The 71023-nt window shown below is 44.4% G+C and overlaps 4 protein-coding genes and 1 non-coding gene across 6 annotated transcripts; 3 read left to right on the plus strand and 2 right to left on the minus strand.

The window, feature by feature from the left end:
- Nucleotides 1–8547: 8547 nt before the first annotated feature.
- On the plus strand, nucleotides 8548–12171 carry LOC127333863 (uncharacterized). Its single transcript, XM_051360300.1, has 6 exons — nucleotides 8548–8642; nucleotides 9241–9421; nucleotides 9550–9651; nucleotides 10506–10613; nucleotides 11695–11749; nucleotides 11850–12171. The coding sequence occupies exons 2-6, from the start codon at nucleotides 9282–9284 to the stop codon at nucleotides 11892–11894; spliced, it is 450 nt and encodes a 149-aa protein (XP_051216260.1). The 5' UTR covers nucleotides 8548–8642; nucleotides 9241–9281; the 3' UTR covers nucleotides 11895–12171.
- A 2680-nt stretch (nucleotides 12172–14851) lies between these two features.
- Nucleotides 14852–28500, minus strand: LOC127333861 (valine--tRNA ligase, chloroplastic/mitochondrial 2). 2 transcript variants are annotated; one of them, XM_051360298.2, is made up of 27 exons: nucleotides 28234–28500; nucleotides 28043–28124; nucleotides 27233–27359; nucleotides 25917–26000; nucleotides 25719–25813; nucleotides 25151–25242; nucleotides 24583–24636; nucleotides 23619–23671; nucleotides 23370–23437; nucleotides 23005–23080; nucleotides 22739–22822; nucleotides 22036–22184; nucleotides 21448–21565; nucleotides 21242–21358; nucleotides 19448–19668; nucleotides 18409–18498; nucleotides 18162–18273; nucleotides 17597–17707; nucleotides 17381–17518; nucleotides 17237–17287; nucleotides 17051–17163; nucleotides 16598–16745; nucleotides 16382–16486; nucleotides 16193–16294; nucleotides 15705–15777; nucleotides 15458–15624; nucleotides 14852–15365 (listed from the first exon to the last, which is right to left on the minus strand). In XM_051360298.2, exons 1-27 carry the CDS (start codon nucleotides 28364–28366, stop codon nucleotides 15243–15245), a joined length of 2886 nt encoding a protein of 961 aa, XP_051216258.1. In that variant the 5' UTR covers nucleotides 28367–28500; the 3' UTR covers nucleotides 14852–15242. The 2 variants fall into 2 exon arrangements, with proteins under 2 accessions (XP_051216258.1, XP_051216259.1); XM_051360299.1 differs by lacking the exons at nucleotides 28043–28124; nucleotides 28234–28500 and having other exon boundaries at nucleotides 25917–26008.
- Nucleotides 28501–31259: 2759 nt separating this feature from the next.
- On the minus strand, nucleotides 31260–31331 carry TRNAG-UCC (transfer RNA glycine (anticodon UCC)). Its single transcript has one exon. It is a non-coding gene; the product is annotated as a tRNA-Gly (tRNA).
- A 144-nt stretch (nucleotides 31332–31475) lies between these two features.
- Nucleotides 31476–43314, plus strand: LOC127333860 (D-lactate dehydrogenase [cytochrome], mitochondrial). The gene is made up of 19 exons (XM_071826316.1): nucleotides 31476–31762; nucleotides 31887–31980; nucleotides 32101–32201; nucleotides 32302–32350; nucleotides 32774–32866; nucleotides 33089–33148; nucleotides 38601–38655; nucleotides 38989–39049; nucleotides 39477–39513; nucleotides 39594–39655; nucleotides 39790–39886; nucleotides 40564–40638; nucleotides 40977–41085; nucleotides 41222–41331; nucleotides 41527–41589; nucleotides 42010–42089; nucleotides 42314–42444; nucleotides 42532–42575; nucleotides 42939–43314. The coding sequence occupies exons 1-19, from the start codon at nucleotides 31539–31541 to the stop codon at nucleotides 43056–43058; spliced, it is 1665 nt and encodes a 554-aa protein (XP_071682417.1). The 5' UTR covers nucleotides 31476–31538; the 3' UTR covers nucleotides 43059–43314.
- A 2679-nt stretch (nucleotides 43315–45993) lies between these two features.
- Nucleotides 45994–47333, plus strand: LOC127333859 (strigolactones hydrolase CXE15). The gene has a single exon (XM_051360296.2). It carries the CDS (start codon nucleotides 46045–46047, stop codon nucleotides 47026–47028), a length of 984 nt encoding a protein of 327 aa, XP_051216256.1. The 5' UTR covers nucleotides 45994–46044; the 3' UTR covers nucleotides 47029–47333.
- The last annotated feature ends 23690 nt before the right edge of the window (nucleotides 47334–71023 follow it).

Here is a 71023-nt window from a genome sequence, read left to right on the forward strand (position 1 = left end):
ATCAATTTTATAGATCCATTTACTTTCAAAAAGTATTTATCTATCTTGGATTTCATGGCATATAGCCATTTTAACGGAGTCAGGGCCCATCATAACTTCTTTGTTTGTAGTTGGTTTATCATTGTTCAAAATCAATCCTTTGTCCACAAATCATTTATTTGATCACAAAGTAAACCATACCTACAAGGTTCAATATGTACTTCGATCTCCATGGCTAAAACACTTTGTAGTCATGGGAGCCATGATCGTCGTGGCCGCTTCCGAAACCTATTCCGATGCTGTGCTACTCTGATCATTATGCTCAGTTTCATAAACCTTATCAAATTATATTGTCCTCCCACTCAAATACTTCACTAAAAACAATTTCTCGGAAATAAGAAACATTGACAAACACTTTTGTCTTTGTCTCGTAGTGGGAAGAATTCCCAATTAATTCTCTGGGATAACCAACAAAGACATTCATCCGATTTTGGTTGACTATTAGGGTTTATACCCATGCCATAACTTGTATGGTGTCATTTCAACGGATCATGATGATGCTCTATTCAGTGTAAAAGCGGTAGTCTCTAAAGCATAATCCACAAAAATATAATGGCATCAATATTTTATCTCATCATTGATCCAACAAAGTTTGGATATATCTCTTGGATACTTCATCATCACTATGATACTCCAAGAAACGTAAGTTGTAGAATAATTTCATAACTCTCTTAGATGTTCGCTAAAACTCGTAATTCAAATATTTCCACCATGATCCAATCATAGATATTTGATTTCTATTACGATGATTTCCACTTCATGCTGAATTTTATTTGAATCCTATTCAAATATTTCAAACTTTTCCTTATTGAATATATCCACATATATACTCAATTCATTGTTTGAAAGTTTTCATGAAGTAGAAGAATCTTCCGCACACAACTATGCCCAGTGAACCACATATATCATTATGTATGTTTTCACTAAGTTAGTTGCCCGTTCAACTCTTCGGCATATGAACGGTATTTCAGTCATTACCTTTTAGAAAAGATTTTGCAAGTGCCAAACGATTCAACAAATCGAATGACTCCAAAAATCCATTTGCATGGAGTTCCTTCATGCGATCCTTTCTAACATGACCTAAATTGCGGTTCCACAAATAAGTGGAATTCAAATCATTTGCCTTATGGCATTTTTAGCGTCAGTGTTATGTATGTGTGTTTCACCATTAAGATTTATAATAACTTATCCATCGTACATGGAGTAATGTCATAATTTAAACAACTCATTGTTTTTATTTGACCAGAGCAAAATAACAATTATTAAGTTCTTTATTATAAATTCTAAGGGCTAGATAGAATGCCAACGATGAACACAATAACACTTTATTTTTGTTCCAGACGTGCATTCCTATCATATTCCTTGTCAGTCACTTAGGCCATTGTATTCTTGTATTGCGTTGTTTTGTATGACACTTCATACCAACCAATATAGTACTAATACCCAAGAATTTCAAAGTGTGACTTAACTAGGAATACAACCATAACATGTATATCATTTATATACATCTGAGCTAGACTTTCTAGTCTTTTCTTTTTGCCAAAATATCTTTTGCAGTTTCTCTTTTAGCTTTCCTCATTATTCAGAAAAACACTTCAACATCGTTAACTTCTAGGTTTGTTGGTCAAATACCAATAACCTTGAGGTTCTTACATTGAAGTTGATCATCATATGACAAGTGTTCCAGATTTCACTATTAGTAACTTTGTAATATGATGAACAATTTCACTCATAATTTTATCCATCATATCATGACGACTTTCCGAGACCATGTCTGTACATGCTAGGCTCGTAAAGTTTTAACCTTGGTATTTGCATGTGCAAATCTAGCTTGCACCCGTTGTATGCACACGTAGAATCTATCACACCCGATCATCACGTGATGCTTCGAAACGACGAGTCTTAGCAACGGTGCATATTAAGGATGGTCACTTCATGGATATGCGAATATTGTTAGTGCCCCAATAGTTGGAGGATTGTGACGCCTTGCGTCTTCAACCTTCATACATTCCCATAAAACTTATGAGTTTATGTAGTCTCACCAAATTTATATTCTATCATCTTGCAATAAGGTCTTAGATATCACATATATCTCATACCTTGATTATTTCTGAAAACTAAATTTTCAGCTCCTTACTTTTCAAACAGAATTGAACTTCAAGTTTCACGGAGACAAGATAACTTTAGGTACTAATTGAAACCATAGCTCTTTGAATCAACAATATGAGGTTTACTAAAAGTTTGCAATAGGACTTAATCAATTCTTGATTCTTTAACAATACGGTACCAATCCGTAAAGTTTCTTGTCAGATTTTAACAGCATTTCTATCTCAATAACAAGACTAGCGCATGGTAGAAAACGGATGCCAATACTACAAAATTAATTCAAAATACTACTCAGACTATGTTTATGATAATTAGTTCATGTTTTAATCTAATTACTAATGAACTCCCACTTAATATAACATCCCTCATAGTTGTTAAGTGGTACACGATCCAAATCCACTACACCAAAACCGATCATCACGTGAGATGATGTAGCTTCAATGGTGAACATCAACATGTTGATCATATCATCCATATGACTCGTGTTCAACCTTTCGGTTTCCGTTGTCCCGAGGCCATGTCTGTACATGCTAGGCTCGTCAAGCAAACCCAAGTATTCCGCGTGTGCAACATGGCTTACACCCGTTGTATGTGAACGTTGAGTCTATCACATCCGATCATCACGAGATGCTTCAAACGATTTAACTGTTACAACGGTGCATACGAGGGGAGAACACTTTATTATCTTGATATTAATGTGAGGGATCATCTTATAATGCTACCGTCGCGATCTAAGCAAAATAAGATGCATAAAGGATTAACATCACATGCAGTTCATATGTGATATGATATGGCCCTTTTGTCTTTGCGCCTTCGATCTTCATCTCCAAAGCACGGACATGATCTCCATCATCAACGGACATGATCTCCATCATCGTCGGCGTAGCGTCAAGGTTCATGGCGCCGTCTTCATGGTTGTTCACCTCATGTAGCAACTATTACAACTACTTTGAAATACTACTCAACATGAAAATTAAAGACAACCATAAGGCTCCTGCCGGTTGCCACAATACAATAATGATCATCTCATACATATTCATCATCATATCATGGCCATATCACATCACCAAACCCTGCAAAAACAAGTTAGACGTCTCTAATTTGGTTTGCATATTTTACGTGGTTTAGGGTTTTCGAGAGAGATCTAATCTACCTACGAACATGAACCACAACGGTGATACTAATGTTGTCAATAGAAGAGTAAATTGAATCTTCACTATAGTAGGAGAGACAGACACCCGCAAAGCCTCTTATGCAATACAAGTTGCATGTCGAACGAGGAACAAGTCTCATGAACGCGGTCATGTAAAGTTAGTCCGAGCCGCTTCATCCCACTATGCCACAAAGATGCAAAGTACTCAAACTAAAGACAACAAGAGCATCAACGCCCACAAAACCATTGTGTTCTACTCGTGCAACCATCTATGCATAGACACGGCTCTGATACCACTGTAGGATAACGTTGCATAGAAAACAAAATTTTTCCTATCGCGAACACGCAATCCAAGCCAAGATGCAATCTAGAAGACGGTAGCAACGAGGGGATGATCAAGACTAACCCTTGAAGAGATTCCAAAGCCTATAAGAGTAGGCTCTTATTGCTGCGGTAGACGATCACTTGCCGCTTGCAAAAGCGCGTAGAAGATCTTGATCACGATCGCTTCCGGCGCCACGAACGGGCAGCACCTCCGTACTCGGTCACACGTTCGGTTGTTGATGAAGACGACGTCCACCTCCCCGTTCCAGCGGGCAGCGGAAGTAGTAGCTCCTCTTGAATCCGACAGCACGACGGCGTGGTGTCGGTGGTGGTGGAGAAATCCGGCGGAGCTTCGCTTAAGCGTGCGGGATATGGTGGAGGAGAGAGACCGCTAGGGTTTGGGGAGAGAGGGGGTTTGGGCGCCGGCTCTCTAAGGGGTGCGGCCAAGGCTGAGGCTTGAAGTGGTCAGCCCCCTCTCTATGCCCCTCATTATATAGGTGGAAGCCCCAAGAGTTCTAGTCCAAGTCTTCGAATAAGACCCCAACACTAAAACCTCCCATATGTGGGAAACCTACTCAAGGAGGGAGTCCTACCCAAGGTGGGACTCCCCCCTTTAGGGTTGGCTGGTCATGCAAGTGGAGTCTCTTCGGGACTCCACTTTCCAAAGTGCCATTCTTCCGGACTTTTCTAGAACCTTCTAGAACCTGCCATAAATGCACCGGATCATTTCCAAACTTGGAATATGACTTCCTATATATGAATCTTATTCTCCGGACCATTTCGGAACTCCTCGTGATGTCTGGGATCTCATCCGGGACTCCGAACAAATATTCGAACTCCATTCCATATTCAAGTTCTACCATTTCAACATCCAACTTTAAGTGTGTCACCCTACGGTTCGTGAACTATGCGGACATGGTTGAGTACTTACTCCGACCAATAACCAATAGCGGGATCTGGAGATCCATAATGGCTCCCACATATTCAACGATGACTTCAGTGATCGAATGAACCATTCACATACGATACCAATTCCCTTTGTCACGCGATATTTTACTTGTCCGAGGTTTGATCTTCGGTATCACTCTATACCTTGTTCAACCTCGTCTCCTGACAAGTACTCTTTACTCGTACCGTGGTATGTGGTCTCTTATGAACTTATTCATATGCTTGCAAGACATTAGACGACATTCCACCGAGAGGGCCCAGAGTATATCTATCCGTCATCGGGATGGACAAATCCCACTGTTGATCCATATGCCTCAACTCATACTTTCCGGATACTTAATCCCACCTTTATAACCACCCATTTACGCAGTGGCGTTTGATGTAATCAAAGTACCTTTCCGGTATAAGTGATTTACATGATCTCATGGTCATAAGGACTAGGTAACTATGTATCGAAAGCTTATAGCAAATAACTTAATGACGAGATCTTATGCTACGCTTAATTGGGTGTGTCCATTACATCATTCATACAATGACATAACCTTGTTATTAATAACATCCAATGTTCATGATTATGAAACTAATCATCCATTAATCAACAAGCTAGTTTCAGAGGCATACTAGGGACTTCTTGTTTGTCTACATATCACACATGTACTAATGTTTCGGTTAATACAATTATAGCATGATATATAAACATTTATCATAAACATAAAGATATAAATAATAACAACTTTATTATTGCCTCTAGGGCATATCGCCTTCAAATAAGCACAAGCTCTAAAACATCACATGGATAAGATCCAAGTAAAACCAAGAAAGATGATGAACCAAACTCGAAAACGCAACAAGTGATCTATGCGAAATCCGTTTTCGATGAACTAGAGCTTGTCATGAGAATAAGCACAAGCTCTAAAACATCACATGGATAAGGTCCAAATAACAACCAAGAAAGATGATGCAAGGATGCAAAGGTTTGAGCTCTCTCCCAATGATATGATCGAGTTACTCACTCGAGAGCCCTCTTGATAGTACGGCAACTAAACTATAAACCGGTCTCCAACTACACTATGAGACCGGTGAGAAAGAAACCCTATCAAGAGCAAACCTTATACTTGCGCATTCCACTTGAGCTCGATGACGACGATCTTGACCTCAACAAGATGGAACGCCTTTCTTGCTTGTGCTTGCTTGACGAAGTCTTGTGGATTGCTCCCCCATAATCCACCATGGGAGAGCTTCTTCTTCGGCGCATCTTCACATAACCATGACCACCATGTGGATTGCTCCCCCATAATCCACCATGGGAGAGCTTCTTCTTCGGCGCATCTTCACATATCCATGATCACCATATGGATGGCAAGACTCAAGCAAAGGATCTCTTCGAGATGGCTCATCTTGAACTTGCACTTCATTTCTCCATGGCAAGCTCTTCGAGTTGGCTCATCTTGAACTTGCACTTCATTCTTCATTCTTAATCATATTGATGTCTTGAAGTAACTTGAGGGCTCACTTCATCTTCATCTTCAAGACATACTTGACACTTGATATCCTTCATCAATTTCTTCTTATTGCAACCTTGAAGCCAACAAATGGTTCAAGAATTGCCTATGGACAACTCCTACAAATATAACTCAATGCAAACATTAGTCCATAGGGATTGTCATTAATTACCAAAACCACACATGGGGGCTCCATGCACTTTCAACCTCGACGAGGCATTTCATGATCGACGCCTGCGTCTTCTCGGATGACGCAACGTCGGCCAAGGTGGCCTTGATAGCCTTGTTGCCGATAGGGCGCCCTGCAGACGTTGTTAGCAGCGCATCCAGATCAATGGCGTCTTTCCCCTTTGACAACGACTGGCGCGTCAACCGCCATTTCTCGATCATTTTGAGCTTGCTATATCAATGCATCAGCGTGAAAGGCTTATGCCCTTCCGAGTTCTTGCGGCACATATCCATGGCCTTATCGAACTAACCAAAGGAAACACAGTCAGACCGTCGAACAAAATGTAGGCGCTACAGATTATCTAAGAAAGAGACGTACCACGCCGCTAACGTCGATGTCGTTGTCGCCTCTGGTCTCGATCTCGCTATGGAACCCATGGAACATGTTCACCGACGCCTGGATGATGGCCCATCGCGTCGACATTGCCTTTTGGCTCCTCTTCATAGTCACTTTGTTGTAGTCGATGTTGATGGGCTTGCGCTCATCGAACTCGGCCTTGATCCTCGCCCAATACTTTCCGTACTTTTGGTTGGCGCCGATGATGGAGTCATGGCTCACCGTTTCCCACGACTCGCACATACATTGATCCTCCAGAGGCGTCCACTTGGGGCCTCGTGTGCCCGACGCCTTCTTCTTCTTCCTCACGTCGTCCGCGTCACCTCCACGAGATCATCGGCATACTCACCGGCTCCCTCCTCGTCCTCTTCGTTGCCGCCCTCTTCGTCCTCGTCATCATCGTCGTCCTCCACCCTCCCCCTCCTCCTCTTCGTTGCCGCCCTCTTCGTCCTCGTCATCATCGTCGTCCTCCACCCTCCCCCTCCTCCTCAGCACCAGCGCCGTCGAATTCGAGCGGGCTCCCGCGGCCAGTGAACGGGGCACCGTCCGGACCGGGTCCTGCCTCGCGCTGGGGTGCTTGCTCGTACACCGAGGAGTAGAAGAGGGAGTTGGGGTTGAAGTCGCCATGCGGCAGCGTATCCTGGTAGTGCGGCGACAAGTTTGGCGTCACACACTCGGGAGTGGCGGAGGGGCCGTCGTTGTAGAACCCGGATGTCGACAGAGAGACCACTCCCGGAATGTACACTGGCACCGACGTACTTCATGGGCTCGCGTTGGTGGTAGCGATACACCCGGCCAGCAAGTGATGGTAAGCGCGCGCCGCCAGCGCCTTCTTCTCCTGCTGCGCCGCCCTCCGTCCTTTCCGCTCCGCCATCGACAACTTCCGGCGCAGACAGTCTTGATGCCACTGATCATCGGTCCAGCCTTCCGGCTTCTTCTTCGGAGCCGGCGCCTTCCGCGGCTTCGCGAAGGACGCCTTCGCCCCTTTCGTCTCATTGCCCGGCGGCTTCTTGACCGCTTTCTTGGTCATCTTTTTTGGGGGCTGTCGGCGGCGCCATGGATGGGGAGAGGGTAGCGACGGCGGGAGGAACAGAGTAGCGACGGTGGGAGGGAGAAATGAATCGGCGGGATAGGAGATCAAATGTGTTGGGAGGGCATAAATGCGCGACGGGAGACCCGCGATGTGGCGGGAGGGGCGCGATTTGGTGGGAGTGGGGGACGAATTTTTCCTGTGCCGCTAACGCGTCGGTCCCGCCACTCCCCGCCTCGCTTTTCGTTGTGTCCGGCGTGCCCGGAGCGTCCCCTGTGTAGCGAGGACGGGCTCGTGGCGCCGGACACCGTATCGGGCCGCGCCGGACAAAAATATGCTTTCGGACATGGCTGGGAACATTTTTTTTATCCGGCGCGCCCCAAATCCCTTTGGGGGACGGTTTGGGGGACGCGACTGAGTGATGCTCTTAGTATTATGCATATGATACTTGTCTATAGTACTATTTCTATAGTTAGTGGTATTATAGAGTACTATCACAATCTTCTTCTAAATTTATTGTTTTGTAAAATCTCAATACAAATATATGTTTAAGATCTATTTAGCATTAACTTTTCTCTCAACATGAGCTATGATACAATATTTACCTATATTACTCTAATCCTACCTCTCTTTCTTAATTAGATACTACATCAGCATTTTTATAAGTCTAGAATGCATGTACCTAAAATACTGCACTATGGGCAGACTAAGAAAACATCCGTATTGTTTTTTTTTTTGAGCTGTTTTTTGTTTTTATTGAGCATATGGAAAACATCCGTATGTGCAGCGGGAATGCGATAGCCGTGACAAACAGGATAGGCGACCGAGTTTCGGGCCGGCCCATTATACCTAACCCTCGGCGCATCCAACTCATGAGCCCCCCAACCCCAACCACGGGGCAACCCACGGCAGAACCCTCGGGCTAGTGAGGCGCGGCGCTGCCGGCGACGCGTTCGACGACGGCGGCCGTTTCCGGTAAGCCCCTACATCCTCCCCTTTATCCTGCTCTCTGCCGATGCAAACCTGCCGCCGACGCCGCTACGAGCCTTCCCCACCACCACGCCCTGTCCCATAGTCCCGCGCCGCTACGAGCAATGGGGAGCGCGCGGCCCCTTCCCAAATTCCGAGCGCGAGACCCCCGAATCCTGTGGAAATCGCCCAGCCAGTGTACCCTTCGTCCCTTCCGCACGCACAGAAACAGACAGTGCACGGCTGGCGGCTGGGACAGGAGGCGGGCACTGCAGCTGCCTGGGACGGGGAGGCCAAGCCTGTGAGGAAGAGGGGATGAGGATGAGACGGGAGGAAGTTTGCAATTCAATACCGTGGCCATCAATACAAACAAGAATTAGGATTCGGTGCTCTCCTAAGGTTCCAACTACCAATACACATGTACTACATCCAAACCAAAACAAAAAACTGGAATCGCAGTCTATTTCAGTTTCTTGCTTGATTTGGTACTGCAGCCAGTTCAACTCCAAAGGGCTCAATAAAGACACCCAACCAGAGCCTAATCTTTTGGCCATGTTTTACGAGTTGTGGAATTGTGATATTTACTTGTTGTTGGTATGCGAAGGTTGGCTGTGGACAGGAATCCCAAAGGAAACCAGTTGGGACATGTCGATGGCCGCGTTGGAGGAGCGTCTGCGACAGGAGAAGGTGAAGAAGTTTGAGGATTTCGTTGACCGACGGCTCAAGCCTGATCTTGTGAATGCCATTGCCCAGCGCGATAACTTGTTCCAGCAGCAAAAGACCTTGTAAGCTCTCATCGTATTCCTTTCTGCTGCAATTGTACTGAACTATGTAGGTCTCTTGCTTCCAATGGTTCATATATCTGGCAATATTGCTCATTCTGATGGTTTATGTTTTTGTTGATTGGTTGCAGCTTGGATTTGAAGCGAAATATTGAAAATTTGGAAAAGAATGGTGTAACCAGCATGCGATCCATGGTCAATATTGGCTCTGAGGTGTACATGCAGGCAGAAGTGTAAGCATCCTTTCACCCTACACTGCCTCAAATTCTGAAGTTCTTGCCTTTGCTGTTTCACTTCTCGACCCAGAGTAGACATATTTTCAACATAGTAGTGGGTTACTGGGTTTGATTTGACATTTGTCAATTAGACAAAATTCTTGTGTAAAAAAAAAACTCATTCTGGACTCTGCTCTATCTCACATTCTCTGTAATCTCTAGAAAGGAACTGCTCTATCCTTTATCTAATGTAAGTCATTGACCATCAAATAAAATTCAACCTTATTAGAGTATGTGGTTTGTGTTATGAATGGACGTTGTAGTGCTATTGGGCCAAAGGGCCAGAATATATGAAGTACATATGCAAAGAGAATCCTATAAGAGTGGGTGGTTTGTACTGTCTAAAATTAAGGGCAAGAGATACTAAATTACTCATCCAATAATTTGAGTGTGCATTTCAACTGGAGTTCTTGATGAAACTTTGCAGTAGAAGGGTAGACATGAGAAAGGTGTTCTATACCCTTTCGTTTGTTTCCGTAGGGTTCACTTTCCTCATAGAAAGGTGTTTGCATATGGAGACAGTATAATGAACTGTTTAGATTACTGTGCACTACATAATAAAGTAGAAAGAAGGTCATTGGTCATTAGACAGCATAGCGAGCGAATGTGAAACTTGCTTTGATATGCTTCATCATTTCAACTCCTTCCTTAACTGGCCTTCTTGAACAAGCTGTTAGGTTAACATTTAAAGGTTGGAATAACTCTAGGATATTATTAATTTCCTGTTTGAAACCTACGCTTTCATGCCTCCAGTAAATTTTCTTGAACTGTTGAGATTAATTGTTGCCCTTATTCTGTGATTATTCCTACAGGCCAGACACGAGACACATTTTTGTGGACATTGGTCTTGGTTTTCATGTGGAATTTACATGGCAAGAAGCTCTGCAGTTTATTTCTGTAAGAGAAGCAAGGTTGGCGAGGTAACTCATTTTGAACATTTGAATTTCAGATCCTGCTTCACAGCAATATTTATAAGGCATGAAGAATTATTCTTCTGGTGCTTTATGCCCTGTTTGACACAGTTTTGCATATATAGTAATATATACTTACTTTTGCCGGGTTATTAACTTATTACACTTGGTAGAGCATGCTGGTAGAGCTAAAGTGTTTTTTTTTCTTTTGAGCAAAGGTGATATTCTTGAGCATTGTGGACTCTTTCATCTCTAGATAGTTTCTGTACACTTATTCTAGGTATTTTAATTTGTTGGAGCTTGATGCTCACTCAGGCATCAAATGCTGAGTAGAACTCGCTTATTTGACATCAGCAATAAGGGACAATGTACATAGTCAAAGCTGATTCTTGTGTGCTTCTGATCTGCATCTAATATTCAATTCCATATGCACCTTCAGAATATGAAGATAACCTGTAGCGGTAACATCATATGTGGTTGGTATTATTATTTATATCCAGACTTATGGTAATTAGCCACGTGTGTGGCTCATAATATAGAAAGATATAGTGCACTTCTCAACCCTGGAGGTGAAAGTTCATTTTTCGACCTTGAACTCTAAAACTGTTTGAAATGTAAACCTTGAACTATGGAAAAAGTTCAGTTTTCACCCTCTGGCGGTTTCACAGATGGATGCCATGTGTCCACCACCTCGCTGCCATGCCAACCAGTTTCATTTTTAATCCGTTTCCAACACCTTCTGTAGTCATTTATAACATATTTGTGTGAAAGTTTTCGATCCAATGATGAAGGTTTTAGATCTCGTTGTATTTGTTTGTTCATGGCAGTGACATGCCATAGATATCTCGCTCTTTAATCGGTTTATGTGTATTGCTATAGATCTATCTATATGTCGATTATGTCCATCCGGTTACGTATGCTGGCATGCTTGCTTTGCAGCTGTGTGTACTGTTCTTGCGTGTACTACAGGGATGGTCGTTATTGATGTTGGGCCCCTCGACGACATTCATATGCATGCTGTTGTAACTTCTATTTTTGTGGTTTGAAATTAACTCACATATTTATGATGTGAAGTTTTTCATGTTTACAGTCAAATAGATGAGTACACACACCTTATCGCAGGCATAAAAGCACAGATCAAGATGGTACGTACAATAAATTAGGTGTTTCGTTCATGTAGTACATGATGTAAGGTCTATAGCATTATCTGCTTATATGTTACCCTCTCCCATTGTTCAAATGCAGGTATGTGAAGGTATCCGCGAACTCCTGCAGATACCAGCAGAGTGAGCGACCCAGAGATACACACCACAACCTGAGGCTGAGAGGTGCTTGGTAGAGAAACGTCTATAACTTGCCATCGATTTTGTAAGATTCTTGGAGCAAACTGTTGCAAGGTGCATGCCAAGAATGCATCTCCCAATGTTTTCTCTATGAGGCTTGTGTGACACTGGTTGCGGTGAATCTTGTAGCTGATCGATAGGGTGTATGTAGACTTGGTGGACGTTTGTATTTACAACATGAATTTTCAGAGGAATTGACGTGGCTGGCATTTGGCTTGATGATATCATTTCTTGCTGCATGCATGCTGTGTTAGGCCTAAAGGCTCAGTTTGAAGATATTTGTTCCTCTTAAGAAGAGGTACCCCTATCCTCCATTGCACATTGTTTACGGTGCGATCTATTCAGCAGCTTAGGGGCAGTTACACATCCATGGTTTCTGCAATCTGGTGGTTCGAACCAGAACTGGAGTTGGTCTCGACAGTATATTGAATATAAATTTTCCTTTGGGTCGGGCAGATCAATACTTGTGTCAGTCCGCATCATACCTTGTTTTCTCTCTAGAAGAGAAATTTGGTCTTTCTTTTATCTAACGTATATGTTTGCAGTGTATGTTTCCTGGATTCATATATGATGGGGCATTACTAAATTTTATATGCTAGAAAAGAAAACTATATCTAGAAAACTGCTCTCCTTCTTGAAAATGAAAACTGTATCGTATGTGTATGTTTGCTGGATCAGTAGGAATGTAGGATCGGGGTTTTGGGAATGATGTTTTATATGAAAATTTTATAGTATCCCGAGCCCAGCACTTGAGCATGGTGCAGTCTGACCATTGTGCCATTCTTTCGTATGACAAGAAAGAACTTAACTGCTGGCAAAAAGGGACAGAGGATGTTCAGGTATGAGAATGTGTGGCAAACGCATAACGATTATGATCAAACGGTTCAAAAATTGTGGACAGAGAATGCTCTCGGTGGCGGTTTGAGGGGTGTTATGACTGCAGAAGGGCTGGATAAATGGGGGGACAAAACTTTGGGAAATTTCAAGAACAAGTTATCCAAGCTTAGAAAGGATTTGGATCGGCTGAGGCTGAATTCCATGGGTTCTGGTCCAGGCAAGGAGGAAAGGGAGGTGATGGCTGAAATTACCAAAGTCCTTGCTCAAGAGGAAATCTGGATTAAACAACGCTCCCGTGTCCAATGGTTAAAGGCAGGAGATAAAACCTCTACCTATTTTCATGCTCAGGCGTGGCTCAGAGGAAGAGGATAAATCGAATTTCCTCTCTGCAAAGAGATGATGGCTCTTTGTGTGTTGAAGAAAGAGAAATACATGAAGAGGTTCAAACTTTTTACCAACAGATGTACACTTCTCAAGGGGCACCAAACATGGATGCACTATTGCATTTTGTCCAGGAACGTGTTACAGATGAGATGAGGGTGTCTTTGGATAAACCATTTACAGAGGAGGAGATCAAGTATGCTCTTTTTCAGATGCACCCGTCTAAAGCTCCTGGGGTAGATGGTTTTACCGCGGGGTTTTTTCAACGCCATTGGGAGACACTGAAGACAATTGTGGTTCCGGCGGTGTTGGAATTTCTGAATGGGGGTGAGCTTCCAAGTGAGCTTAATGACACATCCATCGTTTTAATTCCGAAGGTTCGAAACCCCCAGTCCATTAAGCAATACCGACAGATTTCCTTGTGTACAGTGATTTATAAGATTTGTACAAAGGTGATTTCTCTGAGGTTAAGGCCGGTTTTGGAGGAAACAATTAGTCCGGAATAGAGTGCCTTTGTTCCGGGACGGTTGATTACAGATAACGCTTTGGTGGCCTTTGAGTGCATTCACACAATGAGGAGAAGAAAGAAGGCCAAAAAAGGAGTTTGTGCGGCGAAGCTTGATATGATGAAGGCATATGATAGAGTGGAATGGCCCTTTCTTGAGGCTATGATGCGCAAGCTGGGCTTCCCAGACCACTTGATAAATCTTATTATGAGATGTGTCGTCAGTTAGATTTTCAGTTAAGGTTAATGGTGAATTGTTGCCACATTTCAGTCCTTCTCGAGATATAAGGCAGGGAGATCCGGTTTCTCCCTACCTCTTTCTAATGTGTGCAGAAGGTCACCTGTGAGTCCGACTGTGCAGAGTTGGTGAGTCTGTGGAGAGGGAGGAAGACACAGGTTTTAGCCCATGTGTTAAGCGAAATAGACGAGCTGAGCTCCTCTTTTGAGCTCTTTGAGTTTAGTTTTGTGGGTCGTAATGCGAACAAGGTAGCTCATGAGTGTGCACGCTATGCTTGTACACAGGTAGAGAGTAGGTCTTGGGATGATCCCCCAGATTTCTTAGAAAACAGTCTTAGGACTGAGCAGCAGGTTTTCAGACGCACTCTTTTCCTTCCAGGGTACCGAAGGGGGCTGGAAGATTTTTAATGAGGCGGACATATTAGCTTAATTTTAATATAATGTTTTTCGTAAAAAAAAGTAGGAATGTAGGATGGATAATTGCTAAAATTTATCGTTGTGCCTTCACGCTAGAGAGGCATCTGTTACGACTACGAGGGTGCCTTCACGCTAGGGTGGAAGAGGTAAAGTGTGCCTGCCGACTGCCATGGGGCACTCGCCCAACCTCAACAGGTGGGCTGGGTTCCGGAACCTGAGGGAGCCAAGCCAAGTCCCCTTGTAGGCATGGATGATGAAGACGTAGCTTGCTGTGCCGAGTCCCCTGATACCGGACATTTGCTTGAACAGTCCATATGATGATGATTCATGAGAGCCGTCTTCCCACGCAAGGTCATCTCACATGGGTTCACACTTCACAGCCACAAAGACGACTCCAGTCACCAGGCCATATCAGACAATCCGGAGCGCACTCTTGATACTCCGGTGACAATGAGACATAAGGTGCCGATATCAGATTACAACAAAGCTTCATTGGTACAAGTTGGGATGTATCGATCATCAAGACAGGAGGGTGGAACTATTTAATGTTGAATTCACAGGTTCTAATCATGCCATATTTTGATTCAATATATTCCGAATGGATGGTGTTGACTGACCAGACAAATTCACAAGACAATCCTACAACTACAAGTGTTTTCAATATAAATCATTATACTACAAGAAAATTATAGAGGCGGCAAAATAAACAAACCTATTAAGCCGTATACATCAAAATGAATTTAGAATGTTTTTGTGAAGTATAACCCATCTACGGCTCTGCTCTGCTGCTTCGGGCTGACCATTTCAGAGGGAAGTTTGCTTCACAGACTAGTGTTCAAACATCTGTGGCGCCAAGCCAGTATAAATCAAAATTGGCTTTACAATGGCCGATTCCACCATCCATGGTGAATAGTACGTCTACGAAGAAACTGTTGACTGCAGGAACGAAAGCCGGTTCTTAGTCAGGGAGATCCTCTCCTCTGCCTCCGATGCTTTTTCACGAACTCCACGAACTATATCTTCAGGCGCCTTCTCTACAAACTGCACCACGATTGAAATGCATAAACAACAGGATAAGGGAACTTGAATATGGAAAACTAGCTCACAGAAAGGAGAAGAAATAGTCGACATACACTGGGGGAACTGAGGCGGGCCAACAGAGCGTCATATTCTGTCTGCATCTTAGATAGGCGCTTGGAGAGCCGCTTAACTTCCTCAGACACATCAACCATGTCAGCCAAAGGTAGATACGCCTCCAAACCCTCATCAGCAACAATGTGGACAGACTGGTTTGCATCACCTAGCGAGCATGGAATGTTTTTCACATTGGCAAACTGCATCAATCAAGATAACGTCTCGAAAAGTTTACAAGGTACTCACTTGGTAGCGATTCAGTAAAATGTACATTCTTTGCATCAAGCTTCGAAAGTAAAGCAAGAACCTGCTTCTCTTTCTGCGGCATAAAAATACTAGTCAGATGAATGGAATAAAATAAAATAAAACAGCAGGCTGTATGCAGGAAAGTTACAGCTATCATAGATTTTTTGAGGAAACAGCAACATTCTGCTGATATTTACAGGAAGATGGCATCTATCATCCATACATGGTTAACTCTACTTTATTTTGACTTTTTGAGGAATGGTGCCTCTTAAGTTCTAACGGCGAAGCTTTCCCAGCTAAATAATATGTCTATGCAATATTCTTTGGCAATTTTGATTTCAACAAATTTGAGTACTAAATTACACCGAATAACCACCAGTCTTCTTTCCGAAAAAACATGCTACGCTAAATTGCTGGGTCAAAAGGCTCACAATATAGGTGCAATGAAATGTCACTAAAAGAAAGGACTTGCTGTTCAAGCCACGTACCGATATGTACTCCAGGACATCGGCAGATGCAACAACAGAAGCTGATATCCGTTTAGCTGGCTCCACAGAATACTCTGCTCGGACATTTCTGATTCCTCTTATCTGTTATCATAGGGGTAAATCAAACAAAATGGTCGCTGGCAGGCTATAACATTCAAACTAAGCACATACAGCTAAGCAAAAATTTACCAAGGATTGCAAGTTCTGAAATCTTTTGATAGACAATGAACTCTTTGGAAGGTCAGTGCTAGGCCAGGGAGCAACTATAAGTGCATGCTTTCTGTACGGCAATGCCTGAAAATAATTATATACTAACTATATGTCAGTGCTAGGCCAGGGAGCAACTTAAGGAAGTGAGAGTTAAAAATGATGTATAATACTAATGGAGAGTCAAGGTTTCAGTACCTGCCATAATTCTTCAGTGACAAAGGGCATGAATGGATGCAGTAGCTTAAGTATGTTTTCAAAGACATACAAGAGAACACTTTGTGTCGTAGTAGTAGCTGAACTGTCACCAGAGTGGTAGAGACGAGTCTTACTAGATTCAATGTACCTACATTATAACAATTTTGTAAAACCATATAAATCATTAAATCTACAAGAAAGAATACACCTAAACAGGCAAGGATAGAGTGGAGATAGGAGTATACAACCAAGCAATAGCTTGGTATATACTTCCTTCGTTCGAAAATAAGTGTCGAGATTTTTCTAGATTCGCATGTATCTACACACTAAAACGTGTCTAGATACATGTGAATCTAAACAAATCGGCAACACTTATTTCCGAATGGAGGGAGTATTAGACAATACTGTGCAAACAAGGTTGAGTTTCCACTATATGGTTGTACGTCATCTTACCAATCAGCATAATGGCCCCAAAAGAAATCATAGATTTCTCTAGCTGCATCTCCAAAGTAAAACTTGTCATAGCTTATGCTGACTTTATCGATAAGTTCGTGTAGTCCCGTAACCTGGATTGTAGTTTATTCTCTTTATTACCAGAACTCATTAAAGACCAATAATTCAAGAAAATACTGGACTCACCACCCAGCATTCTGGCAATGGTAGTTGCTGAAGCGATGCTTCTGTGTCAAACTGAAGAAAGAGATACATAGTAGGAACAGTTACATAAAGGAGAATGAAATTTAGTGAATGCATCCTGTGCAATTTGAAAATTCAGTGACATACCTTGTTTGCTAATAAGAGATCCCATGCAGTGGCATCACTTCTATCAGGCAAATTCTGCAACAAAAATTTGCCTGCATTCCAGAGTTTGTTGGTGAAAGCCTTATTTGATGTCAACCTTTCTGTCGAGAGATTAATGTCCTGAGGTGAAAATGTGTGTTAATGAGAAGTGACCAAGCTTGATGAATGTAAAATGCAGAAAACCATGGAAAAGCAAACCTGGCCGGCAGTGCCCATGCAAAGTGTAAATCTCAATGCATCTGTCCCATACTCTTTCATGGTATCCAGGGGGTCAATGACATTGCCCAGTGACTTTGACATTTTTCGTCCCTAAAATAACCTGATGATTAGTCTGTGAAACGGAGAGCAACATAAACAAGTCCAACATACAATTTAGACACATGTCAAATAGACTTCATAATGGACACCAACAGAAATGTATGGAAAGCAAAAACAGAGAGAAAACACTAAGCAAAGTACAAGTAAACTAAGATTCTAGCAAATGAATTGCTGATTTCCATGCAGTCCTATCAAGAGCCAAATCTCTAGGTACATTCCAATCCCCCGGGTCCCTACCGCCTCCTCCCATATCAATTAGCAGCTCCTAGTAACTAGTAATGCTATGTACATCATGCTTCCTCCGATACAGTTGTGTTCTCATAAAATCAAGTGACATAGAAGTTTGATCATCTTACTTATAAATTGCAAGAAAATACTGAGTTTGACTGTTTGCCCCCTCATAAGTAAAACATAAACAAGTACTTATGGTGCCCATATCTCTCACCTCAGAGTCCCGGATAAGACCATGTAGATAGACATAAGAGAATGGAACAGTTCCTGTAAACTCAATTCCCATCATGACCATCCGTGCAACCCAGAAGAACAAAATGTCATGGCTGTTAAAAACAAAATTATCTATAGTATCAAACATAGTAAATGGAATAGCAGAATATCAACACATAGCTAAGCACAGCAGATAAATCACCTTACAAAAAGAAAGGAAGAAAAGGTTGTTGCTGAAGCTAACATACCCGGTCTCTAGAACTGTTGCGGGATAAAAGTGCTTCAAATCCTCCTTGGACGTATCTGGCCAACCAAGTGTGCTGAAAGGCCATAAAGCACTGCACAGCAACTTCCAACAAGTCAAAACAGAAACTATGTGCAATTTTTTTAATAAGACTTGTAAGAGATTTGCTTTATAATATTTATACTTCTGCAGTTCTGATATTTTCAAGACTTGGAAAATAAGGCAAAGAGATATAAAAGGAAGAAAGAAAACGTAATATAGATTATAGGATGAAAAGAAAGAAAGAGAATGTAATATAGGAAGAATAGGAAGAAAGAGAATATAATCTAAGAAAAGAAAAAAAAGGAATATAATGTATGAATTACATGGCAATTAATTTAGGGGAAAGAAATAAAGACAATAGGAGGTCAGAAAGAATACTGAGCAAAGGTTTATTGGAGTCTAAAGCTCTGAGCACCACCACACAAGGACATTAACCTTTAACCTGCTTATTGTGGTTCCCAGATCTTAGGGAGGTCTTTATTGAGATATTCAAAAGGCGGGCCTCTCCGAATAAATAGTAGCACATGTCAGGCATTACAATAAGAGGGCTAGAAAAATCATTGAGAAGCATGGAAGTGACAAATATTGCTAAGAATTTCAGTAAGACTTTGTGGTTTATTCTTTCGAAACAATCACAATGAAAGTTGTTCGAAATATTTTAGTGTCACATCTTGATGTCGCAATGAGAAAAACCAGGACTTCAGGAAATTGCCAAGACACTATTTCCCTACTAATACAAAATGCGTAATGTCAGGGCCTCCTTTACGGTCTTTCATTAAGAAAATGTATTGCAGAACTCTGCTCAATTTCAAAATAAGGAGCATGTAGCTCCATTACGTGATAATGTTGGTGTGCAAATCAAATGACGAAATTCAAGCGATTAAGAAATTCATATAGCAGAAAAACAATCGGTGCAAATCAAACGATAAATTCATGCGATCAGGAAGTTCATACTGCGGAAAAATAATTGATACCACACATCTTTGAAGAGCAAGACAAACCTTGAGAACCAAGTATCGAGAACATCAGGGTCCTGATATATTTCAACTGATTTTCCATATTTTTCCTGAGCTTTTGCAAGTGCTTCCTCTTCATTTTTGGCAACAATATAGTCTTCTTCACATTTCTTTCCAACGATGTACCAGACTGGTATCCGATGGCCCCACCACAATTGTCTACTTATACACCAGTCTTTTATATTTGTTAACCAATTATTATATATCTGCAGCAGCACACAAAAGAATGAGCAGGGAAATAGTGGCCAAGTCAACTGCAAATTTCATTTCTGACGGAGAATTATATGCAGATATATGACCACTTTCTTTGGCACATATATATATATACTCCCTCCGTTTCTAGATATAAGGTGTATAGTTTTCTGAGAGAAGTCTCCAAAATATAAGGTATATCATGGTTTTTGAGTAGCGACTCAAAAGTGAGTAAGTGAGTCGCCTGAGGCTGCGACTCATGTATAGTCGACCTAAAACGCTGTATAGTCGCCATAAGTCGCGAGTCGTCGTGATTTTTGGAAAACGACTCGGCAACTATACAGCATTACAGCTAAATCTGGAACTGGATCGAGGTAGTCCAATGGACTTTGGACTAAATTTTGTTGGATGTAATTGGACTGGACTTTGTTGGGCATGGGTATCTGTGGACATCTGGTCCAGTAATACTGAACGGACTTTGGACCGAAACGAATCTATAATCCATTGTCCATTGGACACTGTTCGCTGCATCCACGCGCACGCGCACACGCATCGGCCGCTGCCGCCGCCAGCCCGCCACCGTCCTCGTCCTGCTCAAGCCGAAGAGGCAGCTCGCCGGAATCTTCGCGGGCGCCGCAGACGTATTTCTCGCAACTGAACCTGCGCGTCTCGAAGTCCATGGAAAGAAATCGGGCGGCGGCGCGGACCTAGGCGCAGTGGGCGCACATGGAGCTCGACATCGCCGAGTCTGCCGAGGGACTCTGGTACCTGGGAGTTCGCCAAGAGCCTCCGTCACCTGAAACCGCCGCCTCCGCCCTCGCCGGAGTGAGCAGCAGCAGCTCGACGCCTCCGTTGGTCGTCGTTGCGGCGGCGGAGCTTGGGGAGAGCGGGAGGGGCGGACGGGCGGGGGAGACTGCAGGACGAAGGAGGAGAGAGGAGGGAGGAGGGGGGCCTGGCCGGCGGCGGCTGGGAGGCGCGCCGGAGAGAAGCTATCCATGCGGGGATATGGAGTGTGTGCGGGATGCAGTCATGTAGGGGATACAGTTTGTGCAAGGATTAAGATCCGTTGGACTTTTGGATATCCAATACTACTGATGGTTGGAGCTGGACGGATTTGGACATTGCAGAGTAGAGCATGGATTGGACATGGACCACATCACGTAAAAGTGGACATCACGTGGACTTATATATTTTGGACTTGGATTGTGATCCAGTTCCAGGAATAATTACAGCGACTCAAAAACCATGAGGTATATTGTGTTGGACAACCTATGTAGACATTTTTTTAGATATTTTATTGTGTTTCCTTATCTTTTGAAAAGTCCTCTATTTTCTCATGTTAGTTGCTCAGGATCAATCCCGCCAAAACCTTGTGTAATTTTTCCTCAACATGAATTTCTTAATTTCCGTGCCAAAAACTGTACACCTTATATCTAGGAACGGAGGGAGTATTGTTTTACTGAGCTCCAAGTGAATTCCTGTTTCAATGTTTCTGTAAAAATCTGTTGCCTTGCTTTTGTGTGCTTACTGCTGAGCGGCAGATAACTACCTTTTCAGATAATCAGAGTGAAAGATACATGCATTTACCTTTTCAAATCTCTCTGGAAGAATAATTAGTTGTCCCTTTTCAACAGCTTGGAGGGCTCTTTCAGCCATTGGCTCCATTGTGACAAACCACTGTTTACTAATTAAAGGCTCAATCACCTAGGATCACACAAAAATAGGGTCATCAGGCCCTTTGAGAAACATCAGCAGGCCTTAAATATGAGCAAGAACAAGAAAAAGGTTCACACTTCACCACCCCGTTGAGATCTGGGAACTCTAAGTGTATAGGGTTCCTTCTTCACTGCCAAGTTAGTCTCAACAAGTTCGGACCACAGCTTCTCTCGTGCCTCAAAGCGATCCATACCACTGAAAAAAGAGGAAAATAAGTTAAGGCCAACATGTTGCACACAGAAGGCCCTGCAACTTGCAACTCTGTTACCTACTGTTTTATCTTATGCAGTAGTTGAATCAACTGCTTACATTAATTCTACTAACTCAATGCCACAAATTGGGTTCACAACCTTTTTGTCTTAAATTTTAAAAAACAGTAAGCAGTATTAAACAGCTGTAGTCCTGTTGTGTCGTAACTCGAAAGCAAATTCAAAATCACCAAACATATAGGGGTTTGTAAGCAGCTGAATTTGCAAGTCTAAGTATATCTACCACAGAATAGAAGAATAATGGTTTTAGTTCATATGTGCTGTCTTACAAAAAAAAATCGAGAAAACGCAAAGAGGTGTTTGCGTTTCATTTCATTGAAAAGATAGGGTTTGGTACACACCTCCTAGGAGGTACAATTCTTTAGTTAATATGTGCTGTCTTACAAAAAATAATACCTGTATAATCCAGCAACATCATTTAGTGTGCCATCTTTGTTCATAACATTAAGGATTGGCAGCCCAAGCTTTCGGGCAATATGATAATCATTCTGATCATGTCCAGGACTAATCTTCAGCACTCCTGTTCCAAATTCTGGATCAACATACTGTAAATCATAGAAGCAATAGTTACTATTAACAGGAGTCATGCAAAGTCCATCTAAGGAACACTATCCTGCCTCCCCTTTAGTACTCCCTTCAACTGTTTCTGGATTGAGGTTGACCAAATTACTACAATGAAGTGATCTTTTTTACTCTAGTTTGGGAGAAACCACATATGGTCATAGAAAGAATATTTTGGCTTTGCTTATGCGAGTATGAAGAACCTACACAAGAATGCATGCCTCATCTTAGTACGGCAAGCCAAGCAAAAGGCCAGCTTGGGATACAAAAATTTAAATAAGTCAAAACTTAGCCACAAAAACAGCCACACCATTAAAGTAGTTAACAATATGAATAACAGCTTTCCTGAATTCAACTGGCAGGTGATAGCGTAAAATTTGCAAGTACAAGTGGCACAATAACACGACAAAGATGGTGAAAGAACACCTGCAACTAGTCAATATGATGTTTTCCATTAATTTAGTTTAACTAATCTCACAATATCCTTTCTGGAATTACTCGAAATATACAAAATACTAGAGATAACTATTATTCTTACCCGATCAGCTATAATAGGAACATGTCTCCCAAATGTCAAGGGTACAATAGCCAATCTTCCCACATATTTTGCATAACGCTCATCCTGCATTACCAATTAACAAATTGAAATAAAGATTGTTGACAAACCTAATCTCTTCAAGAAATAAATAGCTCGACGTAAGTTGTAAAATAGGTTGCAACGAAATGCACAAATAGTTTTATTATGCACTTATATTTACTATCAAGTACTGACATAAAGTCTGGGCTAACTGCAATAGAGCATACCTCTGGGTTAACTGCAATTGCAACATCACCAAATAGAGTCTCGGGACGTGTTGTCGCAATAGTCATAAAATCATCCCTGCCCCACAAATTGAATGTGTGTAAGCCAAATTCACCATTAGATAGTGTCAAACATGTTATATGATTGCGAAAGATAATGCATATCAGAAAACTCGTGCCCATGAAAATGTTCACTTAAATCACAAGGGGGAAACAACAACAACAAAAACTGGTAAACACAAGCATGCACTTAGTTGTAAATACAGTCAACAATATGTATGATGACATCATCAATTACTTAAAGACGATTCACACTGATTATTGTGAGATGTTAGACGACCAGAAGATTTAGAATTTAAAAGAAATACCTTGATCCACCAGCGACACGGTACTTCATAAAGTACAAATAGCCAGGTTCTTCAGAGTATTCAACTTCCTAATAAAATCAAGCATTTCAGAATCAAATTTTGAATTGGCTCATGTATAATCACCCATGCAATATTGAAATTCCAGCTCTCATATACGTTACCGAATTTTCTTTTAGTTTTAATAATTAGCTCTGCCGATATATGGATGTGTGTACTTGTTTAAAAAAAAGAGGAAATCTCTTCACATACTAGGTCAGATACTGCAGTCTGCAGGCTAGGAGACCAATTGACCAAATATGATCCTGTGAACGGAAGTACAATATATCAATCAATATTTACCAAAGATACATAAGGTAAGTCCCTAAATTTAACGACATACAAGAAAGATAAAATAATTCAAAAGAATAAGAATTGGTCCATCCAACAAGAAAAAACCATATAAAATGGTATAACAATCATGATGCCATCGTCAACCATGAAATAACGCAAGCATTAAGCATAACAGACGAATAAACATATCAGGCATATGCAAGAGAAAACACAGATAGAGTACCAACTACCAATATCAAACAGACCTATCGCATGTTTTACTATGCTGGATGGTGCATGCTCCATGAGTAGCTACATGTTTGAAATTATTTGGCATTTGAAAGGGCAGCGTGCGGGTCCAGCCACTCAATTTGTATCCCTATCCAGCAGTACAGCCACTCACTTGCGGGTTGTAGCCTGAAGAAATATTTTCATTACCAGTGTATCCTACATTTCTGATTCATAACATTACAGAACATCTGATTGCTGAAGAAAGCAGACTAGAAAATCAAGAGTTTTCACATCTTCCACCATATAACTACTTAATTATCCAATCAGCAGTAACCAACAACAGACAAATATACTTGGTAACTTTAGCACTAAAGCTTATGACAAGTGTGGCCCCTACGAACTTCTAGAAGTAGTAACACAAGCCTTTATACCAATAATAACAATAATAGATAAGCACATACAAGACAACATTATTCTCGTCCCCTACTCCATACAAGATCATCTGTTCACTACTGCCAAGTATACTAACGTTAAATGGAGTTTTAAAATCAAATACTCGAAGAAATTTGACAACAGAAAAAAGGATACTGAACCAACACAAGCACATTACACAATATTATGCGCATTCACTTTCTTTTGTAGTAGAGCATGTACCCATGTTTAATTATAATACCTTGATATATAAGTCCTTTTTCATGAAGCCTAACGAATGCTTCAACAACTGCACCTGCAAAATAGAAAGAAAAACCACCAAGTTCTAACATTCAGCTCGAGTGGGCAATCTACCATTGCTATCAGCCTATCACAACTATATTACTGATGGTTCTACAACAAAAATGATGGGTCAAAGTTCACTAGTGTATATAAATGGAATTAAACACTTCAGATCTGGCAGGTTGAACATCAAACAGCTATTACTCTCATTTGTAAAAGTTGAGCTGAAATTACACAGTCCGGAACCAAAATGGGAGTCAAATACCATATGACATTATCGTGATCCTGATCAAATGCAAGTTTATCGACAAGAACCAAATTAATATATGCAAACCATGTTACCTGATGACTGCAGAAAAAGAAAACTAACATAACTACATAAGAAAGTCCTAAAAATCAGAAACAAGCTAGTAGTTCCACAACATAATGCCACAAAAACCATTCAAACAAACATAATGTCATAAAATGCAGGTACTAGGAAATGCTGATGGCATCAATTGCAATTGAAAACATCAGTTGACACTTACGACTTAGTTGATCATCTAGAGTGAAGCATTCACGAGTCCAGTCACAAGATGCACCCAATCGCTTGATCTGATTAGTGATAGTACTCCCATACCTGAATGGAGAAGTATTCAGAACAAAAAACAAACAATCCACTGTGAAAATTCAGTTCTAAAAAGAACTTCTAATAAATGCAACCGTCTGGAATGAATGATTAGCCCGAATAACCTTTCCTCATAAGTTCCATGATAGTTAATTTCTAATTAATATGACAGACAAACCCAACATCATATTAACAATACCAGAGGACAGCAAAGCACAAAGAAACTAAAGCATAATGCATGTGAGATGCATGCACGAACGCATCGAGGATGGAGTGAGGGTGCTGACCAATTACATTTAGAAAGAGGAAATCACGTGGGTAGTATCTTTTTGGAATGTAAGGGTGGTTTATAGTAAATCCAGGTAATTAAGAAAATATGTCTTCAGTTTCGTAAAAAAAGGGATTGGTTCAATTCAGCAAGAAGATAAAAATCGGCTGCGTCAGAAAACAGTATAAGCAAACTGGACTGGATTCAGAAAAGGACTGACTTCTCTTTCCACTCCCAAACTCTTTCAGTAAACTCCTCCCGTGTAAGATCTGTTCTTTTGATGCCTTTGGCAGCTAACATCTTTTCCACAACTAACTGAATTATAAATGAAAATTGAAAATAAAAATTAGCCTATTACTGCACTAAGTGTGAAACGCAACATTGAATACAGAGTAAATGTGTAATAAGATCTACAAACCTGAGTTGCTATCCCAGCATGGTCAGTACCAGGTATCCAGAGTGCAGGCCTCCCTTTCATACGGAAATACCTTATCATTATATCCTGAGTTACTTAAAGAAAAGGAGAAACTTTAGTCAGAAAAATACTAAAGCCCAAAACGGTGGAAAGAAACAAAAATTAGTTTTTCCATGTTTGGGATATATATGTGGACTAATTGTCTCAGAACTTAGAAACACGATGTTAAGTACCCCATGAGAGGCAACTATCTAAGAATCTAAATTGCACAGGATTAACTTAAATAGGCTAGTTTAACAGCATCATGTAGTTCGCAGCATTCAAGTTATCATTTCTGCGCATAATTTTTACATCATTATCACTTCTGCTTAATACAATAGTTGCAATTTTATTATACATGGCACATTCACTGGTTGCCAAGACAAAATCTCCAGTGCCATCGACACATGGCCTGTCTTCACCTTACTAGGCAAATCCATAGAAGCTTATGCTCAAATTTAACATGCAAGTTATTATTTCTGTACAGAATTTTCGGAACTTCTGCTTAATACAATAGTCGCAACTTTCACTATACATGGGCATGGCACATTCACTGGTTTTTTTTTTTCGAGAAAACGCAAAGGACCTTTGCGTTTCATTTCATTGAAAAGATAGATAGTTGTTTACATCCTCCTAGGAGGCAAGATACAAGACCAGAAGACATCAGTGCACATCCCAGGTGGATGGCAAAACCACCCGTAAACCCTGAGCCCCTGCCCTAGCCCAGATCGTAATCTCCTCCTTGATGTTTTGCAACAGGAGGTGCATGGATGGTTGCGCTCCATCGAAGACGCATGAGTTTCTGTGTTTCCATGTCATCCATGGGACCAAGAGCATCAAGAAAAAGTTTCCAGTGCCATCGACGCATGGTCTGTCTTCACCTTACTAGGCAAATCCATAGAAGCCTATGCTCAAATTTAACATGCAAGTTATCATTATTTATGTTCAAAAATTTTACAACTTCTGCTTAATACAATAGTCACAACTTTTACTATACATGGCACATTCACTGGTTGCCGAGACAAAGTTGCCAGTGCCATCGAAACATGGCTTGTCTTCACCTTACTACGCAAATGCATAGAAGCTTATGTTCAAATTTAACATGCAAATCAACTTCAAAGGTAAAATACAGAGAAAAAATCACGATCATCAACAGTGCGAATGCACTATAAAAGATCCGTAGGGTGTGAAGATAAATGAATTGTTTGCAAGGAATAATATAAGCATACAGTTATGCAACATAACTAACACAGAAGTCTTGTAAAATTGAACCATCCTACCTCAAGAGTAACAAACATAGCATGACCCATATGCAGTGATCCAGTAACATTTGCAGGTGGCATAGGAATGACAAATGGATCTCCTCCACGATCGAAGTTAGGCTTAAAAAATCCTTGAGATTCCCACCTATAAAGCATCAAATAAATCTTCTTACGAGAAGTAATGTAGTTCCAGATATAATTTGTAGTGAGACATGGGGGGAAAGTAAGTACCAACGTACAATTGGATTTATTCAATTCAGTTTGTTGAACAGTACTTGAATCATATAACTGGATTATTAAGCTAGGAGTCGTCATCCTAGGTTGTAAGGCTAATCCAATGGGAGTTCTAACATACTTCTCTACCCTGTACCTAAGTTTAGTTAGTGTTCCTGAATGAATCATGGAAATTATCGTGCGTACAATTCAAGATGTATGAGTATAACAATACACCATCAGATCCAAAATTTAACGGATAAAAAGAGGCGGTTCTAAGCTCCATATCACATCTCTGCCACCTTGACTTGCTAACTACAGCTACCCATGGATCATCAAGCCAGCAATGTGCAAACATCAGTGATATTCTATCAATGTCTGCAAATCAGTGATCAGCTCTAAGATGAGCAACTAAATCAACATTTCCACACTACCAACTAAAATTTCACCCCTCAACTTTATTGCTCATAGCAAGGCTGGAATTGCAAGGTTGCGATGAATTTGTCGAATTGCTGGCAAATCATGGTAATAATTACCACATGACAACGAGCATCAATGGATCACCATTCACCAAGCAAACGAGCGAGATAACTCCCAGCGAAGAGGCTAAATTACCAGCTATAAATCCGCTCCTCGCTGGTGAAGTCGAACGACTTGGCGACCTCCGGAGAGGTGAACACATCCCTCTCGGCAACCGCTGCAAAGCGAACAAAGCTCAATCAATTCAATGCACGACCCAATCCCACCGAATCTCGCACCAGCTAGGCTAAACGAGCTGAGCCGAGAACCAGGGAGCTAGCAGTTACCTGCGCAGAACCTGCGGACGGCGCGGCGCGGGGTCCAAGCAGGGCGGCGGTGCGCGGAGAAGAGGAGCGGGTTGAGGCGGCGGAGGCAGGACGAGGACGAGGACAGTAGGTGGGAGGGGCCCGCGAGCGCCATTGGAGCCGCGGGCGGGGGGGCGCGCGGCTCGCGTGCTTCGGGGGCGATGGCGACTGGGATAAACCCTAGAAGTGGAGCTTCAGGGGGGTTTGGATTTGGAAGAGGATAACGCGGGAGCGTGGTGGTAGTGGTGGCGCTGGGCACCGTAGGGGAACGGAGCGTGGTGGCACAAGCGAAGGGAATGATGACCAAATCCGTATTGAGCATTGCTACACAGTATATGTTTTGATTTTCTTCATTTTGGCTCATTAGAAATTTCTGCCTGATCCATATTTGAATTTGTACACAAAAAAGAGTGGATTAAGATTGAAGATTCCAAAGGGAGGCCGAGCTCGAGAGATCCCTCCATTAAAATATTCGAAAATTTCAATGAAAATTCATGGGTATTACTACTCCTTACAAGCATGTAAAATCTCAACATGAAAATATTTGTACTATTTTCTTTGCTTTTTTTTGCATTTTGGACTACATAAAAAAATCATCGATCTAAGTATAGTGAATAATGAACATTTTAAAACTATAAATTCGTCATATTTTATCATTTTTATGTAGCCCAAAATATGAAACAAGGCTTGTCGGATATATAGTTGACTAGATCCACACCTTTTCCAGATTTTTTTAAACTTACGTACATGATTTTTAAACAATTGAAAATAAAAGACTCCCTAACCTCTTGCTCCATTTGCCCACACTTGGATGTAGATCAGAGTTCAATTTGTTCATTGGGATGTGGTTGCTTGCATCTGACCTAACATTGAATGTCTTGTTCCTTCTAAGAGTAGTTTGAGGTGAATTCATCGAAAATAACCATGAGAACATGGGTTTAAGAGGATATGATTTTTAAAAATCTCAAAATACAATTTTTTTAGAAAATTAAAATAAATCACGCACGTGCATATTACCTTGACACCTACTCGTGCAATTTTTCAAGATAATACTATTGTATGTGGCCTACACAAAAAAATGAATCTTTGTGTTTGTTTGAATAATAAAATCCAATCCTTATATTATTGCTTGGACATGTAGCCTTTTTCGCACAAGTTACCTAATTTTGTATTTAAGTTCCACACTTAACATGCATATACCTTGTTGTGAAGATTGTCCCAAACTCTTTGTACATGTTCGGTGGAATTCAATCATTGTATTGTTGATGGGTGTTTCTGCGGAGCTCCATCATTGTGGTGTAAAGCACGATGAAATTCTTGCGAGCCTCCAATTAAATTGTGAAGATTGCTCCAAACTTGTATCACATATTCGGTGGAATTCAGTACTTATATTGTTGATTGGTGTTTCTATTTTTTTTGAAACCCAAGACTATGAGGCAACAGCCCCACAACAATTTATTACTCCAGCTCAGTCCAAAGTATATACAAGTAACCAAAAAAAGAGGAAAAGAAAATTAAATATGTACAAAGAAGAGATAAAAGGGGAGTAAGGCTCTACGGCAGAGAACTAATCCAGGTGAGCAACTTATCCTTGTGCTTTGCTTTGATCCGATATTGCATGAGAGATATGTCATAGATAAATTTACCCTTTTACTTAGTGAATGAGCAGGTTTCATTACTAAATATATTGCCATTTCTTAGCAACCAAATGTTCCAGCAAGCCAAAATGAGCACTTCCATAAATAAAGAAAGGTTGTGAAAAGCTTTGTTGATTGGTGTTCCAGCAACCTCGCTTGGTAGAATTCTTGGGAGCCTTCAATTAAATTGTGAAGGAAATCTGTTGCACGGGTTAGGTTGTTAGAGATAGAATTGTAATAGGTTTTTGATTAGGAAACCTAGTTGCATACGATGTAAACTACACCGCCTTGTACTCCTATATAAAGAACAGAACGAGGGCACGGAGATCATCCGAGTAGCCTGTATCTACCTGATCAATAAACATTACCGATCTATCTCGTTTTACATAGGTGACCACCCTCAAATGTTCACTAGGGTATCGAGACACTTTCATTTTGGTGGGGAAGGCTTGAGAAGAATACGCTAAGCCATTGCGGTGTTTGGGAGCATTATGCCTCCACATCGCTCCAATATAGAGTAGCATCCGCAAGGATGTGAACTCGAGATACATAGTTTTTTTTTGCATGGTCAATTATTTATACACCTCAACCTTTTTTACTTACACATTTACTTTGTGGTAGCCATTGTGTTTTCAGTTATATATCTTGGTCTGGTTCAAACAAGGATGCTGAACTACTCTGAAATTCACAAGGATCTTTTTGTGTTTAGAATCAAAATCCTAATTACATGACACTAGATGTAACGTTTTGTACAAATCCTAATGATTTAGAAGGTCAAGTGTATGATAATGTCCTGCAAAAAGTTCTGAAATTCACAAGGATCTTTTTGTGTTTAGAATCAAAATCCTAATTACATGACACTAGATGTAACGTTTTGTACAAATCCTAATGATTTAGAAGGTCAAGTGTATGATAATGTCCTGCAAAAAGTTCGCGTTGTTGTGTTTTAGTCACATATATTTCTCATACATTCACCTTTCCATCCAATGATTTTGTACCATTCTTATAGATAACACTAAAAATGTCAGCTTGATTTATTTCCTTAATGTTATTGTCCATGATTTTTATTTTTGCAAGCAAAATCAAATTGTCAATCACTTAAAATGGTGGTCATTCTCAAACAAAGGAAGAAAAAGATTACCAACTTTGCACTCATCCTTCCTTCAGATTTAAGTTGACTAATTTTAAAGAGAGGATTATCAGCAAATAGCATTGTGAAATTTCGAAGAGAAGAGTATCAGCAAAACGAATGGACAGAATTACATGACTTATATTTTGGAAATAACCACGCTTATTATGCTAGAAAAAACTGCCAGCTAAATAACGAAGGTTAAATAATGGAGAAGTTGGAAAGTATAGGAAAACAAAAAATGCGTCTGCCGGGAGTCGAACCCGGGTCTATTGCTTGGAAGGCAATTATCCTAACCGTTGGACTACAGACGCCTTGACGAATAATTTTCACTTTGAACCTAAAAGTTAATTGCCACGGCCAGACTGATGGTGCCGTTATCCTGCCGGCCGCCTCGAAACGTGTTCCAGACGACCACGACTCACGAGAGTAGACGACAAACTGATCATCCAGCCTTTTCAGCGAGCCCATGATTCTCTCGCGCAGATTACCCCACCAACCATCTCACTTCGCTACCATCCATGGCCGCCTCCCTCCTCCGCCTCTCCCGGCCCCGCCGCGCGCTCCTCCCACTCTCCGCCCTCCGCCTCCAACTCTCCACCCAGCCCCTCCCCCAGCCCCGGGAACCCTCCTCCAGCCCCACACGGGGCCTCCCCGCCTTCCTCTCCTTCCTCGCCGCCGCCGCAGCAGCAGGCGGAACAACCGCCACCGTCGCCTTCTGCGATTCCGACGGCCGCGACCACCGGTTAGCTCATGCCCACCCGACCGAAACCACTCGCTCGGTCGCCGCTCCCGTTACTTTCCGCATTGGGGATGAGCCGAGCTGACGACCCGCGCCTTTGTGCGCGTCCGTTGATTTTTTGGTTCAGGGTCGGCGGCAAGGAGAGCACCGAGCTGGTGGTGCGCGGGGAGCGCAAGCGGGTGCCGCAGGAGTTCGTCGACGAGCTCGCCTCCTTCCTCGGGGTGAGTAAGCGAGTTTGAATGTGCCGCCTCCTGCTGCCATTGCAAGCGCGCCAACTGTTCGGTGCTTTTGCCGGCCGGTGACGGACTAACCCCCTGGCTGGGTGTATTGCTGTTTTGCAGGAGAACCTGACAGTGGACCTCGAGGAGAGGAGCTTCCACGGGACGCCGCAGAACAGCTTCCACAAATCGGTCAACGTGCCCGACGTCGTCGTCTTCCCAAAGTGATCTCACCTCGCACTCACTGATAAATTCGTCCTCTCGCCGGGTTTGGCTGTCACGGCTTGTTCCATGTGTTGTAATGCTTCTATCATTGGTTTGCAGGTCCCAGGATGAGGTACGGAGGATTGTGATGGCTTGTAACAAGTACGAGGTATGGTAGCAACGGTGCTCTTCCATTCATTAGCGTAAAGGGACATCATATGCTGCCTGTTTGCTAGACTTACTTATCTGCATTGTACATCAGTAACATCCCAGTTTGCATGGTTGAGCCCAGCTAGCTGTTGACAATAGTTCAGAGTAGTTGGTTCAGTTGACTTTGGACCCGTAAAATGCTCACTCATCAAATTGTGGAACTAATCCATCTGAAGTTTCCCATTTTACGTGCGTAACTAAGTTTATAGGATGTCATAAGATCCTGTCGAGAGAAACATAAACAGAAGTTTTGAACAGCCTGTTATAGTCTCAGTGAAGGAGGCTATTTAGCTTCTTTCCGTGTTTCCTTCTGGAGTATGTGGAAGGAGTTGTAGTTTTGATTTCAGTAAGACTAACTGGTTTTTCATTTTCTTGGAATCAGGTGCCAATTGTACCATATGGTGGGGCTACATCAATTGAAGGCCACACCTTGGCACCTCATGGTGGTGTTTGCATTGACATGTCTTCAATGAAGGTAAATATCAAGCTATATAATAAAGAAGCATCCAATTATAATGTTAAAACTCTAGAATAAATCAAAATCTTGCTATAACCTAAAAGGTGAACACATCATCTTTTTTTACTGTATTTTGTTATGCCAAACAAGCAACCACTTTCTTACCAGGGAGCCATACATGCAGGATACAGTTTTCTTTATCTGCTAATTCCATTCTAATGTACCATAAATTCATCACAGAAAATCAAATCCCTGCATATCGAGGATATGGATGTAGTTGTTGAACCAGGAGTTGGATGGATAGATGAAGCAGCACAAGGTTGTGGAGGAACAGCTCCACCGTGTTGCTACAATGTGGACAGCACAAATGTTGAAGGAACCGCTTCAACGTGCTGCGCTAGATATCGCTCTAGGGGCGTAAGCTAGATATCGCTCTAGGGGCGGGGGCTGTCAAGAGTTCAATCCAAACTCTCAACACAAGATCTAATCCAAGATCTTAAAAACAAGAACAGAAAGTTCTCTTTATTGATAGGTAGATGGTACATAGTCTGGTTACATATGTAGAGGCTGGACCTCTATTTATAGGCTGCATGAGCCCTCACAAGTTAGCTCTACTAACAACTAGAACATTCTAGGGAACACTACTAAAGCTAGGAAAGAGATAAGTTACAACTCATACCTAGAACACTCTAGAAACCCCTATAGTACATATGACTAAAGGGTTATTTTATGTGGAATAATATAGAAGTGTGTAGAAGCCAGTACTAAAGTTTAGTTATGTTTATTTTCTTCTACTGTCCTCCATCATTCTCCCCTGGTTGTTTAGAACTCGACCTCGAGTTATCCTCATAAAGTGCTTGTTCTGGGTGATAAAGAGTCAAGTCTGCCACATTGAATGTGTTAGATATGCCCATCTCCGGGGGAAGATCTATCACATATGCGTTATCATTTATCTTCCTTAGAATAGAGAAGGGTCCATATTTCCGTTGCCTAAGCTTTCCTTTAACGCCTAGAGGAAGTCTTTCTTTTCGGAGGTATACCATCACTTTATCACCAACTTGGAATGATTTCAGCCTCCGTTTGCAATCAGCCAACTGTTTATACTTCAGATTTTGTGCCTCCAAGATACCGCGAATTTCTTCAAATAGTTTTGTGTAGTTCTCAGCAAAGGACAAGGCTGCTTTTGAGCTTCCTTTTGATGGTAGCTTCAACAGATCCACCACATGTGTCGGAACTTTAGTGTAGACAATAGAGAATGGACTCCTTCCTGTTGATCTATGGTTGGAGTTGTTGTAGGAGAATTCAGCAAGAGATAAGGCTAAATCCCATTGTCCCTTTTTATCACCACAAATGCAACGGATCAGATTACCCAAAGACTTGTTCACCACTTCTGTTTGGCCATGTTGTTTGTGGATGAGTATAGTAGAAAATTTTAACTCGGTGTTGAATTGCTTCCACAAAGTCATCCAAAATGCAGCAAGGAACTTGCTATCACGGTCTGAAACAATGGACCGTGGAACCCCATGAAGTCTGACCACTTCTCGGAAGAATAAATTTGCAACATGACGAGCATCTGTTGTCTTGCGGCATGGGATGAAATGAGCCATTTTGGAGAATCTGTCCACCACCACAAACACAGCATCATTCCCGCGCCTTGTTCTTGGCAAACCCAATACGAAGTCCATAGAGATATCCTCCCATGGAGCCTCGGGGGATAGGCAAAGGCATATATAACCACTGAGTTTTGGACTGGCCTTTGCATGTTTGACATATGGGGCATCATTGAACAAACTTTCCGACATCTCTCTTCAATTGTGGCCAATAGTAACGAGCCTCTAGATTAGCGATAGTCTTGTCACGTCCCACATGGCCACTAAGATCACTTGAATGGAGCTCTCTAATCAACTTGTCACGTAGAGAACTTCTTGGGATGCATAACCGATCACCCTTGAAGAGATAACCATCTTGCACTAAATAGCCGTCGCCTAATGGTTGGTCTCTTAGGTGCTTTACCCAAACATAGCCAAAGTCTTCGTCCTCTTCATACAACTCTTTTATTTGATCCATGCCCGGAAGTTCAGCCTCAAAAGAAGTCAAGAGGCATGCACGACGACTCAAAGCATCGGCGACTCTGTTGGTTGTTCCATTTATGCACAATAAGGTAGTTAAACCTCTCTAAATATGCTGCCCATCTTGCTAGCATGCGATCCACATGCTTTTGATTTCTAAAATGCTTCAAGGATTGATGATCACTGTAAACAATGAACTCCTTAGGCAGCAAATAGACTTCCCAGGTCTTTAAAGCCGAAAACGCATATAATTCTTTTGATAGGTACTCCACTTTTGTCTTGCTTCGCTTAGCTTCTCACTAAAGAATGCAATGGGTTTTCGTTCTTGAGATAGAACAGCCCCAATGCCTACTCCGCTTGCATCGCACTCTAGCTCAAAAGTTTTAGTGAAATCGGGTAGTACTAAGACGGGAGCTTGTGAGAGTTTTTCCTTTATCTCCTTGAAACTAGTTTCGAGATTCGTTCCATTGGAACTTTCCTTTCTTTAGGCATTCGGTGGTGGTGCCATGATGGTACTGAAATTTTTCACAAACCGCCTATAGAAAGTTGCAAGACCATGGAAACTTCTCACCTCAGAAATAGTCTTTGGAGTTGGCCATTCTTTGATTGCTTTAACTTTAGAGTCATCAACGTGAATGCCCTCACTTGTTATGACAAAGCCCAAGAAAATAAGTTTTGTTTGAAGGAAAACACACTTCTTCAGGTTGACATAGAGTTCGTTCTCCTTTAGTACACATAGTACCTTACGGATGTGATGCAAGTGTTCATCTTCATCCTTGCTATATATCAGGATGTCATCAAAATAAACCACAACAAAGCGGGATAAGAAGGGTCGAAGTACCTGGTTCATCAAGTGCATGAAGGTACTTGGTGCATTAGAGAGTCCAAATGGCATCACCATCCACTCAAACAACCCTTCCTTTGTCTTAAAAGCTGTTTTCCATTCGTCCCCGGGTCTAATGCGAATTTGATGATATCCGCTCTTTAAATCGAGCTTTGTGAATACTCTTGCACCACTAAGCTGATCTAGCATATCATCCAAACGGGGAATAGGAAATCTGTACCTTATGGTGATCTTGTTGATAGCTCTACTATCTGTACACATGCGCATAGATCCATCTTTCTTTGGTGTGATCAAAGCTGGTACGGCGCATGGACTAATACTCTCTCGAATGTGCCCTTTATGCAGCAACTCCTCCACCTTTTCCTTGAGTATATCATGCTCTTTTGGGCTCATTCGGTAGTGTGGCAGATTAGGTAGACTTGCTCCCGGAATGAAGTCAATTCGATGTTGAATTCCTCTCATTGGCGGTAGGCCTTGTGGCTCTCCAAGTATGCTCTGAAATTCATCTAGTAGGTCATGTACCTTTGCTGGAATCTCAACCTCCGGTTGCACTTCTCCTTTCACAACAAGTGCAGCACACAAATTTGCCTCCTTCAAGTCTCCCATAAACTCATTAGAGGTGTGAGAAATAGTTAATATACTCTTTCCCTCCTCTTTAGAGCTATTACGATCTGATTGGTTGGGTAGAATGATGATCTTTCTCTTGTTCCAAGTGAAGGAGTATGAATTTTCTTTCCCTCTATGTGTGGTATCCACATCAAACTGCCAAGGTCTCCCAAGAAGAACATGGCTGGCATCCATATCAACCACATCACATAGTACATTTGAGCGGTAGTACTTGCCCAAAGAGAGTGGCAGGTTGCATTGTTTGGTGACCCTCATATTCACCCCTTTCTTGATCCATCCAATAGTGTATGGGTTTGGGTGATCATGAGTCTCAAGTTTTAAATGGTTCACCAAATTTTGGGAGATGAGATTCTCGCAGCTGCAACTATCAATTACTAATTTGCATACCTTCCCATTCACCGTGCATTTGCTCTCAAATATTTTCTTCCTTTGTGTGTTGTCGGGCTGCGGTGTTGAGCACAAGAGGCGTTGAATCACACATACCACCTCTTCTCCCTCTTCTTCACAAATATCTTGTCCTTCGACATCTTCAGATTCATATTCTTCATCATCTTCACCATCATGGATTGTGGTGTTGACAAATTTCCTCAATGGGCATTTGCTAGATACGTGTCCCTCTTCACCACATTTATAACACTTTATCACAGGCTTAGTCCTGCTTTTACCACCAACTTGTTTTGGGGCAGGTTGTTTTTCCTTGGGTTGAGTGGTCTTTTCTTCCGCTTTATGGGAGTTACTCCTAGGTGAGGCTTCCGTATGAGAATATGGAGCCTTACTTGCCTTTCTTGTTTTTACCAACCTCTCGGCCTTTAAGGCTAGAGCTTGTGCTTGATCAAGGGACCAAATTTGCTGCATCATTAAACGATCCTGGATAACATCACTGAGACCATTGATGTACCTTGCAACTTGTTGATCTTCTGTTTCAGCAAGGTTGCACCTCACTTGTAGCCTTAGAAACTCCTCTGTATATTCTGAAACAGTCCTATTTCTTTGGGCACAATTCTGGAACTGAATAAATAGGATCTGATCATAATCTGCAGGCAAAAATCTCCCCTTTAAAAGGTTCTTCATTTGCCGCCAAGATCGCACACGAGGTTCTCCTCTTAGCCTGCGGTCTTCTTGAAGGCGATGCCACCATGCACCAGCTCCTCCTTTCAGCTTGTATGCGACCAAAGAGACTCTACGGTCTTCTGGAATATTCATGACCTCAAAGAAAGTCTCCACCTCGTACAACCAATCAAGGCACCCTTCAATATCAACATTTCCATTGAAAGTAGGGATCTCAGCTTTCACCTTGTATGTATCCCTCGCATACGTAGTGTTGGGTACTCTTGGATGTGCATAGAGGTCAGGTTCTTCAAGGCCCTCATCATTTTCTTCATCTTCAGAAATTTCATCATAAGTTGGCCTTCTTGAGGTACGCTGAACAATATGTGGTTGAGGTGTTTTTGCTCTAAGATGACCTCCCTTTCTTCTCCGCTGAGCATCTTCACCATCCTTTGATGATTCTTCATCATTGGCAGTAGGAGGAACACCCTTTCTGATCATCTCAACTAGCTGATCAAATCTCCGGTTAAGATCTTCACGCAACGCTTGGATTTGTTGTTCTGCAGCATCCATTCTCTTTCCCAACTCCTCCATTGCTTGTTGCAACTCGCTCTCAATGAGGGAACCACAACTTGAACGGATCAGCAGGGCTCTGATACCACCTGAAGCAGCACAAGGTTGTGGAGGAACAGCTCCACCGTGTTGCTACAATGTGGACAGCACAAATGTTGAAGGAACCGCTTCAACGTGCTGCGCTAGATATCGCTCTAGGGGCGTAAGCTAGATATCGCTCTAGGGGCGGGGGCTGTCAAGAGTTCAATCCAAACTCTCAACACAAGATCTAATCCAAGATCTTAAAAACAAGAACAGAAAGTTCTCTTTATTGATAGGTAGATGGTACATAGTCTGGTTACATATGTAGAGGCTGGACCTCTATTTATAGGCTGCATGAGCCCTCACAAGTTAGCTCTACTAACAACTAGAACATTCTAGGGAACACTACTAAAGCTAGGAAAGAGATAAGTTACAACTCATACCTAGAACACTCTAGAAACCCCTATAGTACATATGACTAAAGGGTTATTTTATGTGGAATAATATAGAAGTGTGTAGAAGCCAGTACTAAAGTTTAGTTATGTTTATTTTCTTCTACTGTCCTCCATCAATAGAGCTGAATGAATACCTGAAACCCTATGGCCTTTTTTTCCCTCTTGACCCAGGCAAGCTGCTTGTTCACTTTTGCCTTCACATTTATTTTGTTCTTTTACCTTTCCAGCCATCCATATGAAATCCAGATTGTCATAACCTAATACAAAATTATAGTAAGCTGACCAGATAAGTCTGCGACTAATTTGTGTAGCCTGGTTGCATTCTCCAGGCATTTTGGTGTTAAGTGCATCTTTTGTTCCAGGGAGATAATTATGCATGTTTGTAGTATCACTAGTTGCTCTGAAGTTCGCCCATCTTTCTATGTCTAAAATAGCATCACAAGCTTCTTGGTTTTGCACCAGCTTAGTAGCTCATCAGCTCATGTACATTGGTCTGATTTGCAGGACCTGGAGCCACTATTGGTGGAATGTGCGCTACGCGATGTTCTGGTTCATTAGCTGTGAGGTAATTATCCATATAATAGGCTACCTTTAAGCTTCGACAGTGCACCTGTAACCCCTCATCTGCACAAAAAACAAGTACACCCTATGTTCCCAATTAATTGAAGTTCTAGGTTTGTCCTAAGTGAATATTTTTCAGTCTGACCTAGTCTACAGCAAAATGTGCTAATATCTACAACTTCGTATGTACATAGTACGGAAATATAGTCTATGGTGGATCTAATGAAACTAATTTGGTGTTGTAGATGTTCATATGTCTTTCTATAAACTTGGTCAAACTTCAAGAAGTTTTGACTTAGGACAAAACTTGAACTTCAGTTAAGTTGGAACGGAGGGAGTACAGCTGTAACGTGCACGATTCACCTGCTATTTATTATAGCCTGATGATACTACTGTTTAATGGTTTTGATGATTTTCTTATTAGTTTCTAGGTATGGGACTATGCGGGACAATGTGATCAATCTTCAGGTCCTTTTGCTATCTTCAACGAATTTTTCCTTTTACATTTGGCTTTGCATACAAATAATAACTTCTTCTTGGTACTTCAGGCTGTTTTACCAAATGGTGATGTTGTCAAGACCGGTTCTCGGGCTCGAAAGAGTGCAGCTGGGTATACCTGATTCTTAAGAGTAAAATGCTTTGCTTTTTTGGAAGGAAATTGTAGTTGCACTGCTTGCTTTTCACCATCTGTTGCTGGCATTGATTTCGACAACTTTCTTTACTTGCCACCATGCTGAATGTCAGATATGACCTTGCTCGGTTGATCATTGGAAGTGAAGGAACTTTGGGGGTAATTACAGAAGTGACTTTACGGCTTCAAAAGCTTCCGTCTCATTCTGTGGTAGGTATATTGTTTTAATCCAGTCACAATCGAATTAATATTCCACGAACTTCTTTACTACCCACTATATACTTATATTAAGTTAGCAACTCAACGGCCCAACCTATTGCTCTGTTTAGGATATACACCCTTTATGTAACACATTGCTGTTATCTTGCATCTTGTAAAATGGAGACCACATTTTTAAGGTCGTATGAATACAAGATATCTCTTTTCATGGTCTATTATGTCCTGTACTCACAATACATTATCCGAAACCTTTCTATGTGATGTCCTCCTTATGTTCCTAAAACAGTGTTATTGGCTTAATGTTCTATGATAAAAAATTTGACGAATGATTGTTAGATCGCAGTATGTAGGTTATAAAAATATGGATAGCAAAATAATTATTTCTGACAACCTATTAGTATGATGTTCAGATGAACATCCTTGGTATTTTTACATGTAGCAGTGATAATTATATCTAGAAATAGAGGGAGCAACTGATTACACAAGCCAGAATAGTCATCTTGTTTAATCATTTCTAGTAGCATACCATGTATTGAATGTTCAGAGTGGTGAAAGAAAAATTGGTATATGGCACTATTTTGTTGATTTAGCTTTGTCGAGCTTGTTATAATTTTTTGCATGCTTATTTTACTTGTGAAGGCACTTATAACCGCTCTCTGTTTATTCAGGTTGCCATGTGCAATTTTCAAACTATTAAGGATGCTGCTGATGTCGCTATTGCAACAATGCTTTCTGGTATACAGGTTTGTCCTTTTCCTTCAGTTTTTTCCTTATTGCAATTACCATTTGAGAATAATTTGAAAGTCATGTATGAAAGTATTAATATCCTTTGTTCCATATAGAGTGAATGTGCATGTCTCCATGCTCATGTTTGTTCATGTCACAACAGTTGTTTGTTGCAAATTAATTGGCCGCCGGTTGTGGTGTTGATATTTTGCTTGGATTTTGGGTTCTAGGTTGACTTCAGTTAAAATACTTGAGTAGAAGTTACATTTGTTGAGGTGTATCAGTGGGCAAAGCCAAACCCCAATTTATTAAAGTTGTTATAGGTTACTGATACTTGTCTTTTCTGCTTGATCAGGTCTCAAGAGTAGAACTGTTGGACGAGGTTCAGATAAGGGCAATAAACTTGGCAAATGGTAAAAGCTTGCCTGAAGTGCCGACCTTGATGTTTGAGTTCATAGGGACAGGTAGGTTGGTTGTTCAACTTGCTTGGAGAAGTTATGTAGAAGATTTTCTTAGACATAACTTCTTAAGCTGCAAACATGCTTTCACCATATCAAGAACTGACCATTTTGTTATTCTCTTTCCATTGCAAATATCCAGAAGCATATGCACTTGAACAAACACTGCTGGTTCAAAAGATTGCTGCAGAACACCATGGGTCCGATTTTGTTTTTGTAGAAGAGCCGAATGCTAAAGAGGAGCTGTGGAAGGTGGGTCATAGGAACTTCTAGTAGTTAATATTCAGATGTTTCTTTGTGCTACATGCTCTTACACATGCCTTGCGATGTCAGTGTCATACAGTATGAATCTATGCTATCCAGTTTCTGGACAATAATAGCAGTACTGAGGTATATGGGGTATTTGGCCTTGAAGTATAATTTGATGGCATTTTCGTCAATGTGCAGATCAGAAAGGAGGCACTTTGGGCTGGTTTTGCCATGAAACCTGATCATGAAGCTATGATAACGGTTTGTTCGCTTGCTCAGTACATATTGATATCTCTATCATCAGCATCACCTTTTGTGTTGGTAGAGATAGTTAGTTTCTAGTGCTACGCATGTGCCAGTACGTTTGCCTCCTTAGTTGCGAATTTTGGCATTTGATAACATGTCCCAATTTAGTCACCATTCCTGTCATAAACAGGGTTGAGAATGTAATGCTGTTTGAGCAACCAAACATGTACTCAGTTATGTAAGGATGATTGCAACAGCTCCCATCTCTTTGTTTGAAGCAGTATATGCATTTTTTCCCCTTAGTCAGGTGCTAACAAAGTTTAGCCTTATGATGGTCATTATGATCATGCTATCATGACGATCTTTCCATTTTCAGCAGATAAGCTGTATCAAGTCTTCTAAATTCTAATGCCACCCAAAATGTTGTTCATGCAGGACGTTTGTGTTCCATTGTCTAGACTTGCAGAATGCATATCTGTATCTAAGCGACTGCTTGATGCATCACCATTGACCTGGTAAATTTTGTCCCTTATGCAATACTATTGTATCTTGATTTCTTTCTTATCTTTCATAGCTAAGACAAGATATGGCCATCTCTTCCATAATTTTAGATATAGGATATAAATGTCGTTTAATAATTTGAACTCTGCATGAAGTAGCGTGCCATTCTTACTGTAGCTCCAGCATGACAGTATGCTATCCGTGAGAACCTTTTCTCTGACTTGGTATATGTTTTCAGTTTGGTTATCGCCCATGCTGGCGATGGAAATTTCCACACAATTATCCTATTTGAGCCGAGTCAGGAGGATCAGCGACGAGAAGCAGAGAGACTAAACCATTTCATGGTTCATACTGCCCTGTCTATGGAAGGTACAAACAAATAAAAAAGCAAAACAACGTGTATATGACAGACTAGTATGCAAAAACGGAGATTAATGATGACTGGGACACCAACAGGTACATGCACAGGAGAGCATGGTGTTGGCACAGGGAAGATGAAGGCAAGTGTCTATGACCTGTTATTATTGTTGCTAGACTGTGAAGGGTCGTATTATTACTTACAGTTTCTCCATAGTTATGGCACAAATTGCCAACCACCTATTATTTATATATGACATGATAGGATGTAGAATTAGGAATATGATGCTACATATATCACCTGATTTACCCCCAAAAAAAAAAGATATCACCTGATTGACCACTTGCCCATGTAGGCATCTAGTTCATATCTGTGATTATTGTAGGAGCCCCTGATTAATTTATTTTGAGTTTCCTAATGGGACCTCTTTATCATCTTGCTCACGTATGTCGTCAACTCACCACCCACCAACTGACGACGACTGCTTTCCTGTTGGCATTGGCAGTACCTGGAGAAGGAGCTGGGGATCGAGTCACTGAGGACGATGAAAAGGATAAAAGCCGCGCTGGATCCCAACAACATCATGAATCCAGGGAAGCTCATCCCACCCCACGTCTGCATATGACTGACGTCCCCAAGCTCTTCCCTGCCTGCCTGATTCGCCAAGTGCTTCTCCTCTAGTGGGAGCTGATGAGCCATCGAGCATCACCGGATGCGTCGATTCTTCAACTGGCTGGATCCGTTATTCACCAAATAACTACATGTGTCGCAGGAAAATCACATCTGTCAGGAGTGTGATGCAAGGATAAATAAACTGGTCCATGTTTGCTCAAAAGAGCTGGCCCATGTGTTAGAAATAAAAAGGAGCAGAAACGTTGTTATTCCCTCGAGCAGCTGAGATGTTGTATGTTGAGCACCAAACCATTGCCAATTTGCCATGTCTCACACAGCACTGCACGGCGAATGCTTCGACAACATACTGCCCTGGAATTCACTCAAAGGCCCTGTCAGGCCCTGTATTCTCAACCCGTGAAATACAATATCGTTTTCGGCCCGTAAAAGCAGGGTTTTAGGCAGATTTCCATACCAAACATGATCATGAATATGAATATGATGTGATGCATAGTTCATAGTTCAGCCACGGTGGTACCAAAAAGTTACACCTCGCCGTCAAGCACCATCATCGGCATCAAGCATCGGCACCGGTAGAGTGGTCGAGGACGCCATCGCCACCACCACCACCACCACTCACCGGAGTAGACGCACCACCACCGCTTGCCCCGCGACCTTGACGCAAGAGCCTCTTCCTGTCATGATGTCCTCCTTGGTCTCCTTCCATCATGCCAATTGATCCTCGTCGTACTCTTCATCGCCAATCTCCTCGTTGAATGGAGGAATGCCATCAGGAGGAGTCGTTGAGGGCGCTAAAGAATTCCGTTGTAGACGAATCACCGAACACGTTGTGGGCGTCGTTGACGGCTTGAGGCGGCGGAATGAACGGAGGAGGACGGGGGGGGGGGGGGGGGGGGGGCCCGACACGGTTCGAGGCCTTCACCTTGGACGGCGGGTTTCCCCTCGGCCTCGCGGATTTGGTCTTCGAGTGACCCGTCTTCGGCGGCGCGGGGGTCACCGCTGCCGCAGCAACGGCTGGCGCAACATCGGCCGGCACAGCTCCGACCTCCGCCTGGGGCTGATAGACCGCCCGCTTCCTCTTCCCCGACATGGTGGCGGACACCATGGCCGCTACCTCGCCGGGAGTCGGCTGGCCTCCCGCGACGGTGACGGTGACGTCCACCACCATCCGCGCCTCCGGTACGCCTTCCGCGGTCGGCGGGACCTGCGAGTGGTCCATGGCGGCGAGATCCGGCCGCGTAGTGGCCGGAGAGGGAGGGGGCGTGGAGATTGGGGCGGCGGCGGCGCGGGGGTGGTAGTTGGGCGGGCTGAAATCTCCTTCGCGCGAGGAGTGAGGGTCGCGTTCAGTTTCGGCCACCAACCTGCACACCTACGGGTTCCCGAGCGGACCCGGGGCGGAACTAGGAAAATTTAATACGGAGCGAGCGATTTACGGGATCTGATAAATTCCGCGGAAGCACCGAAACCCGTATTCCAGCGATTATTATACAGTTTTGGGCGTTTTACGGCCATGTTAGACTTGCTCTTAGAGCATGTCTAACAGGCTCCTACTTTTCTGCTCCGTAAAACGCGAGTATTTCGCCCTATATAAAAAAATTCTCGTAGCTAGATCGTTCCGTCTAGCAGACCCCGTATTTCACACCGTATATTTGAAAAAATTTAAACCCCGGGAAATTTGTTCATAGTTCATAGTTCATAGATAGTTGATCATACATACGGATCATACATACATACATACGGAATTGCGCGATCCTAAATGGATCGCGACTTCTAGTCGGAGAGGTCGATGATGTATGCCGCCGCCTCCCGCGCCTGTGCCTCCTTCACGGCGGCTATGGCCGCCGCCTTCTCTTCTTCCTCAGCCTTCTTCTTGTCGCCGTCGTCCTTGAGGGACGCGGCTATCGCCTGCAAGAAGAGGGGGTCTTCCTCCTCCTCCTCCTCCTCCTCCTCCTCCTCCTCCTCCTCCTCCTCTTCCTCCTCGCCGGCGAGCGGAGCTCCTCCGCCGCTGGTGCTCCCGATGCGCGCGTCCCATGCCGCCTTCGCCCGGCGGTTCCGCTCCCACTCGGCGCGCCACTTCTCGAAGTCGGGGCCGCTCATCGGCTTGAGCGGCGGATCTTCATTGTACCAGCGCCCGCCCGTGGCGAGCTCACGGAGCTTCGGCGGCACGTAGAGGGCACCGGAGTACCTGCACGCTGCACGCCGGCTCCCGGCGGCGGACCGCTTGCATTGGAGCCGCCACGCCTCCTCGACGGTGTCCGGCGAGCGGGATCGCTTCGATCCGCTCGCGGGCGACGCGGTACTGCTTCGGCGTCCGTACATGGCGACCGGCGGTTGAAATGCGAAGCTAGGGTGCGCGGGATTTCTCGCCGGAGCTAAATGGGGAGGCGGCGGTGCACGGCGGAGCTAGGGTTGCGAGTGAGGGGTTAACCCCTCACTCGCACCTTCGCCCGGTATAAGTAGGGGGCGGTGTTGCGGATTTTCTGGGCCCCGTATTCCTCCGAAATGGGCCGGCCCGAATATGGGGCCTGCTAGACGGCCCAAACCGCGCCTGCCCCGTATCCCGCTGAAATTTTACGGGGTGGGCGGGTTTTAAGGGACCTGTTAGACATGCTCTCTTACACCGTGAATCCGTGATGGCGTCTCCCGCATTTCACACAATGCCAATCTTTGATCTACTGATTCCAGACGGCCAAATCATACATGCATATGTACATGATTCATTCAGGTACGCTGCCTTCCCAGCGATGCTAAAACGGCAAAGCTTTGTATCATAGTGCCGGCCGCCGGCCGAGGCGTCACCCACCACACGACGGCCGTGGCACGCACCTTGTCGCTTCCAATTGATGGCTGCAAGGGCACGGCCGAGTGGACAAGCCGACGACGCGCGCATGACGTGTTCTACCGAGCCGCGTCTATATGATCACGTCGCACTTGCGAGCTGGAGTGGCACTCCACAGTTTCCCACTGCGCAGCCGGCCATGGCTTCCAAGGACTCGGCCGCCCCTGTCGTCGTGGACGAGTGCCGGGGCGTGCTGTTCGTGTACAGCGACGGCTCCGTGGTGCGCCGGTCCGGGCCGGGCTTCGCGACGCCGGTGCGGGACGACGGCACGGTGGAGTGGAAGGATGTCGAGTTTGACGCGGCCCACGAGCTGGGGCTCCGGCTGTACAGGCCACGGGAACGGAACCAGCAGCTGCTGCCGGTGTTCTTCTACTACCACGGCGGCGGCTTCTGCATCGGCTCGCGCACCTGGCCCAACTGCCAGAACTACTGCCTCCGCCTGGCCGCCGAGCTGGGCGCCGTCGTGGTCGCCCCGGACTACCGCCTCGGCCCCGAGCACCGCCTCCCCGCGGCCATCGACGACGCCGGCGCCGCGCTCCTGTGGCTGGCGTCCCAGGCGGGCGGCGGCGACCCGTGGCTCACCGAGGCCGCCGACTTCACCCGGGTGTTCGTCTCGGGGGACTCCGCGGGCGGCACCATCGCGCACCACCTCGCCGTGCGGTTCGGCTCGGCGGCGGGGCGCGCGGAGCTGGGCGCCGCCAGCGTCAGGGGCTACGTCCAGCTGATGCCCTTCTTCGGCGGCACGGAGCGGACGAGGTCCGAGGCGGAGTGCCCCGACGACGCGTTCCTGAACCGCCCGCTCAACGACCGGTACTGGCGCCTGTCGCTGCCCGTTGGCGCGACGGTGGACCACCCGGTCTCGAACCCGTTCGGGCCGGACAGCCCGGCGCTGGAGGCGGTGGAGTTTGCCCCCACGCTGGTGGTGGTGGGCGGCCGCGACATCCTCCACGACAGGGCGGTGGACTACGCGGCGAGGCTGAGGGCCATGGGGAAGGCCGTGGAGGTGAAGGACTTCGAGGGGCAGCAGCACGGCTTCTTCACCATCGAACCCTGGTCCGACGCGTCCGCCGTGCTCATGCGCGCGCTCAAGCGCTTCATCGACACGGACGGCCGCTTCGACTAGGTCTTCTCAGCATGCCGCCGCTTCGACTAGGGAAAGTGTTTTGAGCGCGTCTCTGCATGCCGCCGGCGAATCGCGCGCGGCGTCTTTCGATCCACTGCCTGTATGTTATGCGTTTGTATTTGCGTCTCCGTCTCCGTGCTTCTCGAATTACGTCGGTGCACTGATGTGCTACTTCTGATTTCTCAAGACGAAAATCAGTTGCGTCGTGTGGTGTTTTGTTTTCTCGGTGTGCGGCAATGGTTTGCTTGTAATTTGGTCAGAGCCTACTTGGAATTTGAAACTGCGCTGGACGAGTACCTGGACCATATTTCATCGGGTTGGCCCAGATGAGTTACGGCCTATTTGACTATGTGCTGGTTTACGGCACAACTTTTTTTTTTTGAGGTAAAGACAAATATATTAAGCAGCAACCCGCCTTATTAAAAACCTTCCAGTCCCCTACCTTGGTAAGGAAAAAGTGCGTCTGAAACTTGCTGCTTCAACATCAATGTATGGTTACATCAGAGATGAGACTGTTTAGAAGGAAACTAGGCGGTTCACTAGCCCAATTACAAGAATTCTTATTCAAAAAACTAAACTTAGCTAACTCGTGAGCCACCTTGTTTGCTTCCCTCGGACAGTGCGTGAATTTAACCTCACCGATGGTAATAGTGGAGTCTACAATATCAGCAAAAATGGCGGCAGCTACACTCCACCAAACCTCCTTTCCCGTACATGCTTCAATCACTTCTACGGCATCAGATTCGGCGATAATAATATTACAGCCCATAGATATAGCAAGTAACAATCCCTCCTTCATAGCTATAGCTTCAGCCGTCGCTGGAGAGCTCACATGCGGTATAAAAACACACTTTGCCCCTACAAATGTTCCTTGGTAATCTCGAAGGACTGCAGCGACCGCACTACATTTAGCTTAATTTGACGAGGCTCGGGTTTCGTCCATACCTTGTTACTATGCAGCCCTTTCTTGCCGACATCAGCTGCATTTGATGTAATTGATAGAATAGAGTGAATACACTTAAACAAGGGAGGAACCTCTTCATTATGAGTTCTTCGTCGCCTCAACCACCACAGGTACCAGCATGCAACAGAGATGAGTTCCTTCACCTTAATGTGATCATACCCGGGTACCAAGAGATCATTTCCCTTTAGAATGTGTTCTAGAACAGCTGAGCCCGCTCTATCGGCATACATAGCATCTTCAATAATATCTGAGAGTCCTAATTGCATCCAGACTTCTTGAGCTTTTGGACACCGAAATAGAAGATGAACAATATCTTCCGCACCCATATTACAGATCGGACATGATCCATTGTTTCCAATATGGAGATTAGCCAGGATTCCTTTTAGCGGTAGAATTCCATGTAAAGATCTCCATATAAAAATCTTGATTTTACTTGGTACCTGCAATCTCCAAACATTTTTCCAAACCGGGTTATTTGCTAAACTTCCCGGGAGGGCTAACTGATAAGCCCTTGGACCAAACTGATGCTTCCATTGAAGATGATAACCAGAACGGACAGCATATTTTCCATGTTTTGTATAGTGCCAAGCAATAAAGTCACTGAAGCCCTGGTTATTGATTGGTATTTGAAGAATCCGGCCGACATCCAGCGAAGAAAATAATAGTAAGGAGTTCCTCATCCCAAGATCCCGTGAGAGGGCTAATCAGATCACATACCTTGGAGACCACTGCATTTCCTCTTGGTGTTACAATTTTTCAATCCATACTAGTCGGTATCCAAGGGTCAAACCATATATTAATTGACTCCCCATCACCCACACTCTCCAGATGATTCCCCTTTTGAGAATTGGAATCCCAACAAGAATACTCTGCCAGGTGAAAGAAGACCCAGCCTTAGGATCAGCTTTTAGAATATCCCCATCCGGATAATATTTCGCTCGTAGAACACGAGCACACAGAGAATCTGGTTCATTGATTAGTCTCCAACTCTGTTTTGCAAGCATAGCAAGATTAAAGGAATGAAAATCTCTAAAGCCCATACCTCCATCGCTCAGGATAGTATAATTTCCACAAGCATACCAATGCATCTTATTACTGTTTTCATCATCACCCCACCAGCCCTGGGATATGGCGTCCATCATTCTTTTACAGACACTTAGGGATTTGGAACACTGACATTGCATAAACTGGAATTGCCTGAGCCACTGCCTTAAGTAAAATTTCTTTACCTCCATAGAAGTTTTTCTTTCCATACATTTATCCTCTGAATAATCCTTTCAACAAAATGCAAGAACCAGTCACTCCTATCCGCACCTACAATCGCTGGTAGGACAAGATATTTGTCTGATATAGCTTATGTATCAATGTGCAAGGCTTGGCAAATTTCTGCTCTAATCAACACATTAGTATTAGGGGAAAAGAAAATACTAGATTTAGCGAAACTCACCAACTGTCCGAATTCGCACAGTAAGTATCCAGAACTTGTTGCAAGGAAGTTGCATTAGTCATATTTGCCTTCATGAGGATAAGGAAATCATCAGCAAATAAGAGATGTGAAACTGATGGTGCATTTTTGCACACCCTGACCCCATCGATGGCACCAACTTCTTCTTCATACAATAATAAACTAGATAAACCTTCCGCGTAGAGAAGGAACAAATAAAGAGATAGCGGATCACCCTGTCGAGCTAGAGCAAATTCATACAAAAACTTGCAGAAGTGATCATGTAGTACATAACTTGTTTACGGCAAAACTTGGTATTACAATAACTTGTCGAGCCAGAGCAAATTCATACAACAACTTGCAGAAGTGACCGATGTAGTACATAAACTTGCATCGAAGGAGCAAATAGATACACAAACAATTAGAAGGTGACACGTGGCTAAACAAATTTTGCGAAAAGACCCCTTCATATATTCCTTTCGAACCTATAGCCATGGCTACCTTATATGTGGGTCCCACTTGTCAGTGTCTTGCAAAAATAATTAGAAATAGTATTGCCGAGCTAGAATTCGAACTCGCTATCAACGCGTGCCATTACAACTCATAGGACTTCGTGCTTATATGCGAGGACATATTTTCTTATAGGAGTGATGGAAGGGACACGGATTTTTGGCTTCTAAGTGCCCAGAACATATTTTGAGCAATAAAATTTAAAAATACCAAAAGTGATTAAAACATACGGCATAAATCATATATGTAGAGTATGCTTGTAGGTACGTGCATGCCATGTTCAACCTGAGATGCGAAAGTATGTAGCCTACGGAAAAATGACAAACTGTATTATTCGTAGTATAACGATTAGGCGTATACTATTTTACTGTATAACAATGTTTTATTTTCAATTTTTCTGCGCGGGTCACATACGGTCATACTTTTTTAAAATATTGATCGGGTAAGTATCAAGGTGACATGTACATGCGGAAATTATTTCAACTTTTGTTTGAAACATTTAAAGAACATTTTTCAATTTTTTTGAAATCGGGTGCACTGCTACCAAGGTTTGACATCATATTTTCATTATGCGGAGGAGTAACATGTAAGCTATAACCATACATTTTTCACCCATAAATTTTAGTAAGATACTAGGAAGAATTGCTCGCAACGGCACGGTGCACGTGTGGCAGATGCAGCTTACGATATTACTCACCAAACTAACATGACAATTGTGCAACAATATTTATGGCATGCTAATGTTTCATTAATATATATCATAAACTTTATAATCTAACAGTTATTTTGGTTTAATTTACTGCTTCACTATTTTATACACATAACAGTGCTCCACCATTTTCTCCTAAATAACGTTGTAGAGACTAACTAATTTTGTAGAGCAATAATTCAACATGTCGTTGCACTCAGGTCAAACTTAGAAGAAAGCCAAGCAAACACTTGTCAGGTCAAACAGCTAAATGCTACTCCTACAAATGGTTACTCCTTCGCTTTACTTCGATAACAAAGCTATGGTCTATTGTACAACCAAGAAGTGCTACGAGTTCCAATGGTATGCGCTGTTAAACTTCAATGTTTGGTCCGGAGTTCGAACCTCCTCTCTGTAGTTATATTTTTACTAACACACTGACAGGTGGGACCCACATGTAAGACAGCGCCACAGTAGCAAGTTTAAAAGAAAAACATACATGGATCTTTTTGCATAACTTGTGTAGCCACGTGTCACCTTCTGATTGCTTGTGTACCTATTTGCTCTGTCGGTGCAAGTTTGTGTACTGCAGCGTTCACTTTCACAAGTTATTGTATGAATTTGCTCTCGCTCAACAAGTTGTTGTACCTAGGATGCTAATACCTCTTATCACTGGGTTTCGTGTGTTTGAGCTGTGATGTGATCTTTCTCTTACAGCTTCGGTCCCCATGTTTACTCCTTAATCAATGAAAAAGGTAATTCTAATTATCCCGGTTTAAAAAATTTCCTTTTGAAAATAGGGTTCCCTAGAAGAAAATAAAATTGGTCATTCTGAAAAAATGGGGGCAATGAAAAAGCATTTCTGTTACCCCGGATAAAAAATCCCGTTGGAAAATAGGGTTACCTAGAAGAAAATAAATTTGGTTTTGCTAAAAAAGAGAGGCTCTCCTAGGTGCTTGTATTGTGGTAAAAAAGAGGCAAAGTGTCCTAAATCGATATGCCTTGTGGATGATGATAAATTCGATGGCTTATGCCTTTATAACTTGTTCTTCTGTACATGCCTCGGGTCATCCTTATATAGTCGTAGATAGGTGGTGTTCGCCTTCATTTCCAGCAAATGTCCTATTGTTGCACGATTGAGTCTTCATTGTGTCCACGTGTAGCTTCTGGATCACCCTTCTTGTCCATGAAGTCATTCTTTATCAACACATGTACCTTCCAATTGACATTAAACCTTTTGGAGTATTTCAACACATGTCCTATCCCACATGGGATACAACTTAGTGAATATTTTTCATCTGTTGATATTTTCTGAAAACCATAGTTGCAGAAATAATATATACATCACTAAATGAAGAATGTGCAACTTGTAACTTTATTCATTTGTTGATTTTTCTTTCAGTATTTTAAGTGCTTCGCCATTGTTGTTTCGTTGACATGGATTTCTGTTTTTTTGTAAAAAGTAGACCATGTTTTAGAACAAGAATCTTATTTTATTTTTCTAAATCCCATATTCCCAATGGACAAGTTAGAAATTCCATAGATCACCATTGCAGAAATAATTTACGTGTAACACTCAAACTGGATTTTTTTTTTAAAAAAACAATTGAATTATTATTTTCTTTCATGTTTTAAAAATATTTTCTGGATGTTGTTCACGCTGGTCCAACGCAGATTTTTTTTAAGAATCCAACTATTATGTATTTACCACCAAAACTTTTGTATCTTATTTTTTTGCAGACCCATAAGTACTTAATAGATGAACTGCACATTCTTAACACCATCATTGTGCAAATAAAACATGTGCAACTAATATTATCTTTGTGCAATTAGGTAAATGTTTTGTGAAGTTGGTTTTGATGGTGTTGTTTACGAATGACTGAAATGATCTTTGTATTAAAAAAAATAAACACGTTCAGTATAGCAGCATAACTTTTCAATCACATTTTTTTGTAGCTATATATTTTCCAATGAAATACCATAGTTCCAAAAAATATTTACGAGCAGCTCTAATATAAGGAATGTGTACTTTGTAAATATTTTGTTAAATAAATTGTTTGTGTTGCTTGCGATCTTTGATGTTGCTTTTTTTAAATAATACGTTTTATAGGTATTGTTTTCGAATCTAATTGACTTATAGGTCTATATTTTTTTATTGCACCAGTTGCAAAATTTTAATACCATAATTTCCCAAACAACATATGTGCAAATCTAATGTTAGAATTTTGCAACCGGTTATTATTTTTGCATGCTTTGTAACTTCTATTGTCAATATTGCTCACTAAGATTGACATGGAATGTTTATTCACTATATTTTATGTAGGACAAGAACTTTAAACTCGTGTTTTCTACATTTTTGTTACACAAACTATCATTTATGTTTTGTATCATGCTTTGGTGCTCACATAGCTATTTTTGGCGTTGCAGGACAAAAATAGCCCATGAGGAGCTGTAACATATCAGCCCAGCAAGTTAAAATACAAACAAGTACTAGAAAGCCCGAAAGGAAGCCTACAGGGGTCATTGGAAGCAGTACACATACAAAATACACCATTACCTCAAAAGAAAAACATACAAAATACACCAGTCAAGTCACGATTGCTCCATCCCGTAAATAGAACTCATGAACCATGATCGCTAGCATCCACCAATAACTAATCCGTTCTTAGTCAACTGAACAGTAGGCGCTCTCTTTTATACTACTGTATATTGCAATCAAAATCTTTTTGTGTACCCTCTTTACTTTGTGATCGTTGCTCCTAGCGAAGAATTGCAGTACATCCAATGAATCGGCGTACTTCTGGAGAGGCCTCGCACCCCAGCGTAAGCTTATCTTTACATAGCCAATGAGACAAGATGCGTTGCCGTCAATGACAGGTCCAGTTTGAATAAGTCTTCTCATGCGCGCCAATATCTGAATCCAAATAGCACACTGAAAGCAAATACACCACTCTATCCATCATTCATTTTCATCATCAAATCAAGATGATTTTTTGCAATTGATTTCGTGATCAACCCATGATCCATCATATGGAAAACACAATACCCCCTCTTAGATAAGTTCATGACGTTTTGTCCTGCCTCCATCTCTGTCAATCGCTGCCACATCTTCCCTCCTCATTCGAGTGGACTGGAGCCACTGTGCGGGCCTAATCTTCTAGTACAATACAATATAGCAGTCCTTGTGTTTCAAATTAAGTGTCGCAGTTTTGATCAGATTTAGTTTAGATAAAGATATATCTGAACACATTTTAGTGTGCAGGTTTCACCATTTAAAAAAAAATCGGCGACATTTAGTTTGAAACGGAGGAAGTAGTAAATATTAAACATGCTGCATACGTGTCTATTGTTTGTCCGAGCAGCCGAGCTAGGTTTTGTTGGAGTGGTTGACATAACGTGGTAGTTTATCGGCAGAGTCACCACTAAAGGCATCCTGTCGTAACGGTGATGACTGTTCTTGTGCTGACAGACTCTCTTGATTTGTTCCTCAACAGATAATGCCTAGGCATTGCTATTTGGTGTATGTATTCTTGACCATTACTTGCTGTATGTATATATGTAAATTTATGCCCTGGTTGGGTGATTTAATGATAATATTTCACCTTATCAATCAAAATTTTATATTAGCAGCGGGAATTAGAAAAGATTGACCTACACATTTAGAAAGTCATGTATCTATTAGTAGCGGAGTAGTATCTTTTTTTACAACTTACAATATTTTTTAAGTTGCTAGAAAAAAAAAAGGTCGACAGTTACAAGTAAGCTTTCGTTACTGAAAAGACGGAACTCTTGCAGCGTAATCTGAAAAGTTATCTGATTTTTACTTGAGATGTAGCTGTCAGCCGATCTGTTCATCCAGATTTTCTTGAAAGATTTGGCATTTGTCATCACTCGTAACGAAAGAGATGCCTCTACCAATCCGAGATTACTCTGACCTTTCTTTTTCTGTCACCTGACCAGACTGGTATATAGTATCAGCCCCTTCATATTTTTGATTTGCAGATCAGGCAGAAATTAAGCATTGAAGGGAATAACTTGTGCCACGTTCTGTGGTTGCTTGTTTGAGGCAATAGCAAGCGTTTGTTATCTTAACGTAAGTCTCAATCTTTGGGTATCTTGTAAAACACTCCACCTAAATTTTGTGCTATCTCAATCGAGCTTTTTCTCTCATGATTCTTTAAATCTAATACACCACCCTAGAAGGTGTATTAGATATATAGAAGAAATGGCAAAGAAGCTCAAGATGACGCCGCAAGCGGCAATTTCATGCTGCCCCAACCCAAAGCCTACTCTCTTAACTGCCACCACAACTCCATCGGCTCCGGAAAGACAAATCTATCAGTATGAAAAACCTAGCCAGACGCCACCGCTCGAACTCCTCCTTGATCATCGTCTTGATAGCCAAGACAGACGGGCTAGCAACATTGAAGACCACATCGTTCCTGTGCCTCAAAATGGATCAAAAGACCAGAATGATCGTAGTCCAAAGGTCCTGCTGCGCAGCACCCTGACTATGTCTCGAGGTTCACCAACTAACCAGATCAAAATCAGCCGCTGATATCCAATCTGGCTTACACCCAGCGAGCTAGAACCCAGGCCCAGATCTCACGAGCCACTACACAACCAAGGAGTAGGTGTTGAATTGTCTCTAGCTCATGGTTGCAGAGAGGGCATGAGTCTGGAAAAGGAAGGCCACGCCTTTGCAGCCTATTAGCCATCCAACATCGGTTCCTAGAGATAGCCACGCAAAGAACTTGCAAGAATAGGGTGCCCGTGACCGCCAAATACGGGAGGCCGTCGGTGCTCCAACCCTGCCGACGAAGAAGGCCTTGTAGGCCAAACTCGTCGAGAAGGACCCATCCACGGACCAACGCCACACAAAACCATTCTTGCGCTCCCACACTAGTTGCACATTGACCAACACATGCCACATGTAGAAGAATTTGGCCACCGTAGCGTGCCCCAGGTCCGGTCCACAGTCCCGCAACCACTCCCCAGCAAGGCCATCATTAACTGTACATGAACTAACCTTGCGGCTCGCCACCAAGGCCAGAAGATTCGGCGCATAGTCACATATACTCACGCTCCGTGAAGCCACCTATCCTTCCAGAAGTGAGCCCGCTCGCCATCACCAACGATCACTGTCGTAGCCGACTCGAAAAGGGCGCTAGAGAGTTGCGGTATCTGAAGGCTGAACTCCGCCCAAGCCTTGGCCGGGTTCACTCTCTGAAGCCACGCCCACTGGCAATGTAAGGAAAGATTTAGCAGACACAAGTTAGGAAGGCTCTGATACGTTCAATTTGCGTCACTATTTTATATCTTAATTTACTGTTATTCATTGATATATTTCATATTTAGAGGTGATACTTATGTTATTCTATCTATTTTTGCATGCTTGATGATTATTGGAGAATTAATTGCCGGAGTCAGAATTCTACTGGAAAAGGGACAATCAAGATACCATATTTCTGAAGAACAACAATTCCCAGAAAATATACAGAAACTCCTATTTTTTCAGATGACGGAGGAAGCCAGAAGAGGAGGTAGAGATGGGTTAGGAGGGGCCCACACTGATACGTCTCCAACGTATCTATAATTTCTGATGTTCCATGCTTGTTTTATGACAATACCTACATGTTTTGTTCACACTTTATATCGTTTTGATGCATTTTCCGGAACTAACCTATTAACGAGATGCCGAAGTGCCAGTTCCTGTTTTGTGCTGTTTTTGGTTTCAGAAATCCTAGAAAGGAAATATTCTCGGAATCGGACGAAATCAACGCCCAATATCTTATTTTTCCCGGAAGCTTCCAGAGCACCGAAGAGGGGCCAGAGGGGAGCCAGGAGGGCCCCACCCCACAAGGCGGCGCGGCCAAGGGGGGGCGCCCCCCTACTGTGTGGGCCCCCCAGGGCCCCTCCGACTCCGCCTCTTCGCCTATAAAATCCCCCGTGACCTAAAACTTCGACACCAATAAGCCACGATACGAGAAAAGTTCCAGAGCCGCCGCCATCGCGAAGCCAAGATTCGGGGAACAGAAGTCTCTGTTCCAGCACGCCGCCGGGATGGGGAATTGCCCCCGGAAGGCATCTCCATCGACACCACCGCCATCTTCATCGCCGCTGCTGTCTCCTATGATGAGGAGGGAGTAGTTCTTCCTCGAGGCTAAGGGCTGTACCGATAGCTATGTGGTTCATCTCTCTCTTTGTGATCTAGTTGAATATCATCTATGTGCTACTCTAGTGATGTTATTAAAGTACTCTATTCCTCCTCCATGATGTAATGGTGACAGTGTGTGCATCATGTAGTACTTGGCATAGGTTATGATTGTAATCTCTTGTAGATTATGGAGTTAATTATTACTATGATAGTATTGATGCGATCTATTCCCCCTTTCATAGCCTGATGGTGACAGTGTGCATGCTATGTTAGTACTCGGTCTAAATTGCAATGGTCTATCATGTACTCTAAAGGTTACTTAAATATGAACTCCGGATGTTGTGGAGCTTGTTAACTCCGGCTTGAGGGAGCTCTTGTAGCCCTACACAATGAATGGTGTTTGTTATCCAACAAGAGAGTGTAGAGTAGTTTCAGTTATGTGATCAATGTTGAGAGTGTCCACTAGTGAAAGTATGATCCCTAGGCCTTGTTTCCAAGTATTGAAACACCGTTTATTTACTGTTCTACTGCATGTTTACTCGCTGCCGTATTTATTTCAGATTGCTATTACCACTCATATTCATCCGTATTACTTGTATTTCACTATCTCTTCGCCGAACTAGTGCACCTATACATCCGACAAGTGTACTAAGGTGTGTTGGGGACACAAGAGACTTCTTGTATCGTGATTGCAGGGTTGCTTGAGAGGGATATCTTTGACCTCTACCTCCCTGAGTTCGATAAACCTTGGGTGATTCACTTAAGGGAAACTTGCTGATGTTCTACAAACCTCTGCTCTTGGAGGCCCAACACTGTCTACAGGAATAGAAGCGTGCGTAGACATCACACACCACCCCTAGGCGTGGGCCACCCCCTGGCCGCGCCTAGGCCTGGTGTGGCGGCCCTGGACCACCTCTGACTTTGCCCCCTCGCGTTTTTCAACCCCCCAAGAAACCTAAGACTGGAGGAGCGACCAAAGAAATATTCCGCCGCCGCTACGGGGCGGAGAACCCAGAGAGGAAGAAAAGCTCTCCGGCAGGCAGAAATCTGCCGGGGAAATTCCCTCCCGAAGGAGGAAATCATCGCCATCGTCACCGTCATCGAGTTGGACTTCATCGAGATCATCATCACCATCATCTGCACCACCAACACCATCATCACCGCCGTCTCCACGTCGTCCCGCTGTAACATCTTGGGTTTGATACTTGTCTAGTTCATAGGGGGAACTTTCCCAGTGTTGATTACTCCTTGTAGTTGATGCTATTGAGTGAAACCATTGAATTAAGGTTTATGTCCAGATTTTTATTCATCATTATATCACCTCTGATTATGATCCATATGATGTCACGTGAGTAGTTCATTTAGTTCTTGAGGACATAGGAGAAGCCATGCTGTTAGTAGTGGAACTATGTTGAGTAATATGCAATGATTTGGTATTTAAGTCGTGGTGCTATTATTCTAGTGGTGTCATGTGAACGTTGACTACATGATACTTCACCTTTATGGGCCTAGGGGAATGCATCGTGTATTTGGCTACTAATTATGGGGTTGCGAGAGCGACAGAAACCCAAACCCCCGTTAGGAAACCAGTGCACGAGGGAGTGTAGGATCTCAAAGTTTAAGATTAGGGCTAGATTTATCTTAATTACTTTCTTGTAGTTGCGGATGCTTGCAAGAGGTATAATCACAAGTATGTATTAGTCAAAGTATGGGGTAGTGCATTGGCATATGCTCACCCACACAACACTTACCAAACCATTGAAGATTATTTAGCTATGTGAAGTGAAAGCACTTGACGAAATTCCCGTGTGTCCTCGGGAACGTTTGGCACACTCGCTGCAATTATTATTACTGCATTTTATTTACTCGTACTTTATTTATATGCAATACAAAATATCCATGCAAACCTGTTTGCTAGTGTTTATAGTGAATCCTCAATCAAACCTGCTCGTCAACACCTTCTGCTCCACGTTGGGTTCTGATACGTCTCCAATGTATCTATAATTTCTGATGTTCCATGCTAGTTTTATGACAATACCTACATGTTTTGCTCACACTTTATAATGATTTCATGCATTTTCCGGAACTAACCTATTAACAAGATGCCGAAGTGCCAGTTCCTGTTTTCTGATGTTTTTGGTTCCAGAAAGGCTGTTCGGGCAACATTCTCGGAATTCGACGAAACAAAGGCCAAACATCAAATTTCACTGAGACGGACCAGAACACCGAAAGAGAGCCGGAGGGGAGGCCCAGGGCTCCCAGACCATAGGCTGGCGCGGCCTAGAGGGGGGCGCGCCGCCCTATGGGGTGGGACCCCCAGGCACCCCCTCGCGCCGCCTCTTCGCCTATATAACCCCTCGTGACCTAAAAACCCGATACCAATTGATGAAACTCCAGAAAGACTCCAGGGACGCCGCCGCCATCGCGAAACTCCATTTCGGGGGACAGAAGTCTCTGTTCCGGCACGCCGCCGGGACGGCGAATTGCCCCCGGAGTCATCTCCATCGACACCACCGCCATCTTCATCGCCGTTGCTGTCTCCCATGATGAGGAGGGAGTAGTTCTCCCCCGAGGCTGAGGGCTCTACCGGTAGCTATGTGGTTCATCTCTCTCTCCCATGGTGTGATCTTTATGTGATCATGAGCTTTGTATCACTATTAATCTATGTGCTACTCTAGTGATGTTATTAAAGTAGTCTATTCCTCCTCCATGATGTAATGTTGACAGTGTGTGCATCATGTATTACTTGGCGTAGGTTATTGTCGTCGTGGTGAACGAGCAGATGCCATGGGATGGCTTAAGTTGGGGCCGAATGGGCGCTAGAGGATTCGGGGGAGGGTTTGTGATCAGATGGGATGCACTTCTGGATGGTTTCCTCAAGAACTCAGCCAAAGGCAAAGGCAGAAGAAGAAACACACAAGGAAGAACTCTACTCTAGATCTTTCTCTTCATTGATCTCAACAAAATACAGGTTTGTGCATACATGGTTTCTCTAGTGATTGATCATCTGAACGTTAACGTTACCTCACTTGCCCGCGAAGGACAATGCCCCCTCTCCTTATATAGGGGAGAGGGTGGCTTACAGAGGAAGAAACCCTAATGGCATCTTTGACTAGACAAACTACTTTACAAAGTTACTTTAATCATAGATGACACCGGGGTCTTCTTTAATCCGGGAAGCTGACGTCCTCCGGCTTCTTTCAGCGTCATCTTCCTCTTTGGCGTCAGGGCTTCGTTTAAAGCTACTTTGCTTAGCTCATCTTTATCCTCTAGCTCTGAAGAGAATCTTTGACCAGTCTTGCCGACATGCTCTTCTTACCGGCAGACCGGTGTCTTCTTTACCCGGTTCCGGTATACCCCTCCTGGGGATACCGGCTTAGCTTACTTAGCTAAACACTTAACTTTGTGCTCCGGTATAAACATTAAACCGGTATCTTGATGGCTCAAACCATCCGGTTTGGCATGCCTTTGGCATACCGGGGGTCATCCCCCCAACATTAGTCCCCGAAACTGGTATAATCTGGTGGATTCTATCCAATAGACCATGCCAGGTTCCCATATCTTAAGGTACCGGTTTAATCTTTCCGGTGGTTAGTTTAGGTCCCGGCATCTTTGCCAGACTCACGTCCTTTCTCTCTTTGCAAGGTATTTTCCGGTATCTTTTTCTCCGATATCTTAGACATTAAACCTCTCCTCGGCGAAGTCGAGAATTTCTCGGGTTCTGTGCCTGTCAGTGACATGCGCAATGTACCTGACGCGCCAGTGTCAGGGGTCACTTCCCTTCAGCTTCTGCGCCAGCAGTTATGGCGCCACACCGGATCCCTGCTGCCGTTCCGGATCCGTGCGGCCTCCCTGTGGCATTTTATTTTCTGCGCGTGTATTGTCACGCCACGTGGCGGCTCACGGAGCGAACCGTCGCGGCCCAGCGGTTTCCAGCCCACTATCTCCTCTTCCTTTATAAGGGGAAACCACTCCTTCTTCCTCCTTTCTTCGCATTCTCCACTCCCTCGCGCGCACAGAGCTCTTCGCCCTCTCGCGCCCTTGCCGCCTTCGTTCGCCGCCCGAGCTTCGCCGCCCGGCGAACTTCTGCCGCTGCTCTGCCGAACCTCGTCAAACTTCGCCGCGCGGAGATTCCTCGCAGTACATCTGTTGTGGCTGCAGCATTCGTGCTCCGTCGAGCTCTTCTTCGCTTCGTCGTCGCCGGCCTTCCTCAGCAACTGCAAGTTCGCCGCACCACCGACGAGCTTCTCCCTCAGCATCTCCGCCGCTTCAGGTTAGTCTCGATTTGCGCCTAGCTTTCTTTTCTTTGCTTTCCAGATCTTGGGTCGGTAGGATATTTACCTCCTCTTTTCTTTTGCTTTTTCTCTTACTCGTAGATCTTCGCGCAAGGGTAGATCTTGGGGATTCTGTTTTTCCGGGTAGATTCACATGTCTAGCGAAGAGTCTCTCTCCGCGTCATCCTCTAGTAGTCATCATAGCGAAGCTTCCGACGGGCTAACTGCTGATCTTGCCCGGATGGATACCGACACCGGCAACGATCAAGAGGCCGGCAACACTAGCCGAGCCCCCGGAATAGATCTATCCGGTATCACACGCGGAGCCTGGAAAGGCTCCGACATCACACAACATGAGATCGACTGGCTCTACTGGTCAAGGAGGATACCGGAAGGAGTATCCTGCCGGCTCCCCGGCGACGAGATCGAACCGGTACTTCAGCCCGGTGAGTTCGTCGTGTTCCTTGCTCACTTCGAGCGTGGCTTCGGCCTTCCCGCTTCTGACTTCTTCCGCCAATTCCTGGATTTTTACCAACTCCAGCCTCATCACCTTCCCGGCAACGCCGTTTTCTATCTTTCTTGTTATGCCACCTTCATGGAGGCCTACATCGGCATTCGTCCCACTCGTGAGACGTTTGCCCGTTTTTTCTTCCTTCGGATTAACTCCGTTCAGGGCAAGGATATTCCTAAGCCCAAACCCCCCGTTCAATGCGGGTCTTGTATCATCGGCTCCCGCCAAGGGAGCCCCTTTTTTAAATTCTCTGGTCTCGAATCATGCCGGTTATGGCAAGGGACCTTCTTCTATGTGAAGAACGACGGCTCCGCGGATCTCATCAATCTGCCGGCCTTCAATCCGGCGCCGCCCGCCAAAGTTAACTGGAGCTTCTTTCCCGGGACGAATCACATCGAAACGAACCGGGTAGTACGCTTCATGGAGAAGCTAAGGAAGGAAACCAACATCTGCTCTGACGACATCATCCGCGCCTTCATCTCTCGCCGGGTGCTTCCTCTTAAGCGCCGGGCTCATAAAATGAGCGAGATGTACGGTCCTGGCGATCCTACCAAGATCACCGGCCTTCCTCTAAGCAAGGAGGATATAGTCCTCAAGGCTAGGCAGATCTGCCAGACTGCCATGCCGGATGACTGGGAGTGGGGCTTCCTGCCTCTTAGCTCCACTAACCCTCCAACCAAAGAAGTAAGAGACTGTGCAACCCGGGTCGTTGTACCGGTAACTTTTATGCTGTGGCTAACCTTCTTTTCATTTGTTTTCAGGCCAGAGATCGCTTCCCTCGCATCGAAGCGGATCGGCGAGGCCCTTGCCGGAAGCGCCCTCTGGACTCGGTGGACCCAGATCCTTACGTCCACTGGACTGATCTCAAGATGGGCCGGACCCACACCTCGCGCCCCGGTAACCCCTCGTCTGAAGCTCCCGGCTCCACTAACGATCTCACTGTGCTTGAGGTAGCTTTCTTTTCTGATCTCTCATACTTTTCTGTTATTGCTCCTCTGTAGGCCAAGGCTGGTCGCGAGTTTCTGGAGAAGCTCGTTTCGCAGGGCCAGAAGAACAAGGCTCCGGCACCTGATGCCGGCTCGAGCCAAGCTCCTCCCGCCAAACGCTTCCGGACGGAAGCCTTTGCGGGGAAGGTAGCGGGCAAGAGGCGCTACAAGGGAAAGACCATGTCGGTCTCTTCTGGGTAAGCTTTTGTTCCTCTGTTTGCTTTGTTTTTCAAACTCTTCCTTTTGATTGCTTTTTCTAATCTTCTCTCTTTTTCTTGCTCAGCCCTGCGCTTACGCTCTCCAAGAGCGCCAGCGGCGCGAAGCCGGAAGGCTCTGAGGGAACCGCAAGGACCTCAACTCCTCCTCCTCAGTCAAGCCCGGTGCCAACTGGTACCGGCAACCCTTCTGCCTCCCCTCTGGGAGGCACCTCAAGTGCGGGGCGCGCGGCCCCTACACCTCCTGAACACCGCGCGGAGGAGGATCTCGTCTCCCCTCCAGAGAAACAAGATACCGGCGCCAGCAACATCGGCGCCGATGAAGAAGCTGCCGGGCGGGCGGAACCTCTGGTTCCTCCCGTCCCGAAAAGAAAGAAGAAGAAGACCAAGGAGTCTTCCCCCTCCAAAGCCGCGCCGGACTCTTCCGTGCCGGCAAGTTCTAACTTGGGCCAGGACACACCTGATGCTCCTTCGTCGCCCAAGACTACGCCTGCGCCGCTGCCAGAAGCTCCCAGCGCTGAGCCAACCGGGGCCACGCCAACGCCCCCGCCAGTAACCCTGAAGATCACCAAGGGGAAGGCCACGGCTTCCGGTACTTCGTCCGCCGGCCCGCAGTCCTTGGTGCTGCACGCTGGCCCTGCCGCCATCGCGGCTGGAAAAAAACTTCCGGCCTGCTGGGCCGGATCACCGAGCTTAAGCGCGAAGGCCGCGACCTGGGGCATTTGCTTCCCTATGCTGAAAAGTGGAACGTCGCGGACGTGTCCGCGGCTACACGCGGCCTGGGGAAGGACCGGCTTCCGGCGCCTGACCCCGCTGGCCCTCGGTGCTCGGAGGAGCACTTCATGCGGCTGCGGCGCGCAGTGAAGGAGCTGGACAGCGCGTGGTATGATTCCACCAACAACATGGTGGTAAGTTTCACCAAATTCTTTTCAAGTTTTCAATTTATGCCGGTTTCTTTTTTTTTCTGGATATTGTCTATCTTCCCAGTCCCCGAGTTTCGTGTTGAGAGCATAGCTCTTAGCACGAAACTTAGGTAGAAACACGCGAAACCGGCATAGCCAGTCCCCGAGTTTCGGGTTAAGAGCGCAGGTCTTAGCGCGAAGCTTAGGTAGAAACGCGCGAAACCGGCATAGCCAGTCCCCGAGTTTCGGGTTAAGAGCGCAGGTCTTAGCGTGAAGCTTAGGTCAGAACACAGAGAAAACGGCTTCTTTTTAACATTTTTTCTTGAACAGAGCACTGCCGACGCCCGAAGCACCTCTTTGAGGAGCTTCTCTGGGAGCACCGGGACCTTGCTGAAGCGCACAGCAAGTGCCAAGGTAAACTTGTGTGCCTCCGGCATCTTCTTACCGGAAAGTTTTCTTTCTTAGCACTTATAATTTTCTGCTTAAACAGCTATCCCGGAAGCTTCCATCGAAGCTCTCAAGACTCAGCTCGCCGCACTCCAAGGTACCGCTCGTTCCTTTCCGGTTAACTTGTTTCTTCTTCATTTTACCAGTTGCACTTTTGTTAACGCTTTCCTTCCGGGCTCTAGATGAAAAAGAGCATCTCATCCGGCAGCACCGCGAGGCTCTGGACGCCCAGGAGACCTACTCCAAGGAGCTGAAGGACCAGCTAATCCAGCTTGGGCTCGAGCACAACAAGGCGATGAAGGCCGCCCAGGCCACCGCTGAAGCCAAGCTGAACGAGGCGCTGGAGGATGCCAGCAACTCCACCGTGGTGCTGCAGGCTGAGCTGGAGGAGGGAGCCAAGGCGCGGAAAGCAGCCGAGGATCAGGCCGCGCGCTTGGAGGTAGAGCAGAAGGAGTATGACCTTCTGGTCATGCAAACCGACGCGCTTGCCTTCCGTAAGTTTTTTTCTTTTCCGGCTTCTGCTTATAAGCTTATCTCTTCCGGTAGCATGTGCTTATCTTTTTTCCTTTGTCTTGTAGGACTCTTTTCGGATTCCCAGGCATATGCGCAGAAGAAGGTCGGAGAGCGCCGGATTGCACAAGCATACAAGAATCTGGATGCGCCCTGGGATCCGTATGACCACTTGGTCGCGCTGTCTGCCCGGGTCTCCCACATGCGCACAGTGGACCGGAACCTTGCCGACATCCCTGAGGTGGCAATCCAGCTTTTCAAGGTGCTCTGGCCTGAGGAGGAGGTGCCGGCTAACTTGTCGCTCACCAACGATTGCCTGAAAGGTGCCGGTCGGAGGATCCGGGAGTGGCAATGCTCAGCGGCCCGTGCCGGAGCGGATTCGGCGCTACGCATCGCCTGCTCCTGGTACCCGGACTTGGACCTGGGTGCCCTCATTGGCGTGCGCGAGAATGCTCCTACTGACCTGGATCCGGTCCTCACCGCGAAGCGGCAGGATCGAGCCTACCGGATCGCAGAGTATGCCTCGGTCCGCACCTTCATCGCCCCTCCTCCCGACGTCAAAGACTATCTCAGCGACGAGGAAGAAGGAGAAGAGGATGAAGATGCCGTAGAAGACGTGCCTCTGGAAGGCCCTAACGCCGGTGATGCTCCTCCTGATGCTCCTGCTGCCTAAACATGTTTACCTTGTTTGGTTGTGTCCTGTTTGACTCAAACAATGCTCGTCAAATTCTACCCCGGTATGCCGGGGTTTATGATGTAATATAAAACTTAGCTATCCTTTTGGCTGTGCTACAACAATCTATGCCGGTATGTTGTACCGGTAGCCTATTAACTTATGTTTGTCTATTATCTTAGCACTGTGCTCGTTGTGTTGTTTTTATCTTGCACTGCAAAGATTCCGGAATTGTTTCCGCATCCAATCCGATGCACACTTGGCTCTTTTGCTTTGGTTCTGCCTACCTTCTCTGGGCATTTTTGGCGTATGAGAACAAAGTTCTTTTACCAAGCAAGCACTTTCTTGAACTTAGAAATAACTCGAAATTTTCACAAAAAACCGGTTTAACCGGGGTTAGTTAAACTTTTCCGGATTGTTCGTTCCCACTCTCTCTTTTCGTAGTTCACGTGCTTAATTGCTACCGGTTTATCTTGCTTGCCATGAAGCCGGGTTGCGGACAGCAGCAGAGTCGAAGACTCCGGTAGGTTTAGCACGTTACTAAACCGGAAAGAAAAAATGTTCAGCAAACAACCGGTAACTGAAAAAATAGACATATTGCATGCAATTTTAGTAAGGGTAGTCCCCGAGATTCATTCGAGGTCCCGACATCTTTTATTCATAGCAAGTAAGGTACAAAAAGGAACTTCTTACACCACAACTTCAAGAGTAGAAAGGACGCAACAGAGCTACGTTTCATGGACGCTTGGTTTCCTCTCCGGACCTGTCCGCCTTTCCTTTCTTCCATTCCTGTGCATCGATCAGGTAATAGGCATCATTGTGAAGAGCTTTGCTCACAAAGAAAGGTCCCTCCCATGGGGGTGAAAGTTTATGCCGGCCTTCAGTGCACTGCACTAGGCGTAGCACCAGATCTCCTTCCCGGAATACTCTCGGGTTAACCTTCCGGTTGTGATAGCGTCTGAGATTTTGCTGGTAAATGGCTGTTCTTGCCAATGCCAACTCTCTTGCTTCTTCTAGCAAGTCCACATCGTTTTCTCTGGCCTCTTTTACCTCCTGCTCGGTATAGAGCTGCACTCTTGGTAAGTCATGGAGAATGTCGGTTGGTATGACCGCTTCTGCTCCGTAAACCATAAAGAATGGAGTGTATCCGGTGGATCGGTTTGGAGTCGTTTTTATGCTCCACAACACTGATGGTAGCTCATCGAGCCAACACTCGGTGACTTTTCCACCGCTTCGATGAGTCTTGGTTTGATACCGAAAAGTACCAAAGCATTTGTTCTTTCCACCTGGCCATTGCCTTGTGGGTGTGCCACTGAGCACAAATCCAACCGGATATTGTTATCCTCACAAAATCTTTTGAACTCACCTTGAGCAAAGTTGGTTCCATTGTCAGTGATAATGCTATGCGGGTAGCCATACCGCAAGATAACATCTTTTAAGAACTTCACCGTTGTGCGCCCATCACATTTTACGATAGGTTTCACTTCTAGCCACTTGGTGAATTTGTCCACCATAACCAAGATGTGGGTCATATTCCCTCTTGCAGTTTTGAATGGGCCGACCATATCAAGGCACCAAACATCAAATGGCCAAGTTAGCGGTATGGTTTTTAAACCGGATGCTGGGGTATGATTTTGCTTGGCGTACCTCTGGCACCCGTTGCACTTTCTTACCAGATCCTCAGCATTTTCCAAAGCAGTAGGCCAATAGAACCCATGCCGGAACACTTTTGCTACCAACGCCCTTGAGGAGGCGTGGTGCCCACATTCTCCTTGGTGAATTTCTGCAAGCATTTCTTTTCCCTCTTCCGGTTCCAGACATCTTTGAAGGACACCGGTAACACTTCTCTTGTACACCTCGCCATTGATGATGGTGTATGCTTTGGACCTCCTCTGGATCCTTCTGGACTCATTTTCGTCATCCGGCAAAGTGCCGTTGATCAGGAATTCCTTAATAGGCTTAACCCAGGATGGTGCCTCTCGAACCAGAAACACTGGTACGTCTATCTCCATGTTATCCACCAGCATTGTTTCTTCCGGTATGGCCGCAGCAGTCCCCGAGCTTACCGGAACAGTCCCCGAGCTTGCCGGAACAGTCCCTGAGTTTGCCGGAACAGTCCTCGGGTTCCCTTCATCGATATCCATGGGTACCACATGTGATTTCGGTACGAAAATTGATTCCAATTCCGGGCTTGGTTTGATCGATGGTACTCTTAAGTGTGCCAAGGCTATTCCGGGAGGAATTTCTTGCCTAGATGAGCCCAGCTTGGACAAAGCATCCGCGGCCTCATTTTCCGCTCGTGGCACATGGTGAAACTCACAGCCCTCAAAGAAGCCGGCAATCTTTTGCACGTGAAACCAGTACGAAGCCATGTTGGCATCTTTTGCGTCCCAATCTCCGGAACATTGTTGCACCAGAAGATCTGAATCTCCATAGCAAATGATCCGGTGCGCACCAATTTCTTTTGCGACCTTAAGTCCATGGATCAGAGCCTCGTACTCAGCGACATTGTTTGATGCCCTGAAATGTACTTGCAAAACATACCGGAGATGATCTCCCTTAGGCGATGTAAGCACCACACCGGCACCTAGGCCCTCTTTGAGTTTGGATCCGTCAAAGTGCATCTTCCAGTACTCTATTTTTTGGTCTGGCGGCTTATATTGCATTTCTGCCCAATCAACAAGGAAATCAGCCAAAGCTTGCGATTTTATGGCATCCCTTCTTTCATACACCGGTACATATGGTGATATCTGGATTGCCCATTTTGCAATCCTACCGCTAGCATCTTTGTTGCACATGATATCGGAAATGGGTGCCTCGCTCACCACTTTCATGGGGTGCTCCTCAAAGTAATGCTTAAGCTTTGTGGCGGCCATGAACACACCATAAGTCATTTTCTGAAAGTGAGGGTAGTTTTGTTTTGAGAGGGAGAGCACCTCGCTCAGGTAGTATACCGGCCTCTGCACGGTTTTTCCTTCCTCTTCTCTTTCAACCACAACTACCACACTCACAACCCGGTTTGTTGCTGCTATGTATAATAGCATAGGCTCTCTTTCTAGAGGCGAAGCCAGTATAGGCACTGTGGCCAGCATTGTTTTTAGCTATTTAAACGCTGCGTCTGCCTGAGGGGTCCAGACGAACGTATCGGATTTTTTCATGAGAGCATAGAGCGGTAGAGCTTTTTCTCCCAACCGGCTTACGAACCGGCTTAGCAATGCCAAGCTTCCGGTAAACTTTTGCATGTCTTTGAGATTGCGCGGTATAGTCATTCTTTTGATTGCCAGGATTTTTACCGGATTAACCTCAATGCCCCGGCTTGATACAAGAAAGCCTAGCAGTTTGCTGGCGGGAACACCGAAGGTGTATTTTGCCGAATTGAGTTTCATCCGGAATCTTCTTAAGTTATCAAATGTTTGCCGAAGGTCATCGATTAAGGTTTCTTTTACCTTGGTTTTTACCACGACATCGTCCACATAGACTTGTACATTCTTTCCGATTTGGTCAAACAAGCAGTTTTGCATACAGCGCTGGTACGTTGCACCAGCGTTGCGCAAACCAAAAGGCATAGTGACATAGAAATAAGCCCCATGCGGGGTAATGAACGCAGTTTTTATTTGATCTTCCTTTTTTAGGGGGATTTGGTGGAAACCGGAATAGGCATCCAGGAAAGACAACAACTCACACCCAGCAGTGGAATCAATCACTTGATCGATCCAAGGTAAAGGGAAAGGGTCTTTTGGGCAAGCTTTGTTCAAGTTGGTGTAGTCGATGCACATGCGCCACACCTTTGGTGCTTTTGCTTCGAGGTTCTCATCTTTCTTCTTTTCGACTAGCACCGGATTGGCCAGCCACTCAGTGTGCAGCACTTCCACGATGAAACCGGCAACCAATAGCTTTGTCACTTCTTCTCCAATAATCTTTCTCCTGTCTTGAGCAAACCGGCGTAAAGGTTGTCGCACCGGCTTCACATCCTTCCGGACATTCAGAGAGTGCTCAGCCAGCTCCCTCGGAACACCTACCAAGTCATCAGTAGACCAGGCAAAGATATTCCGATTCTCACGGAGGAAGCTGACGAGCGCGCTTTCCTATGCCTCATTCATGCCGGCACCGATACGAACGGTGCGCTCAGGGTAAGCCGGGTCCAGCACAATGTCCTTTGTTTCTTTTGTCGGCTTGAATGCCGGTGTGCCCAAGTTTGCACTCATTGCCGCTAAGCTCAGCTATGAGGACTGAGCCAGCGCAACAGCAGTTTGCATCCTCCTCTTTTCCTCTGCAATCACCAGCGATTCTGCCAGGTTTGATCCGGCGGAAGCAGTTTCCAGTGAGACTTTGTAGTTTCCCACCACAGTTAAGGGTCCACGAGGTGCCGGCATCTTCATCTTGAGATAGGCCGTGTGAGTTGAGGCCATGAAAGCAGCCAATGCCGGTCTCCCTAGCAACGCATGGTAAGGACTATCTAAGTCCACCACCTCGAACTCAAGGTTTTCAACCCGGCAATTGTCACGTCCTCCAAACGACACATCCACCCGGACTTTTCCAACCGGTGCACATGACAGGCCCGGAACGATTCCATGGAAAGTTGTACGAGTTGGCTGAAGCATGTTTTCTGTTATGCCCAGCATATGCATGGTGTGCCGGTACATGATGTTTATACTGCTCCCATTGTCTATCAGCACCTTGCTGAATTTGACTCGAGCGTTTGGCCCCTGCATGATTGGGTCCAGGACAAGAGCATAACCACCCGGGTTAGGCATTACTTTAGGGTGATCCTTGAACGACCAGGAGATCTCCTGATCTGACCACATCATGTATTTTGGCACTGCCGGCATCACAGCGTTCACCTCCATTGAACGGCGATGCAGGCTCTGTCTGTCGGTTGGCTCAGTGACGAACACAACGCAACACATATCTGGATCATGGTAAACATTCCGGCCTAAAGGTGTCGGTGGAGGCGGTTGGCCATTGCCTTCTCCCACCTGGTTAACTTGCTGGTACTGCTGCCGGTTTGGCTGAGGCTGTACCGGTAAATCATTTGCTCCGGTAAGCGGCGGTGGTGGTGGTGGTGGATGCTGATGGAGCATATCTTGAGATGGTGGTTGCATTGTGGAGCACCCTTGTGCTTGCGCATCTTTTACTGCTCCCTTGAACATCAAGTACTTGGTCCAAGAACAATCCTTCGTCAGATGATATGACGGGTGAGCCGGATTCGGTGTGATCCATCGCTGCTTCCATGGTATATTTCACAGGTTCCTGCTAAATCTTTTTCTGGCCCCAGGGTTTCTTTTCGACCCATTGCTTCTTTGGACCCGCCCACGGCTGCGATCCGGTTCTTTGCCTCTGACTGCCGCTGGCCTCAGAGTTCTCTTGTACAGCAGCAACTTGCTGCGGACTGTATCTTCGATCCGGGAAATCTTCCCTTCTTTTGTTGTTCCGGTTATCCCGGTGTTGCTCTTGGCGCTGCTGAGGCGGGTTTGACTGTTCCGGCTCAGCTTGTACTGCCGGTTGCAATGGGTCTCCCAATGCATAGTTATCCGCCACACGTATCATTTCCGCCAGCGTTGCCGGCATGTTCTGCTGCAGCTTTTGCCACAACGGCGAACCTCTTCTGCATCCACTGCTAAACCAAGCAATGGCTTGCGCCTCTATCACCCCTTCACAGGAGTTCCTTGTGGTGTTCCACCGGGCCAGGTAATCCCGGTCTGTTTCATTTGGGC

This window comes from Lolium perenne, chromosome 2 (genome assembly GCF_019359855.2).
Source record: "Lolium perenne isolate Kyuss_39 chromosome 2, Kyuss_2.0, whole genome shotgun sequence".
In the NCBI taxonomy this organism is placed as follows: Eukaryota; Viridiplantae; Streptophyta; class Magnoliopsida; order Poales; family Poaceae; genus Lolium; species Lolium perenne.

Coding starts and splice junctions, on each gene's coding strand:
- LOC127333863 (XM_051360300.1), top strand. CDS start 9,282: ATGTCGATGGCCGCGTTGGAGGAGCGTCTGCGACAGGAGAAGGTGAAG. Junction 9,422..9,549: donor TTCCAGCAGCAAAAGACCTT/GTAAGCTCTCAT, acceptor GATTGGTTGCAG/CTTGGATTTGAAGCGAAATA. Junction 9,652..10,505: donor GTGTACATGCAGGCAGAAGT/GTAAGCATCCTT, acceptor TTATTCCTACAG/GCCAGACACGAGACACATTT.
- LOC127333861 (XM_051360298.2), bottom strand. CDS start 28,366: ATGGCGCTCGCGGGCCCCTCCCACCTACTGTCCTCGTCCTCGTCCTGC. Junction 26,001..27,232: donor CTATGTTTGTTACTCTTGAG/GTAGGATGGTTC, acceptor TAAGTAACTCAG/GATATAATGATAAGGTATTT. Junction 18,499..19,447: donor CTCGATACTTGGTTCTCAAG/GTTTGTCTTGCT, acceptor GTTGCTGTGCAG/TGCTTTATGGCCTTTCAGCA.
- LOC127333860 (XM_071826316.1), top strand. CDS start 31,539: ATGGCCGCCTCCCTCCTCCGCCTCTCCCGGCCCCGCCGCGCGCTCCTC. Junction 32,867..33,088: donor TTGACATGTCTTCAATGAAG/GTAAATATCAAG, acceptor AATTCATCACAG/AAAATCAAATCCCTGCATAT. Junction 39,050..39,476: donor TCTGGTTCATTAGCTGTGAG/GTAATTATCCAT, acceptor ATTAGTTTCTAG/GTATGGGACTATGCGGGACA.
- LOC127333859 (XM_051360296.2), top strand. CDS start 46,045: ATGGCTTCCAAGGACTCGGCCGCCCCTGTCGTCGTGGACGAGTGCCGG.